Source organism: Phodopus roborovskii, unplaced genomic scaffold, assembly GCF_943737965.1.
Source record: "Phodopus roborovskii unplaced genomic scaffold, PHOROB, whole genome shotgun sequence".
In the NCBI taxonomy this organism is placed as follows: domain Eukaryota; kingdom Metazoa; phylum Chordata; class Mammalia; order Rodentia; family Cricetidae; genus Phodopus; species Phodopus roborovskii.
In genome coordinates, this window is record NW_026126469.1 from 3,392,749 (window position 1) to 3,464,415 (window position 71,667).

General features: G+C 51.0%; 1 protein-coding gene across 1 annotated transcript; it reads right to left on the bottom strand.

Moving 5' to 3' along the window:
• Positions 1-22,071: 22,071 nt before the first annotated feature.
• Positions 22,072-47,374, bottom strand: Rtn4r (reticulon 4 receptor). Its single transcript, XM_051191052.1, has 2 exons — positions 46,962-47,374; positions 22,072-23,749 (listed from the first exon to the last, which is right to left on the bottom strand). The coding sequence occupies exons 1-2, from the start codon at positions 46,981-46,983 to the stop codon at positions 22,350-22,352; spliced, it is 1,422 nt and encodes a 473-aa protein (XP_051047009.1). The 5' UTR covers positions 46,984-47,374; the 3' UTR covers positions 22,072-22,349.
• Positions 47,375-71,667: the final 24,293 nt, after the last annotated feature.

The window sequence follows — 71,667 nt, forward strand, 5'->3', positions numbered from 1 at the left end:
GTCTAACATGCTCACAAACCAGCATGCACAAAGCATACAACACATACGGCAACTTACAGAGAAAGCGACAGGAATGCTTGGACAACAAGATGGAGACTCCGTTTCACTTGTCATCAGACTTGTATACCTTGAAGAAACAGGAAGGTATTTGACTCATTGACACTGGGGGCACAGTGCTGTTGAGGGTGGCAATATGAAAGCCACAGTCTTATGGGAAGGGTAAGCCAAGAGCAAGCCTGAAGGAGGGCCTGCCCCTCCCGAAGTGAAGCAAATTCTGGATTATATCTTCACTTGTTCTGTGGGTTGACCACACAAGTTTGCTCACAGGCTCTAAGAGGAAGAGAGGGTAAACTGAGGCACATGGTGCCTAGGGCATACATGGACTATGAATTCGGCCTGAGAAGTGCCATCTGACCTTATCTCAGACTGTCTCCATGACACATCCCTGAGGCCCAGACTTTGGGTGGATGACCAACGGCCTTTTCTGGTTAGGACAGTACAGAAGTGGCCACAGCAGGACATTTGGACTCTGACACACAAGGCAGAGAAGAGCCTGGAGCCTTAGGTGGGCTGTGCCGCCCTCCCATGGAAACAGGTTGGTAGGAATTGGGCACAAGTTCCATCTTCTCAGAGCAGCTATATACCTGATGCATGTCCCCTCTCTGTTCCTCCCTGGCCAACTGTGCTAGGGCACCCACGTGCCACTCTTGGAAGTCTCATGACTGGTGAGGCCGTTGTTTGGATGGAGCCTTCCTTACCCACCTGACCTTTCTCTGCTAGAAGAACATTTTTCCTTCCCAGTGAGCCCCAGCAGTGTGAGGTGAATAAGAGACAAGGCAGGGTCAAGGGACTGGCAGCTTTTCCTTTCCCATGTGGACCTAGGTGACAAGAACTTGTCTCTTCATTCATAAGAGGAGTATAAAGAGGCAGGAACAAAGATGGAGACAAGCATAATAGGTCCTCCCACACAGAGTGACTGAAATTTCACATGCAGGGGCAGGGGCAGGGGCAGGGGCGGGGCAGGGGCGGGGCAGGGGCGGGGGTGGGGGCGGGGGCGGGGGCGGGGGCGGGGGCAGGGGCAGGGAGTGAGATGAGTAGTATATCCTTGGGGACCCTGCCAGAGCCATGCCACATTCCATACTTGGATTTCTTCTCAATAAAATCCCTCCAGCCACTCCCCTCCCATTCCCCCCTCTCCCTCACTCTCTCCCAATACCCCTCACTCCCCCTCCTCTTCCCCTCTCCCTCACTCCTCCCTCCTCCCTCCCTCAATTCCTTCTCCCCCTCCACTCCCCATCATCTTCATGGGGATCAAGCATCGAATACAAAGTATTGCAGTGGGCAACACTTCTCCAGGCTTTCTGGCCCTCACTGGATAGTCAGGCTGTTCCTCTGAGGCTGCACAGTTCATTCTCCAGAACCAAGCTGAAATTCTTGAAGTCTTGGTCACAGCCTATGTTTTTCCTTGTTAAATAGAGTATAGCCTCCAGCTGGGGCAGGAGATGTCACCTTTCCCAACCCCAGGCCTTTTTTTTTCTTTCTCAGACAGGGTTTCTCTGTGTAACAGCTGTGGCTGTCCTGGAACTCATTCTGTAGACCAGGCTTGCCTAGAACTCACAGAGATCCACCAGCCTCTCTGCCTCCTGAGTGCGGGGATTAAAGGTGTGTACCACCACTGCCTGGCTTTGCCTACTGTCTTAATTCTCAGAAAGTATGGGCCTTTCTGGCTATGCTTCCAGGGTGGACAGGCAGCTCCAAGCCCAGGTCCTGTCCCAGGGGCTCTTGACTCTCACTGTTGCTCATAAAACAAGGGTTACTTCCTTTGCTTGTGCCTAGGCTTGGGCTTTAATCTTCCTGAAAGCTGTTCGAGGCACAGATGTAGGTCAGCCTTGGCCCTGCACACTTGGGAATCAGTTATTATGATGCTCCCAATACAAGACAGTGCAAGAGCTTTAAGCAGTGTCTGTCCTCAGGGAAACCACCACCTAAGGTAGAACTACTGTGCACAACCATGTTTCACACACATGTGCATGCAACACACACATACCAAACATAAACGTGTTCACATGCATATACAGTGCATGGACAGTATCACCGAGGGTGGGAAGCATTAGTGGAAAGCCAGCTGAGGTTCAGGGCTCTCCAGAATCTGATGCGGGTGTCTGGATGTCATCTGGTGCCACTACCTGGGCTACAGGGGTCATGAAGGAGGCATACCAGTATATTGAAACCTTCTTGGAGTCCTGGCCTGGGCTACCCACTGCACCACTGCAGGGAACTGGCCAGAAGTTCATGTGTGTTATTGGGTAAGCATGCTCTATGATGCCCACAATCAGAGCCCCCAAAGTGTGTCTGAACACAGGGAAGATGTAAGGGCTCAGGCCTCAGACTTTAGGCCTGTCTAGGAGTTGGTCCTGCTTTGGGATTCTAAACCAGGCCCACATCCCAGCTGTGTCCCTAAGAGCTACCCTGATTGTCTGAGGATCCCAGGCTCCAGCTTCCTGGCTGGGCCCCTCACCTTCTGGAAATGTTCAGTTCCTTTACCAGGCCACCCAGCTGACCCACCTCCAAACTTCAACTACACACTCTATCTGCCCAGTCCCCACCTTGTCCCTGGCCCCAGCCTTATCCTTGGTCTTAGTCCCCTTGGGATTTGGAACCCCTGGTTCAGCCAGAGGCACATAACTGCTCGCCCCATACACTGTCCTGTCCTAACCCAGTCCTGTGCATCTCATCTCTTGGGTCATTCGTTTGCTGCTCACCTGCAGCCCAGCCTTCTGGATTGCTCTCTTCACATTCAGGCTTTAACCTATAGGCTTATAACCAGTCTGAAGGCTTTCTCTGATGAGGTGACTTTCATATTGGTACCTGCTGGCTGCTGCTACTTTTCTGTTTGTTGTCAATGCAGAGGAAGATTCTCCCATCTGCTGAGCCCATGTTGGGGAGATCCCTGGGGAAGTAGAGGCTGCATCTATCGTCTGGCTGGTAATCACTCTTCAGCCTACTGACGTGCTTGGCCTCATGTACCCAGAGAAGGGGTGCTATTGACCCTCAGTACTTCTGGGGCTGCAGTTATAGCAGCCCTGGTCCAATGTCACACCATAGCCCAGGCAGTCCCCTGAAGGCCCAAAAAGCCTGAAGCAGAAACCTGAGCCTTGACCCTATAGCTGGTCTGAGGCCATTCTCTCCCTGACCAACCCTATAGATGATGAAGGAATTGGGTAGCAGGGCCCAAAAGATGGGGGGTTGCCATTTCCCTCTCCAGCCCTGTACCTGGTTAGCATTTTGGAGGTGCCCAATGCCTCATCACCCCTTTCACTGCCCTTCAGTGTCGTCCTGGTCAGTTCTTGGAGCTGGTAATGAGGCTGCCTATTTTAAAATAGATTTTATTGTTATTCAGGTAGGAGGCCGGAGACAGATCAGAAGACAACTGCCCTTGAAAAAATCATTCATTACTCACAGTCCCCAAGAGGGGCACACATATCACAGGCATATGGACAGTGTTAAAGCCAGTCCAGAGGCAGAGAGGACAAGGGAAAATGTGGACAAGAGCCTTTATCGTGGTGTGTGTTGCAGCAGTGGGAGAGGCAGGGATAATTGCATCAGGCTTGTGACCCAGGGGCTCTTCCTAGTTGCTAGGTTGTGGGGAGGCAGGGGGCCATGAAGTGATCAGGCAGGGACTGGTAGCCTGGGATGTGAGAACAGAATGAGGAAAGAGGGCAGCATGTGGGTTCTGGGTCAGCTGATTTATACACGCAGGAAGTACTCCCAGGTGAGCCCCTTGCTATCAAGCCCAAGTGCTCGGCAAGCCCCCCCCCCCACCAATAGCAAAGCATCAGAAGTAGACAAAGGCCTGCTCTGTTGCTTGCTGCTTCTTAGAGAAGGGGATGAGATACCACATCCAGCAATCCTGAGTGTCCACAGGAAGGAGAGCCACACCCAGCTATCCTGACTGCCCACAGGAAGGGGGGCCACACCCAGAAATCCTGCCTTTCTGTGGCATAGGGCGCCACAGCCACCAATCCTCCAGGTGGCAGGGCAGCTCTGTGGACTGCCCTTGGAGGCCCATGACTAGTTGAAATCCCTGAGGTACTGAGAATTATCTGGGAGAGGGATGGCCAGATCCCCAACAGATTTCCTGTCCCTGCTCCAGACCTAGCCCCTCGGTGGGCGCTGTCTCCATGTGTCTTCTCCTCCTTTGCCATGCGTGTTTGGAGAGTATTAGGAACATAAGAAAAGACATAAAAAACCCCACCGTTCCACATACCTGCTAATGAGCGATGCCTGTTCCCCAAGTCCCTGGGTCCCTACCTGCTTATGATCCCTGACTGTTAGCAGCACCCAGGTCAGCAGTGTTAGGGGCATACCGTCCCAGGGGAGATGAAGCTCCCCTCCAGGAAGGGCTTCTTTGGTACCAGCCCTTTGTGACTCTTGCTTCCTAATGCATTGCTATGGCCTTTTGAGAACATTCAGTCCTTTCCACTGTGTTCCCAGGCCCAGCACAAGCCCAGCCCTTAGCGGCCCCCCAGTACTGTGAAGAAATGCCCATGTTGCCTGCCTGCCTCCCTGTGGACCTCACTTGGCACTCTGGCCTGGCCTTGGCCTCCAGAGAAGCCTTGTAGAGGGCATTTCACTGCTTTGACTGGTCCATGGAATCTGCCTTCCAGAGGATGACTGGAAACCTTTTATCACAACGGGACTGAAGCCAAGACCTGCTTTGGTCCTTTGGTTTTGTGTGTCCCATTTTATGCTCGTTTCCCTCTTTTTGTGTGTTTCCCCCTTTTAACTAAAATGATCCATTTATTGCACTACAGACTACAGGCTGTGTATTCAGGACACTCACTGGCAGGTGAGCCTGTATCGTGTGCAATAGCGTGAAACAAGGAAATCCATTTCTTTGTATTCTAGAATATTTAATGGCATATAGACTGTGATGAACTTTGGGGTTTATTCATTCTTTAGTTGTAGTAATATGGGCTCAACACGAAGCTCATTTTAAAGTGTGCTGTTTAGTGTCGTGTTTCTGCCTTATTGTGCAGCCATGGCTATCACCCATCTGCTGAACTTTTCATCTTCTCCAACTGAAACTTTGTGCCCTTTAAACATCTGTTTCAGCCCCTGGCAGCTGCCACTTTGCTTTCTGTCTTCACTGGATGTGACGGCTGTCAAGGGTGAGATCACACAGCCTTTGTCCTTTTGTGACTGGCCTGTTTCACCCTCTGCTGTCCACCTCTCTGCTGCATGTTTGGGATCTCTGTGTTCTACAGCTGTGGGAAGTAAAGTACATGTCCTGCTTTTAATTCTGAGAGCTCACTTCACAGTTTTCAAAAGCACACTTTAATCTCTGTTTCTCCTCTTACAAAACATTTGGTATGAAATCACACTGGTGGTCCCCAGTATTGTAGACCCTGTCAGGGTTTAGTCAGATCTGTGGCCCTGAATTCCTTCCACACTCCCATCACTCAGCAAGAAAGGCAATACTGGGGTGGGAAAGATGACTCAGCGGGTAAGAACACTAGTCAGCCTGGACACTAGTCAGCCTGCAGAGCATCCACACGGTAGCTCACAGTCACCTATAACTCCAGTTCTAGAGGATCTGCACAACACTCTCTTCTGATCTCCAAGGCACTGCACATACATGATGAACGGATATACAAACAGGTAAAACACCCATGCAAATAAATCTTTTAAAAGAAGGCTATGCTAAGCTATTAGTATGTTTGGGTTAGTTACATGTCCATGAGTTTCCCTGCCCTGAGAGCACCCATATTCTGTTGTAAGCTCCAGATTCGCACACAGAAGGACTTTTTCTTTTCTTTCCTTTCTTTCTTTTCTTTTCTTTTCTTTTCTTTTCTTTTCTTTTCTTTCTTTCTTTTTTTTTTTTTTTTTGTTGTTGTTGTTTTGTTTTGTTTTGTTTTTCAAGACAAGGTTTCCGTGTGTAACAGCTCTGGCTGTCCTGGAACTTGCTTTGTAGACTTAGCGCCAACTCCTTCAGGAAACCTTCCTGGCTTTGCCAAACCAGGCCCAGGTTTGGTGGTGACTTCTCTACATCATATCTGAGAGTGAGACAATGCACTTGCCTCTGGCCTCAGTCAGGTGCTTGGGGTAGGGTGCTGAATTCAGCTAGCAGGCCATGCTGCTGGGACCAGATTGGCTCCTTCACCTGCCAACCTCATGTGGATGTTACTGGCCTTGTGTGGCCCACAGGACCTTCAGCCGGCCCACAGGACAAGGCTTGAACTACCCCTCCTGCCTGCAATTGGGTGGGTGAGTGGGTGCTACCTCATCAGAGTCAATGCAACATTGATGTAAATTACCCAGTCTAATGGTTTATGAAGTCCTGAACTAAGTGTAGCATGCATGGAGCCATGTAAGGAGAAGGCAGGCTTATATGTGAGAACTCACCAAAACGCCCATTACAGAGATTTATGCCCATCCTTAAATATTGGAGATTAACTTTTTGAAAACATCTATAAAATAAGAGATTTATACCTAAAACAATACCATCCACAGTGACAGGAAGGGATTAGAGTCAATTTATTTATGTATTAGTCAAAAACTCAATTTCATATATTGTGTAAAAAAATTAAAATCTTTTCTGCATTTTATTAAAAATTATTCATTCTCCATATATGGTGATAAATAATTGATAGCATTACAAATACTTAATCTAGAAAATATTTATTAGGAACAGACAACTCATTTTTTAATATGTTTTGTTGAGGACAATATTGCACACTTTAAAAAATTAATGATTATTTTTTGTGCAAGAAAAAGAATAGGCACCCTAATCTTTTGTTTAGTCTCTTGTCCAGGCCCAGGCAATAAGCTGGGTAGAAGGACATGCCCACTGTTGGCCTCAGGTGAGCTGAAGGGCTCTGGGACTTGGCTCTCTGCCAGTCCCTTGGCTGCAGCCTGGGAGAGACCTTGGAGGGCACTAACATATTGTTTTCTTCAAACTCTCTGTGGCTTGCAATTTTAGAATAAGTGTTTCTGACTTTATCTTTGAGAAAACACCAAGCAATCTGATTTGTGAATGTGCTCAGAGAGCCAAGAAATCAACATTTGACAAGGTGGCCCTGTGAGGGGGTTCTCAGCCTCCTCCTTAAACTTGCCCAAACCCTGGGCTCACCCACGCCTCCCACCCCAGGCCTGGTATGAGGGACACTGTCTGTACCTCAGCCCTTCACACCTATGCCATGCTCTGGAGTGGGATTTTCCTGTTCTATGTGCTGTGTGCTTGCTGTGTGTATAGGTGACAGGGATGGCAGTTACTGGGACCCAATGGCAGTGCCTCATTGCCTCACACCAGCCCACCCAGGGGAGCACCTGGGATTGAAGAAATAACTGTCCTGTTTATTAAAATATAAATTTGTGCCTAACAGAAGTGTTGCTTCTATACATAGAAAAAAATGTTTAAAATAAAAGCCAAAACGGGTTTCAAAGGCACCATAACATTAATTATTCATCTATCATTAATGAAAACATGCCTTTGCAGGTGGCAGGCTCCCCCTTCTCCACATGGGGGCCTCAGAACTCCTAGGAAGGCTGGTCAGGGAAGGGTAAATAGGGAGCTTGGGTAAGGGGTTCTTTGTATGGCCCCAGGAAGTGGGACCTGGGCAGTGGGTAGGTGACTTTGAGTTCCAGTGTCCCTTGAGTGAGGTGGAAGCAGCCACATTCCTCTCCTTGTGGCTACTCAGTGAGTGTGGGTCTATGGTGAGTGAATCCCACAGGGGCTGTTTCAGAGCCTTGGGTCCAGTAAGGGTTAAGGCGACAGCCTGACCTGCAAGAGTAGCAGTGGACATTGGTCACCAGATAGGCCAGGGGAGGAAGGACGATGGAAGGATGGAGCAGGGAAAGGACAAAGGCTTTTGTTCTGACCAGACCTTCCAGTACGGGGAACAGTTGGGTGGTACGCCTCTGAGCTGGCTGTTTCCTCACATCCGTATGTCTGCCCCACAGTTCTTAGGGAAGACGGCTTGCTGCCCTACACCTAGCGTTTGCTTCTCAGCTTCAGTTTGATGAAGTTGTAGTCTACAGAAAGTGGCTGCTGCCCCCCTCCACCCTCTCACCCACCCCCGCAGAACCCTGCCCAAGGAAAGCTGTCTACCTGAGTATCCTCCTTGACCCCCAATTCTTCCTTGGGCTCAATTTTGTGTCCAGTAACATCTCTTGTGTTAGCTATGATGAGACACCTCCATATCAGCACTTTTAAGCAACAGGGAAAGTTCCCAGACTTAACTCAGGCTTGTCTGTTCTAAGTCACTGGATTCCTAGGAATTCTAGAATCTACTAGATTCTTAGTGGAAGTCCTCTAGGACTTGTATCAAGTTCATACACACATAGTGTGTCTCACTCCTACCCAACCCTAAGGCCCAAACTCCACACATAGGAGATGTTGGCCTTAGGGGCATGGGAGGAACAGCCTTAATGTGCTTGGAGAGCAGCAGCGGTGCTTCTATGATCCTCTGGGTCTCCTTCCCTCAGACCCTACAGCATCCCAGATGTACTGAGGTCTTTGGCACCTGGCCACAGACATCCCAACCTTGTTCTCAATCATCCTGTCTACCAGGCTGGGGCCAGGGTTGCAGCGCTCTTATCCATAAGATACTCCACCCCTGCTTCCCCTCCTGGAGAAGTTCTAGGTTGTGAGCAGGCTTGAGGTATTTGTTCTCCATTCATTCATTCATTCATTCATTCACTCATTCATTCACTCATCCATTCACTCATTCCTAAATCCATCCATTCACAAACAGTCCCCAATACCCCAGATACATGCTCTGGCAAGCAGGTCTCCTGGAGAGGAAAGATGTTGAGCCCATCCATCATCCTCAGCTTAGGGTCCTGGGGAGCCTCTCTGATCTGCACAGACAGCCAAGGGTGGGGGTGCAGGTGGTATCCAGGGCAACGGATCCCTTAGGAAGAAGCTGAGCTGTGCCCTCAGGCAGCAACAGCAATAAGGGCCCAAGTGAGAGCCTTTGAAGCCCTGTCTGCCTGTGGGGTGAGGGGCAGAGAAAGACCACTCTGGGGAGGGTTCTCCTGGGTTAACAAAGTGTCCATTATCATGAACTCCTGTGCTAGTGCCTGCCAGGATGTGGATAGAGCCTGAATTTCCACCAGCTCCTGTCAGGACCTGAGCTCATGGTCCTCTGCCAGGTGTCTCCTGGGAGTAAAAGGAGCCAGGAGGGGCCTGGCCATATGATGGCCAATGTGGCTCACTCAGAAGACATGTGGGGCTAGGCTCGACAAGACACCACTCTTTCATCTCTCCTTGTCTCTCCCTCCCACCTATCAGTAGGTCTGAGCTCACTGGGAGGATCCCTCAGTTTGGTATGTCTTGCTGAGGCTGGTGCATTCACCAGGCGAAGGAGTTGAGGTACTGGACAGCCTCGGGTGAGAGAGGCTGTATGGACCTGCCTTCCTGACTCCTGTGGGTAGTGCTTATATGTGGTCTGCTCTACTGCATGGGCATCTGTCTAACCCAGACTCACCCTTTACCACAGGCCATGGTCCTCTACTCACCTCCAGGACAGGAAATCAGAGGCCCAGCACCACCTCACAGCCCTCTTCAAGGCTAAAGTGACAGGAATGTAATCTCTGAACTCAACTTGGGTGTCTTCTTTCAGCAGGCAGTAAGACATTGAATGCTGGTCTTATGGCCAGGTGAGAGAGGTACACACATTGCTGCTATGTCTTCCACTGGTGCCGAGTCAGATGAAGACAGCTATGACTCTCTGGGTGGGGAAGGGGAAGATGCTGGACAGAGGGTGATGGCAGGACCAGAGACCAAGATGAAAACAAAGGTATTTGTGTGAGCTCGGAAAGTTAGACATGGAATGGCAGGCAATCGTGTACACACATGCATACACACACATACATGGGCATGTATGCACTAAAGCAGTGTACATATGTATGTGTGCGCGCATAAAAGCAGATATATTGTATATATATGTAAAGCCAGAGCACATACAAGCATTCCATAGTCACTACATACACACACACACACACACACACACACACACACACACTTAGAACATGCTATGGAGCCCACAGTAAGGACAGCAGAGATTTTAAGTGGTAGACCAGGCTATGGAATACTAACAAATTGTTTCCTGGTAGATGGCCTGACTCATCCGTCTTGTCTAGAGCCAAAAGGTGGCTGCTAGTTCCTGGTTCTGGGAAGGGATCTGTGAAGTCCATACCCACTGTGTAGCTGGCAGGAGCTGTGGAACACAGTGGGCTCTGCAGTGTGGGCCTCAAGGTGGAGCTTGGCAGAAAGTGTCTGCACATCCCACAGTGCTGAGACACAGGACCAGATCCTTGAGCTGCAAGTTGAAGGTAGGCTTAAGCACCCCAGGTCTGACTGAGGGATTGGGTGGGACCTGTCATGCCCTGGAGGAAAATGTGACCCTCTATTTCAAGACTGTTATCTCTCCAGTCTGTGATCTCTGCGGCTGTCCAGGCTGGAGCAGTTTAGGGCCTTCTAGCATGGTGTGGGAACTCCTGGGGTGTAGCCTTTAGCTGTACTGAAAAGGAAACTGCTCTGCTGTTAAAACAATTTATTTTACTCTTCAAGAAGCTACTACCTGTTTACAGTCAGCATGGGGGAGCAACCTCTTGGGTGATGGATGAAACCAGCCCTTGGTTGCCAGGGAGGAAGGGCTGTCTTGGGTCAATGTAGGGTGGGAGGAGCAGGCTACCGAGGCAGGGCCACAATCCTTCTAGCCATATTTGTGTTCCATCAGCCTCTGTCACTGGCATTCTGGGACAGAGCAGTAGTTTGCAATATGTGAGGCTGCAGCAGAGTGATTGGGGTGGCAGGATAAGGTTCACTAAGGAGAGGAGGAGGTTTGAGGAGGTCTTGTGGGGTTGGACTCAGGGAGCAGGTAAAAAGGACAGGGAGGAACTAGCTAAATGAAGACCCGGGGAGGTGCTGGGGATGCCAAGGGAGAGAGCCAGTGTTGGGACACTCTGACCCACTCCAGCTCCGCTCTTTCCTGAGAAGGCAGTACAAAGTTTCCCTCAATTGAATCATACATATTAAGCACTAAACACTTGTCCCATTCGAAAAATGGCACTGGGGCCTGCAAGATGGATCTGCTGCTAACAGTAATTACAAAGCCTGGTGACCTGGGTTTGATCTCCCAGAACCCACATGGTGGCCAAAGAGAACCAACTGTTCCCAGACCACTGTGGCACTTGAGGGACTTGTCAGAGAATCTCTGTGATCTCCCACCATTGAGAACCTTCCCAGCCACCACACTAAGAACAGCAGTTCTCAACCAGGAGCTGAATGATCAAAATGATTCACAGGGGTCCTCTAAGACCATCAGAGAACACAGATATTTACATTACAATTCATAATTGTATGTTATGAATTAGCAATGAAATAGCAATGAAAATAATTGTATGGTTGTGGTCACCACAACATGAGAAACTATGTTAAAGGGCTGCAGCATTAGGAAGGTTGAGAACCACTGACCTAGAAGTCCTGGCCAAGCCTTCATGATGACTTATAAAAAGTCCTGGGGACTGAGCCTGGATGTTGGAATGACAGAACTGGGGCCTTCAGCTACTCGTTGCCCCAAGACTCAACTTTCTAGTAAAAAGAATTCAGGTCCCTGCTTTGTTGAGAGAAGTAGAGACTGCCAGGCAGGGCTGCTGTGGCTCCCAGACCTGATGTTCTCCCCTGTGCATGCATGTCTTATCCCCAAGACGCCCACAGTGGTGAGAAAGAGGATGGCTGAACTTCTGTGAGTCCCTGGTGGCACAGCTGTCCCCTCTACAAGCCTCACATACCACAGCACTGGCTTAGCCCACTAGCAAAGTTGGCTGGACTTGTTAACAGGGGACCAGACTGTGGACCGTGGGAATAGCAGTTCCAGAATAGTTGTCCATAGCCAGTCCCTCCTGCCACACCACAAGGTGCTCATGACCAGGAAGGCTATTTCTGGTTGGTTTCTGCCTCAATCCCAGCAGGGTCTCAGCTCTGGGGCAAGAACCTTGTATCTAAACTTTCTCACCGTGACGTGGATACTTCTCCAGGCCAGGCCAGGCCAGCACAGCTTGAGAAAGGTACTGTCCAGTAGGCTGGAATTTGCCAATCTCAGCAGCAGCTTCTAATTCTAATGTAAGCAGTGACAATCATCATGCAGTAGAAATGATCTTTGAGGCTGGGGTGCAGGGATTCTGCTTCCATAGCCTTATGGTAACAGGGACCCCAGGGACCCCAGGGACCCCAGGGACAGGCTGGATGCTGCCAGAGAAGAAGAGCCAGCACCAGGATGAAAACGGAATCCATGTCCCTGCAGATGGGAGGCTGCGAAGTCTTATGGACTCAGAGACGAGGCCAGCAGTATCTGGAGAGGACATTAAATTCTGGAACTCTCATGTTGGAGGAGTGCCTTCTCAAGCAGCCAAGCACCCATAAAAGAAGCTGGGTTCTAAGGATTGGGACCCATCATAGGGATCTCAGCCAAAAGCTATGTCCTGGGTTGATGGAGTCCAGGTTGAGTTCAGGCTGCTTGGTAACAAAAGGAAGTCATATATGAAGGGGCCTAGGTAATAATAAGGCCTGGCCAGGGCCATATGCTGGGGGAACCCTGAAATATATCGAGTGTGTTGAAATTGGCTGGTTAAATAATTTAGGATTGTGTGTACTGCTCTCCCAGGAAACATGGGTTCAGTTTCCAGCATCCACATCACATGGCTTAGAACTACCTGTAATTTCTGGCATCCTTGGCCAACTATATTTATGTGTACACACACACACACACACACACACACACACAGACATACACACACACAGACACACACAGACACATATACATACACACATATGATACACACACACACACACGCACACAAATAAATAAATCTTTAAAACTGATGAAATCTTACCCCCAAAATATGGGAAACTTGGCACAGGAGGCTGGTGCTGGAATTGCCTAAGCATGGCATGTGCCTGGCCCTGGCCCTGGCCCTGATGGCTGTGACTAGAGCCCAATCTCGTAGCACAGTGGAGACAGGGTCTCAGGGACTAAGCAATATATGAGTGTCTCAACCCTGGGGTGTCTACCCTCTTTGGTTTCACTAAGATTGCCACTATCACCTCATGTTAAAAGGGTAAGAACCAAATCTCAAGGAGGGAACATGACCATCAAGAATGCTGGCAGAAGGTGGCCAGTCAGATGTACCTGTCTATCTGACTTCACCTCCTGCTCCAAGCACTGCTGAATTGTCTGAAACCTGTGTTCCAACAGTACCCAGCATAGGAGCTACCACAGCACTGGCTTAGCCCACTAGCAAAGTTGGCTGGACTTGTTAACAGGGGACAAGACTGTGGACCGTGGGAAGAGGCAGTTCCAGAATAGGAACCCCTGTAGAGTCTTGCAGCTTCCGAAGGTAGGATATCTGATCCTGCTACCCAGTCTGGTCCAGTCTGTGTTGACAACACACACTGATTTAGTCCCATGTTGATTAGCTGAGGCTGGGAACTGGAGGGCCTGGCCAAGCCTTGGCCTGAGCAAGTGAGGCTATATCCATCTGCCATCCCCATCTGCCCAGGAGCAATCCTTACTGTACCTACTGGAAGGCCCCCGGGGGTTGGGAGCTATTTCAGCTGCTCCAGCCTCTCTATAACTGCTAGGATTCAAAGAGTAGATTGTGCCAACGTCAACAGAATGAGAATGAGAACAAGACAGCCATGTGGCTCTCTGTCAGGGAGAATGCCCAATTAAGAGGGTAGCTGTGGGGGCAGGGCATGCTAGGCCTATGACACAGGGGGTTCTTGGGTCCAGGAAGGTTCCACACAGCTTGGGTTTCACAGCACTGCACAGTGATGACCGTGAGGGGTGACCCAGGAGGTCCACCTGCAGGCATGCTGGATGTAGAACTCACCGCATACACAGCATGCCACCCAGCAACATCCAAGCCACCAGAAGTATGCACTGGAAGCCAGGCCTTACCTGGGGTTCTGAGGAGAAGTACATGGGGGAGTGTAGGTGGAGACCCACAAGTACAGATTCTGAAGGCTCTTCTACAGTCCAGGTGATCCTAAATTCTAAGGCACAAGGTCACCACATAGAGATTTGAGGTTGGATACTGCATATAATGTGCTAGGTGAGGCCTGGGAGCTCCCAGTTACAGGTGCATTTCATTCTCTTTTCATGTTGATTGTACAGAGGAGGTACATGTATAGCCCGAGTGTGCAGGGGAGGGGCATGTATACATGAGTGTGCAGGGGAGGGGCATGTATAGCCTGAGTGTGAAGGATGATTTCTAGACAGATCTGTCCCAGATCTAACCTTCCCTTCTGCCAGTTCGTGTATCTAGAACTATCTAGAGATGTTTGGTAGTGGAGGTGGGTGCTGCTCAGACATTGCCTGACCCGACTCCACCTTTCCCTGACAGAGTTGGTCCCTAGCATCTGAAGATCTGGCATGGGTCCCAGGAAGCAGGCTGAGGGGTCTGAACAAACAGGCCAGACCATAGGACCCTGTATGCTTCCTCTTCCCTGTGCATTGACATCTGGCTTGGGCCCAGTGTCCTCACAGTGATAACACATAGCCAGTTGCTAGGGAGTGGGTTCCTGGAGGGCATGGCAAATTCTACAGGCGGCTTCTGAGGGCCCATGTAAAGGTCTAACCACTGGGTGCATGCCTGGGCCTGCCTAGATTGCAGCCAGCTGTACAAGGGCAGTGGTAGTAAGTGGAGACAGGGCCAACGTTAGGAGCACCTGTGGACAGCAGGGTCTAAGGGGCTGAGGCTTCTGCTGCTCCCACTCAGGGGTCGGGTCTGTGGTGGATACTAGCCTCCTGGGTACTGGAAAGCATCTCCTTGGGTTATTTGCCAGACATACGACAGAGCCAGATCTGGGGCTTCCTGCCTCAGTAGACAGGTGGTTACAGCCTCCATCCTGGGTTCCAGAAGGAATCACAAGTAAGACACTGCTGCTGACACTAAAACAGACAAGAGGAAAAGGAAGGAAGAGGATGGTTGAGATCTGAAGCCAGTGAATCCACAGTTCATGGGTTGTTGGGTCTACCAAGGATGTCCTCACAGTGGGTAGCCCCAAACAGAGGGGACCCCCCTCCAGGAGGTGTTACCTTCACAGGCTTCAGAAGGGCAGGTCCTCACTCTCATCTATGTCCCATTGCAGGGTCTGTCCAATGAGCTGGGCCTACTCTACTCCTAAATAACTAACATCCTTTCCCTACATGTCATCCTTGGGCCACCTTACTCTACAAGTAAGCTCATCCCCTTCTTGTCCCAGATTCCTTATCTGGGTCTAGAGCCTGGGAAGCTCTGAGGAGGTGAGGAACTAAGGGCTGATGACACTCTTTCCTTGGGATTGAAGACCAGCAACAATAGGAGTCCCTGTAGAGGGGACAGCCAGGCAATGGAGTATGGAAGACAAGATGGCATTGGCGAGGGCCCACGTGCCATAGAGGCTCAGGGGAGGTTGGGTGGAAATTTCCAGATGGTTCTAAGTATTCCCACCCTGGTGTCGTCTACCTAAAGCTATGGGACTGACAAGTGGGGCCTCACAAAGCTCTATGAACTCTCATGGTAAGTGGGGAGGTGCCAGGGACCAGGGTGAGGGGACCAGGGTTTCTGAGTGCTTCCTCCTTCACTCCTCTTCATACTGGCCAGCCCCAAATTGTCCCCTCCCCCAGTGTTGACACAGCCATCCTCATTAGTACTACTGCTTCCCATTGGCTTCGTAAGACAAATCCTGCATCTCTGAGATGTCCCTGCTTCATACATGGTGAGCCAGGGCCAGTGGGAGGCAGAGAAGGTGCTATAATGTCTGGCACAGCTTTTGGGTAGTCTGGCACAATTGCTAGGCAAGGAAACCTGGGACCCCAACCCTGAACCTTTGGGGCTGGCCTAGCACATGCCTTAGGGGCAGGTCTTGCTCCATTCTACCCTTACCAAGGGTCCACCAGGCTAACAGTGAATGGTATCTCTGAAAACAAGGTGCTCTGCCTAACCTACCTCTTGGAACCTCTCTAGTGCTGGCCTAGACAGAGACTATCTGTTCCCAGCACCTTGGCCTGTCAAGACTTGGCTTCAAGGTTCAGCTCTCACGAAGTGAGGCTGAGTGGACTAGGACAGCCCTCACTATACCAGCCCTGGGGTGGGGATGGGGGGGGTCTGTGTCAGCTAAGTGCAGCAATCCAGGGAGGGAGCTTTGCCAGTCTGCTTCCCCTCACAGTTGTTGTCTGTCCCTGTAACCTCTAAAGTCAGCTGTGTTTCTGTCCCTCTGCTGGCCTAGGAGGGCCTGTGCCTTTGGGCAGTCAAATGCCTTAGTGAAGGACCCCTTAAGTCCCTTGGTGGTGGTGGGGTGGGGGTGGAGGTGGTGACTCTAGGTGGCATTTGTACTGACTCTTCCATGCTGGCAGAGGTGACAGGCTGTGCCCTTGCTTAGTGGCAGGCACACTAGGTGTAACCTACTTCTACAGCATAAGTGCTGAATTCTAAGGTGTTTGCTCCCGAATTTAGCTTAGCCTGTACACAGTAAACCTACTGCAGTGGTGACAGCTACTGACCTGAGTGGGCTGGGGCTGGGTGCAGCTCTTCTCTCATCCAACCCCCAAGAGCAGCCACCCTGACTTACCTAGGCAGGTGGAGTGACACCATCATGTACCTCACTTGGGTCTCTCAACAAGCTAGACCCAGTGGTAGATCAAGAGGGACCTAAGGATCTAATGTCATGGCTTTCTGGGGGTGGCAGTATGGACTACAATGCAATTTCCTATGATGGAGTACCTACTGTGGTCAAGGACTCGTGGTCAATCTGTCCCTCTACAGATCTGGTGGGTTTCTTGTGTGGAACTGGGAAAGACAGGACCCTGGAAGGTATTGGCTGGGGGGTGAGATAGTACAAAGGCCCTGGTCACTCCAAGAGAGCAGTCTTGGGGGGAGAAACAGGGAAGGGCTAGTGAATGGGTAGGTGGCAGACGAATAGATGAACAAGCTACAAGCTTACACACACTAGTGAGAGAAAGCAGAGGGAGAGTGCAGCTATAACCAGATGACAGCAGGGAGATGGGAGAGAATGGGACAGGAGCTGGGAAGGGCTGTCCAGAGAGCCTCAAGATGAAGCAACCCAGGGAGGACACCTAAGCATAGTCCCCGAGCCCCTGCTGCCTAAGCCTCTGACACCCTCTGCCTAGCAGCACTCTGACTGCTACCCAGAAACCCACTGCTCAGCCACAGGCACAAGTCTGACCCTCTTACCCCCCCACCCCCACCCCCATCATTCTTTTTTCAAAAATAACTGCAAGGTAACTGTATCAGACAGTGGCTGGGCCTTGCCCCGAACCTGGGTCGAAGATCACTAGCTCAGTTCAGTGTTCCCCGACCTCACAGGGTGGCCGGGCTGGCAGCTGAGTGTACAGTTTGCCCTGAGAGATCCTCATCCTTCTCTAATTGTCCATGTTTATTTCTCTCCTTTGTCAGCAGTGCTGGGAAGCCTTGGCTGCATCGTTAATGCAAGTCTAATGCTCTGGTATGAGGAGGGGGCTGCCTGGCTGCTGCTACTCCTCCAGCCCTGAAATGGATGTTCTTTTATTGCCCATAAATCTCTACACAGTTCTCTGTGAAGACAAATCAGAGGCCTCCTGGTCCCTCATGTTTGTTGGGCCAGTCGGTGGTGGGTTTAATTGGGTCTCACCACTCATGGGGCAGCTCTGGAGAGTTGAGGGGCAGAGCATGCCACACTGTGTCTGCAAGGGAGCAGCCCTCTGCCCTCCTGCTTTGTCTAGGGGAATTGAGGCTGGTCCACATGAGAGAATAATATGCCATTCCTCCTTCACACATGCTGGACCCTGCAATGTGGCCTGCTCTTGCCCATGTAGCCCTGCAGCAGCACAGGTCCATGCTTGCCTGGGCAACCTCAAGCAGTGCCTGTCAGCCCTCAGGAAGCCTTCATTTCTGTGCCTTCTATTGGAACATAGTCGGCACCTAACAGATGCATGAAGCAGCTAGATGACTTGATGAAGGGGGCCCCGCCTCTCCCTGCCTGTGCAGAAGCACCAGGGGTATCCCTCCAGGCCCAGCCACAGTACTGGCCAAGAGAACAGGCTCCAAATGGAATCTGGGTGTCTGCTGATACTGTACAGCCTGCAAGTCCTCATATGTTATATGCTATTTGAGCCAGGGAGATAGGTGTGCGTGTGCATGCATGTGTGAGTGTGTGTGTGTGTGTGTGTGCGCGCGCGCACGCGTGTGCACGTGCATATGTGCGTGTAAAGTGGACTGCCCTGCTGGTGTGCCCACAGAAACAGAGATGAGCTTTGTGTTGATAGCTAGCTGGGCCCAGTCCAGCTCTCTTTTACCATTGGCTACATGACCTTGGGTCCCTGTGTCCCACCCAAACCTAGAGTGTAGGGGCCAAGAAGACAGGCTAAGGGTTGGCCTTGGAGGGTGAGTGGCTGTGCAGAAAGGACTTAGACTCCATGGAGATGCTCATTTTAAGGTTAAATCCACAGTGGCTTGAGATGACTTTGGGACCATATGACTAAATAAGTAATTGTAGTGGTCAGTCACATAGTCACCATGGCCTAGAGTGTTGTCTTCCCTCCCAAATGACATCCCAGGGTGCCTGACACAAGAAGAGAGGTTGGTACCTAGAATTCTGTAACATTTCTGTGTTCCAGTGTCCTGGGGCAAGCCTAAGTTCATAGCCAGTTTATAAACAAGTGTGACCTTGGGTTCATCCCTGTTCAGACATGTCTCTTAACTCCTCTGGTCGTCACACGAGGGACATCAGTGGTGTGCTGAGGAGGCAGAGACCTGGGGCATGGCCTGTGACTAGGGCACACATGCCCCCACTGTGAGGAGGGGCTCCCCACCTTGCTGCAGCTCTCCTCTGTGCTCAGCTGATCTGACAAATTCTTACTTCTCTGCAAATATGTTTCTGGCATGTTCTCAGTCTCACTGGGCACTAACTGGACATCGACTGCTGCATATTCTGCTGCTTCTGTTATTGCAGAGATAATTTAGGGATTAAAAAGTAATTCTCCCAATTACTGTGCCAAGTCCCACCATCGAGATAAACGGGGCAGATGTTCCTCCGAGTCCAGCTGTGCAGCCCTGAAGCACTTCTGGAACACCTCGGTCTCCTGAGGACCTGCAAGCATACCTTACCACCCTACCACCCTCCAAGGGTCCTGAGTGACCTTAGGAGACCCAAACTCTGAGGCCAGTGCCTCAAAGGAGGCTTGCCCCAGACCCATTTCTCAGGATAGCTATGGCCACCATGAGCCATGCTCCCGACGTAGATTTCCAGAAATTATGCTCTGTGGTATGGCTTTGGCAGGGCTTGGGACACTGAGCTAGGCCTGTGAACAGGGAAGAGTTCTGTCACAGGGAGTCCTGTGGTTGGCCTGGAAACTTTGGAAGGGGGCCAAGTGTGTCCATGGTAAAGCAGAGGGCATCCAAGAGGGGGCTGACACTCTGCACAGTGCTTTTGTATAGCTTTAATTAGCTTCCTGCACAAACCTCAGGGACCCAGAGACCCAGGCTGGATACTAGCCAGTGGCCCAATTGATACCCAGAACCTTACCTAAGGGAGCCAGCTAAGCCAAGACTGGGTGGGTAGGGGTAAAGAGGGGTTGAGGGGGCAGAGTGGAGTCCTGGGGCTTTGGCTCAACCCCCACCCCTTCTAGGTCTCTCCTCATCACCGGCCGGTGATCTCATCCATTCCTGGGCTGTAAATATCACCCAAATGCTCACGACTCCCAAATGTGTCCTCCAGCCGGGCCCCTCTCCTGAGCTCAGCCTGCACAGCCCACGCGACACCCCCGCCCAGATGTCTCCTGGGCTTCAACAAACCGTTCCTCCTGGAACCCCCTCCTCGGGGACAGGCCCCCCCTTGCTGGCTGCTTAGGGCAGACTCCTGGCAGCCCTGCCCACTGCCTCCAACCATCCTGTGAAGTCCAACTTGAAACACATCCCCTATCTTCTGGATCACCCACCCCTCAGGTCTGGCCCCTTCCTGTGCATAAGGCCCACAGTGTACACCACTGCCACAAGAGCTGTCTCAGAAAATATAGACCCTGCCCACTCCCCCTTGAGACAGTTAAAAAGGATGCATGTTCTCTCTCTCTCTCTCTCTCTCTCTCTCTCTCTCTCACACACACACACACACACGCACACCTCCGACCATTGCCTGCATCCCCTGTCCCCTGCCTCACCCTTAACCTCCATATCACCTTCATTGGCAGCCTGGTTAGACAGCTGTCTCCACTCCATAACATTGTCCCAGATTTCTTCTTCTGGGAAGGGGAGTGTACAGAGCCTCAAGGGACAGCAGGGTCTGTAGAGGCAGACCCCAAGTGATGCATCTCAGGCTGTTACTCTGGTTACAATACAGCATGTGGCCCTGCAGCCTTCTTTGCCATCACTGGGGTTTGGCTTCCAATCCCCACCTGTAGACCAGTTGTTGGTAACAGAAACAGAAAGTGGCCTGAGGTCAGATATTGCCTGTCAGTGTGGAGTAAGCACAGCATAGGTAGGGACCTCCCTGTTCCTAAAGGCATATGAACTGAGATGGGCCCCCCTGCCCTTTAAGCCACTCAAAGTGCCAATATCTGCTATAGATGGCCAGCTCAGGCCCCTAAGGTTCTTTGGTCCTGGCTCACATTTCAGAAAAGAGCCTTACCTTTGAGCTCTGCCCCTCCCCTGGACTCAGCAGGCTCAGATGTTTTTCTCAAATGGGCAGGAGCTCCTTGGGGGGGGGGGCAGAGTCAGTGAAGACCCCTGTCCACCAGGTGCAGGCCAGCAGCCTCCCAGGGTCCTGGGCAGTGCAGATGGCAACTGCCCTCTTCACAGGCTGTGGGCAGAGCCACCTCTGCTAGGGTTGTGAGGGCAAACTAGGTGTTGGAGGATGTCTCCTGCAGGAGAGAGGCTGGCAGACCCTAGGCAAGCAGTGACCTCACCCGTGAAACCTGCTCTAATTGCAGTATCCCTTGCCTTGGGACCGGCAGTGATGGCCAGGCCTGGACTTCAGGCCAGAGTCCACTATGCAGAAGGACAAACTGCAGGTAAAAATGTGGGCGACCATGTGGGCATGTATAGTAGCTCCAGTAGGCCCAGGCTCTGGGGGTTCCTGGAAAAGGCTCCCTGCTGAGGAAGGGCAAAGCCAGATGGGGCCTTTCACTCCACCTTTGCCCCCAGTCCCTACTCAGATGATGGCTGTTGAGCATATCCCCAACCCCAGCCTCCTTCCTGAGTTTCTGGATCCCTGGCCGCCCCCATGGCCATCTGGCTCCCCAGTTCCCTCCCCCAGTGCCTGCATTTTTCTCCTCCCTTTCTCCCAGCTCTTGCTCTGTTGGGGAGGCAGACCCTCTTCCTGTTCCCCTCACCACTACTTCTATCCAGGGTTTCTGGCTGAGTGGCTTTCCCTTTTGTCTCTGAGGCCTTTCCAGCCCGGGCCTCAGGGAATCACACATGACTCTTCTTGTCTGTGCTGATTTTAAGCACATGCATACACACGTGTGTCTGTGTGGCTCTGCTCTGCCATGTGTCTGTTATATGCGCACGTGTGTTCGTGGGCACATTGCTCCTCAAGGGCTGTGGGGTGGTGTGAGGCCCTAAGGCATGAGGGCTGTGAGCTGGGGCAGTGATAGGAAGGTGTACACAGCCCTTGCACGACTTGAGCTCTCCTTTGGAACCACCTCATTCCAGGCCATTCTCCAGCAATGGGAGCATGGTCTTTACATCTCACTCTCAGCCTCCTCCTGAGCTGGACTATCCCAGAGTAAAAGTCCCCAAAAGATAGCTCATAACCACACAGGGCTGGGCAGTAGTCAGCTGGCTTTCAGAGCTCAAGGATGCCAGCCATGGGACAAACTCACTGGTGCAGCTGGAGGATGGCAAGAACGTCATTTCACCCCTGCATGTGAGCCCCCCACCCCCACTTCAGCCCAAACTGCCCCACCAGTGAGGGTGGGCAGTTCTATCTCCTCTCAGGCCTTCTGTGCCAGTGTCTGAAGGAGGTGCTATGCTGGGACCCACCCTCATTTCTCACCACCCACAGCACCGCAGCCCAACAGGGCACAGTTTAAGAAAAAAGCTCTTTATTCCACGTCATCCGATATTTTACACAAGTAAAATAAAATTCATATCTCTATATACCGCGATCCGGGTGGGAGGCGGCGTTCTGGAACAAACGCCACCCCCGGAACCCTGTAAACATGATGGGGTGGGGATGGGGGTGGGCTGGTGGGGAGGCATCTGTCAGGAAGGGCCTGGCCTGCCCCACGGAACCTGTCCCTGGCTCTGGCTGGCAGCATGGAGGGAGACCCCATATGTACACACACCTGGTGGCTGGTGGCTGGTTAGCAAGGCCCGAGCACTGTCCAGAATATCAGTGCAAGGCCCACAGGAGCAAGGCTGCAGGCCAGAGCAGGCAGGGCGCCTGAGCCCTCTGCTTCCCCAGCTCCACTGCTCCCACTTCCTGCCTGGCCCAGACGGCAGTGGCTGCGGGTGCGGTTCTTCCGGGAACAACCTGGCCTCCTGCGGGGACCGGTGGTAGGCAGTCCTGGTGGCTCGGATCCCCCTGGCCGCACAGCAGTCAGTGGGGGCTCTTCGGAGCTGGGCAAAGTCCCAAAGGGAGAGTCATTGATGTGCCGTGGGCCTGAGCCATTGCCTGGTGGAGTGTCACCAGGAGGCACCCGTCCCTTGAGGGCATTCCCAGCAGAAGCTGGCCGCCGGGGTTCCAACACAGAGGCTTTGTCTGCAGCATCCGGCTGGCAGCACTTGGGGAGGCCCAGCAGCTCCTCATCAGTGAGCTGAGTGGTCTGGATGGGGCGGAAGGGCCCCGAAGCCACAACACAGCCCTCTAGGTCACTGGCAGCCAGGCGCTTAAGATCATGGCTGGCTAGGTGTGGGGGCAGGCTGCAGGGCACCTCTGATGAGGAACCTCGGAACTTCTGCAGCCAGGCCCAGAGTGAACGTGCCCGACAGTCACACACCCAGGGGTTGTCATTGAGTCGCAGGTATTGCAGAGACCTCAGGGGCACTAGGACCTCTGCGGGTAGCATGGAGAGGTTGTTGGCAAACAGGTAGAGAGTCATGAGGCGGCCAAGGTCCTGGAAGGCATGTGGATGCACACGGGCCACATGGTTCTGGTGTAAAAGGAGGCGGTCAAGACTGTGCAGGCCGCGGAAAGCATGCTCAGGCACGCTGGGGATGCGGTTGCCATGCAGAAAGAGGTGTGTGAGGTTGCCCAGGTCACGGAAGGCATTGTCAGGCAGTGCCTGCAGATTGTTGTCTTGTAGGTAGAGGTACTGCAGAGCTGCCAGTCCACGGAACAGGCCAGGACCCAGCTCCTGCAGGCCGCATCGGTCTAGGTGCAGTGTGTGTAGGTGGCCTAGGCCGTGGAAGGTGGTAGGGTCCACGGCACGGAGCTGTGCATTGTCACTGAGGTCTAGTTGCTCCAGGAGGGTCAGGCCAGTGAAGGCAGTGGCATCAATCCGGGCCAGTGCGTTTGAGTGCAGCCACAGGATAGTGAGATTTCGGCATGAGTGGAAGCTGGCAGCTGGCACGTGAGAGATGCGATTGCCATGCAGGAAGATTCGCTGGCTGGAGGCTGGGATGCCAGTGGGCACAGCCTGCAGGCCCTGCTGGGGGCAGCTTGTTGTCACCTTGGGCTCATTGTAGCACACACAAGCACCAGGACATGGTGCTGCTACCCTCCAGGCCTGTAGCCATAACACCCATGCCAGCAGCCGGCTTCCTGTAGGCAGAGGAAAAGGTGATTAGATAGGGGCCCTATGAGGTGAGAATTGATGTTGGAACCAGTTCTCCTTGGGTTGGTCTCAGGGAACTGGGCAGGGTCCAAAGGCTGCCAACCCTGGGAATGGGGCTATAGGACCTCTACCTTCCACAACATAGAGACAATACTGGGCTGTAAACTGTCCTTGGAGGTTCAAATCCCAAACTGGTGATCATGCCTGTATCTCCCAACCCTCATGTCATCCTACCTCAGACATCTGCTGACATGACTGTTGCACTGTTGCTCACCTCCATAGGGTTAGCCCAGATCTAGAAGGCCTTCTGAGGTAGCTGCATACACCATCTCAGGACTCTAGGGCATACAGACCCAAATCAGCCCCAGCAGGCTACAGGGTAAGATGGGAGAAGGTGAGTCTGAAAACACCTTAGGAGCAGCTGACTCATCATCCCTAGGCCTCGGCTGCAGAGGAGGGGCTGAGGCTCTTAATCTACACCTTGCCCAGGCTCCTCTAGCTCTTGATAACCTCGGGCAGCTGGAATTATGGGGAACGCCCTCATGCCAAAATGAGAGCTATGCTTGAGCCTCTGGAGGGCTCTGTCTGTCTGTAGGGGTCTCTTGAGACCTGGGATAGGTCTCCTCACTAGCACCTCTACTATCTGAGGAAGAGGAGCCTGGGTGTGGGGAAGGTAGGAGGGAGGGCCTCTCCCAGGCCCTTGGGGCAGGCTGCTCCCTCCTCCACACAGCCTCCCTTTTAAGCACTTCCTGACTTGGCTCTGAACACCTTCTGCAGCCTCCTCCCCCGGCCTCATTCTCTACTCCATCCCTTCCCAGCCTTCCTGCCCATCCCTGTTGCCATCCTACTTCCCTCAGCGGCCCCAAGGCATCAGGACCCATTCTAAGTCCCTGGACCAGATATACCTGGGTGTGGCCAAAGACCTATATTTGGCAGTAGACATTAGGGCTGGGGTGCCACATTCCTAGGAAAAAGCTCCTTAGCCTGTCACTAGAGCCCCATCCCTTTTGAATGCTGAAGGCTCTTTCAGGAGTGAGTCTATTAAAATGTGAATCCCCTTGGGAGGGTTATGGCTTATCAGCTAACACCATCATTGACAGCTAACACCTTTGTTGACAGCTAACACCTTTCTTGGCAGCTAGCTAAGAGCAGGATTCTGCAGACAGGAGGCCAAGGCTGGCTAACTGCTTGGAGTTGGGAAGAGACTAGAAGCCAGCCTTCCCTACCCAGCATTAGCCTCTGGGATTTCTACTTCACACTGAGCCCCTTACCACAAAGGGTCCTCTTCTGCAGGGTGCAATCTGCTGCTCTAAATCCTGGCCCCACAGGGCAGGCAAGTATGACAGCCCAGCAAGCTTTCAGGCTCTGGGAGCCCTCTTCCCAGACTCAGTGATGTTATTCAATGAGCTTGGGTTTGCTGGGTCATTTGTTGGCAGGTATGGTGGCAAGCCAGGCCCAGAAGCCCCCAATCCATGAATGTCTGCCCCCACCATGCCTCAGGCTGGTAATGTGTGGGCTGCATTTGGGCCTGAGGCTCTGCCTAGGTAGCCTCTCAAATTCTCTTGTTACACACCCACCCTGGAAGAGTGGGGGTGTGGCCATGTCAGCACCCCTTGATGCCTTAACTGCTGTCACAAAAGGACACCATGCCATATGCATAGCATTTCCTGGTCCTGACCTCAGGACCCAAGGCTGGGTAAGTGGGCAGGGCCAGGCTGGAGATTTTTACTGCCATGGATGACTGGGAGAGGCATACTATCAGCCCAGCCATGTCACATACTGCCTATCACCTACAATGACACACATGGCCTGTCACCCATGCTGCCTCACATACACTGGAGGCACCACCAATTTCTGTGCCATCCATCACACCACTGGCATACTGTAGCTCCCAATCCTGAGGTTGCCCATTGATAGCTCAGCTGGGGTCAATGAGGGTCCAGGGCTGTGCCATGATAGGGAGGTAGGCAATTGGAGGAGCAGCTATGTGGTGCTCAGCCTTGTCAGGCAGATGGTAAATGACACAGCTGAGTTCCTGTTGGAAATCAACTTCTGAGAGGCGGCCCTTCTCACCCACCCTGTGAGCATAGGGGCTGGGATAGGCTCTTCTGTTGTAGCCACAGTAATTGGCTCCAGACTGGCCCCCCTTGGGGCTTGCCCGCTGGTCTCCATGGCAACCCCTGCGCTGAGCAAGCATGAGGGGGCATCTTTTTATGAGATAATCAAACCCAACTTTGCAACATAGCTTGTGTTCACAGCAGGAGTTTGAGGAAACACTGGACTCCTGGCCAGGCCGTGAAGGTGATCCCTAACTGCACCCTAGGGCTCCCATATTCAGTCTCTGTCTGCCACCTTGCATGGGCTGTTTCTGCTCACCCTTGTGGATCTGCAGTGCTTTGAGCTACAAAGCCTTGAACCTCACTGAAAAACCTGCTCAGATTCTCATTTGAGATGGCCTTCCTTTTGGGGAGGCCCTCTTGCCCCCCCCCCCATAGCCTACACCCTGCCACTCTCAACCAGTCTCTTTCATGTTCCCATCCTCAGAAGGTACCCGGCACGCACACGTGGCAGAGAGGTCCTGGAGGGAGGGCTCATCCCTCTCACATGGGATCCATGCAGAGACCCCTCAGGACCCTGCAGCCACTTGAGCTAGCCTTAAAAGCTATGCACAAAGTGCTATTTCTCCAGCTATACCCAAGTCAATTATCATCAGATGTGTGTGTGGTTCTCCTCAAGGCTTTTCTGTGGGGACTAACTAGCTACTGGAACTGGGTCATGGCCAGTGGCTTTTGGCTTAGCTCAGGTCATCTAGGGAGCCACAAGGGATGATAGTGGGAAAGGGCTGGCTTCCTAGTGCCCAGGCAGGGCAATAACTAGACACAGACCCCGGGGGCCTCCTCCACTGGGGTTAGCCAGATCAGGCAGGGTACAGCCACTGGGCTACACTGGGCCCTTGGCATCTGTACTAACAGATGTGATTCAAGAGCCCAGAGTCACATTCATTGAGGAAGGAGTAGGGGGAAGGAGAAAGAGGGAGATGGGAGAGAAGGAAGAAGAGGAAAGAGGAGAGGGGAGGAAGTAGGAGGCAGAAAGAGGGCAGAGGCAGAGGGAAAGAAGCCAGAGAACCAGAGGATGAGAAGAGGGAGAAAGAGAAAGGGAGGGGCCAGGTGGGGTGGAGGCTTCTGGGGCCTTGCCCAAAAGCCACTTGAGCCAGCAGGCAGGCACTGCTGAGGTCAGCAGCCCAGTGAGCTGCTGAGCTGAGACTGTCTTCTTTAGCATCTTCCCAGCCTACTGCATCCTTGCATTTTCTGCACCGACACCCTGGCCTAGCCTGACATCCTGTGGAGATGTCCTCTTGTCCTCACAGACTCAGGGCAGTGACTTTAGTCCTACCAGCTGGGTGCCCTTGGGTCCTGATGTCTCTCTCAAAGGCTACCTCCCACAGATTTTGGAGGGAGCCTACCCACTGGTACAAAAGCCTCAAGTCAGTGCTACAGAGAATCTCATTCTGTCTTTATCACCAGCATCTACTTACAGTCGAAGGGACTGAGACAGTCAGTGGCAAAGTCCCGCTCCTACACTGAGACAGTTTAAAAGGAAGGGAGGTAAGGGCAGCTGCATGTGTTACCTGGAGGGCTGTCAAGGAGAGTCTAGCCAGCTCATGAAGGACAACTGTTACGTGGCCAGGGCAGCCAGTGGGTGCTGGACTTCTGGCCTGCTGGACAGGCTCTGGGGCACAGGGATCTCCTATGCTATCTATGGCTGGGAAGATAGCTTCACGGTTATACTGAGCTGAGGTCAGAGGCTGTAAAAGTGGTTGGATTGCTGAAGCAGTCCAGAAAAGACCAGAGTTACAAGGCAGAACAGCTCAGCATACATGACCAGAAATAGTTCTGGAAGAGGGTGGAGGGACCAATGTCATCCCCCACACTGCAGAGACTCAAGACACCCTTCCCTGGGCCCAATACCCACCCCTGCCAGCATATCGCTACTGAGCCACACCCCATCTGTACCCTCATCTTTACTCATTTCTCACACACACATTCCCCACCTTCCTCCTATCCCACAGACAAGCGCAGTATCAGCTTGCATTCACACTGTGCTTACTGGGTCCTCCCCAGAGCATAGTTGATGGGGACAGGAAGATGGCAGCAACTTTCACAGAGGCCAGCTCACCCTGTATCTTCTGTGGGTGTGGCCACTAGCATCTGCTGCCCTGTCCTGGTCCCTTTGGCCTTGTTCTTTATCGATCTTGACTATAGAGTGAAACAGGCAGGTCAGGTCGATAGTGTGTAAGGTCACTTACCACGTTGGCAGATACAAGACCCAAGCTGATATGCCTCAAGCCTGGCCATAATCAGTGGGGAAACTGAGGCTGGAGTGTGTCCTGGCTGCTTGATGTCATATTGTAACTGGAGCAGAGCTGATGAAAACAGCTTTTGACTGTGCCGGTCATCCTGGTGTCCTCGGAGAAATCCACCTGCCTCTGCCCCCCCATACCCTCCCCACCATGCTGCAGTTAAAGACATGTACCACCATGCCCAGCTTTTTTATTTTTATTCTTGAGACACAGGGACATGAAGTTACCCAAGCTGTCCTTTAACTTGTGATACTCTTACCTCAGCTTCCCTAGTAGCTGGGATTACAGGTGTGTGTGACCAGTCTCCTAGGAATTCATTTTTGGTTCCAGAGCCTCACCAGGTCCAGCAATATATTCTACTCTGACACCTCCTGAACCCTGCCCTGGGAACTTTGCTCTGTGGGCCTATGGGACCAAGAACCTAGAGTTTCTGCCTGGCTGAAGCCCATCCAACCTGGAGACTCAGTGTCTCCTCCCTGACAAGAGACTAGTTGCCCACATCAGGTGGCCAGCATATACCTGCTCCCTAATTACCTGCCTCCCACCCCCAGCCTTTGTGGTCCTGCTGCTAATTCAATCCATCTTCCATTTCAGGCTTCAGTCTCTAGGGACACTAATGAGGAGCCAACCAAAGACTGGCATATCCTTACCATACACATCCTATGAAGGGGACCTCCTTAGGCCATAACCTAAACCCCAGGATGGCCACACAAATGCCCCACCCCTCCTGCCCATCCTGATGCTGCTCTGGATGGATGCTCAGCTTGGCAGGTTTATAGTTACACCTTCTGTGCCTTGTATCTATTTCAGGACAAGCATCCCAAACTGAGCCTTGGCTCTCCCACTCTATCCCTGAATCTTGTGCTGACCTGTGAGGTCCTAAGTGTCAGCACATGGGGTGAACACGAGACCTGGGGTGCATGTGGTAGTTATATATACTTGGCCTCAACTGGAAGATAAAAACATATGCTCAGGACAAGCAGTAGGGGAGGGGAGGGCAGACACAAAAATGTGTTGTTAGTACATGCAGTATGCAAAACAGGATGAATGTATTATGGAAGCCAGCATCCCTTGTTCACAGAGGGAAAAATGGGTTGGTACGAGGGGCCTGTGCAGACCTCGGATCCTAGAGGAGGGTCTGCTACCCTGCCGTAGGAGGAAGTAGGTGACACCTCCCCATATGTTCTTGCATTTGTAAAACATGATTAATCAAGCAGGGAGGTGGTCTCCACACAGAATGGACTTATTTTACTATAAAAAAGCAGGTGCAGATCTTGAGGCCATCATCAGCTTACACCATCTGGGACCCACCTATTGTGCCTCCAGGAGGGAAGCAGGCAGAAAGAACCCCCTGGAGAAGGCCAGTTAATGAAACCTCAGCACACCCTCTCCCAGCCTCCAGAGACCTCTGTCACAGAGCCAGTAGCAGAGGCTGGACAGGCAAGGACAGCCAGTGGGAACAAGGAATTCAAGAGGGAGCAAACAACCCTTTTCAGCTATTTGTTCCCTTTGGAATCACCCTCCAAGGCCAGACTGAGCATTGAGTCCATGGAGTTAGAAGAAAGGCTGAAGGGCCCTGGACAACCTGGCCCAAGAGCAGCTGTTACATTAGCAATAAGTGGTTTTTGGCATGCAGCCACATAGATGTGTTCACCCACAATCCATGGCTGCTTTTGGTCCAGTGATGCTGGCATAATGGCATGGTGTGACCCACAATTCTGGGCCCTCTTACAGGAAGTTTGTTGGCCTGCATTGTGACTGAACTCCTACTGTGGGCAGTGTTGTTATTTTCACATTTATGAGGGCGGAGCCAAGGCCACTCAACCTCTTGACTATAGAAAAGGAACCCAAGGGTCAGAAAAGACCATTCATTGATCCTTCCAAGCACACATGGCTGGGTGGGCTGAGCTCAGTGGTTTCTCACCTGGTGCAGGGTTAACACAGAGGAACACAGGGCAAGATCAGCATTTGGGGCTTGGAGGCAGAGTGTGAAAGGGAAGTAGTAAGTACTAGTACTTTGTTCAGGTCATGGAAAACCAAGTGTATTGTAAGGACACTGTCAGCACACAGACATTATGCATGCATAATGGGATACAACTTGGAAATGAAACAGGAAAGCTCAGACAGTGGGAGCTCAAGGGCAATCTGGGCTACAAAGCAAGATACTGTCTCAAAAGTCCCCAAACAAAGCACAGGCCTTTAATCCCAGTACTAGGGAAGCAGAGTAAGGCGGATCTCTGTGAGTTCGAGACCAGCCTGGTCTACAAAGATACACCAAGAAATCCTGTCTAAACAAACAAACAAAAATACATCCCCAAATCCCCAAATCCCCAAACAAGCTGGCTGTAGTAGGGAACACCTTTCAAATGGGAAGCAGAGTCAGGAAGATCAGAAGTTCAAGGCCAGCTTCAATTACATAGTGAGTCCAAGGCCATCCTGTCTTAAAACAAACAGGGGCTGGAGAGGTGGCTCAGCAGTTAGGAGCACTTGCTGCCCTTATAGAGGAACCACTTTGGTTGCCAGCACTTATGTAGCAGCTCACAACCATATTTCTAAGTCTAGTTCCCAGGGATTTCATGCCTAGAGCATGCATAAGACATGTGTATGGTCCACATACACTCAGATAGGCAAAACACTCATACACTTAAAATTTCAAAACCTTTTAAAAAAGAACAAGGCAAAAGACCAAAACTGTTCATAAGAAAAAGATGAACAGCTGTCCTCAGGTATCAGGAGGATACCTGATTTGTGAAGGATGGATAGTGGCGATAATGGGGGGACAAATCTAGGGCAGGTGGGTTTGAGGTTGGTGTTATCTTATTTTAGGTGGGATCTGCTGGTGTGTTGGTCCTGCTATGCCAATATATCCACCACCAGGATTTTAGAGGGCTCTGATGACCCCCTTGCTGCTACCTACCCAGAAGCCCTGACCAGGTCCAACTGAGCTTCTCTGACCCATTAACATCCGTCCTTGGATGGATCAGGATCTGGGAGCATGAGCTTCCATGACATAAGCAACCAGTCTGGCCTTGACTAATGGACATTCACAGCTAAAAACAAAGGCTCTATTACAGGTGAGAATACTTAACCCAGGAAAGGTGAAGGCAGTACTTTTTGGTAAACAGGAAGGTCTGGACCACTTCTGATGACTTCAGAAGCATCTACTTATGCAGACCCATGGCCAAGATCACAGACTGAAAGTGGGCTAAAGGTATCTTCTGTTCTCATCATCACTGTCACCACCAACTACTGTCATCACTATGATCGTCATCATCGTCATTGGTATTGCCATTAACATCACTATCACTACTGTGGCAGGATCATCGCTGTCATTACCACAACATCATTATCATCATGGTGTTAGCTTTCTGTCACTGTCACAAAATCTGAATCAACTTTTTAGGGAGATAAGGTTTACTTTGGTTCACAGTTTTAGAGGTTGGGGCCCATGGCAAGGCAGAACAAGGCAGAAGTACACAGCACAGTTGCTCATTTTATGGCATCCAGTTAACAAAAAAAGAAAGACCTATAAGGGGATGAGATCTTATGTGCCTTCAAGTGCACACACTCAATAACTTAACTCTTTCCCCTAGGGCTAACTTTCCAAAGATTTTGCCACTTCCCACCATGAACTGAGGCTAGGTGTTCCATACAAGAACCTTTGCCTCCTAGACATTCAGGATCTAGACTATAGAATTTACCACCATCAGCACCACTACCATAATCACCATCACCACCACCATCAGCACCACTACCATCATCACCACCATCAGCACTACTGCCATCATCACCATCAGCAGCACCATCAGCAGCACCACAGCCATCAGCAGCAGTAGCACCACCACCATCATCACCATCAGCATCACCACTATCAGCACCATCATCAGCACCAACCATCATCACCACCATCAGCACATCATCACCATCAGCACCACTACCATCAGTCAGCTTCACACAAAGGCAGGAATCACAGGCCAGTGGATGGTGGTCTTGTCCTAGCATCAGAGGTTTAAAGTCATCCAGGAGTGTCTTTGATGAGCAGCTGTTTCCTAGGGAGGCACTGGCACTGCCACCATAACTCCAACCTCACTAGAGGCTTAGTAGGAAGGCAGGACAGAAGAATGAAGGGAAGAAGGGAGTATTTCTGCATACCTCTCTCCTGGGGGTTTCATGACCTCCCTATGGTACAACCCCTACATGGGCTCATATATTTGAATGCTTGGTTGAGTGGCACTATTTGAAAGGATTAGAATGATTAGTAGGTGTGGCCTTGTTGGAGGAAGTGTGTCCCTGGGGGATGGGCTTTGAGGTTTCAAAAGTCCAACCCAGGTCCAGTGTCTTTCTCTCTCTCTCTCTTTCTACTTGGGATGTAGCTCTCAGACATTTCTCCAGAACCATGCCTGCCTGCTGCTATATTCCCTGCCATGATGATAATGGATTAAGCCTCTGAAGCTATAAGCAAGCCCCTAATTAAATGCTTTCTTTTATACAAGTTGCCTTGGTCATGGTGTGTCTTCACAGCAACAGAACAGTGACCAAGACACCCCATTGCACAGTGAGTAGGTGATCATTACTTCTACTCCATACAGAAAGGCTCTGAAGCATGCTAAAACCCAATAGGTTATCAACGGTGTCAGGGGACAAGATACATAATGGGCCCCAGGATCTCCACAACCTTACCCAAGATTCCAGGGTTCACAGGGCAGAAATGGATAGCTACTCTGGCCTCCTTAATCCCCTGCGGCATGTCACTCTTGGCCCAAGCCTTGTTCCTTGGGCTGGCTAAAGGTTCAAGCTCAGATATAGGCTCCACCCACTTTTAGAGTAGCTGAAGAGACCAGGCCCCCTGCGTCTGTCACCACACCATCATTAGAGGATCATGCTGGACCAGCACCATCTCTTCAGGACTCAGTGCCACCTCTAGCCTGGAATCCCCACTGAGGTGTCCCTAGCCAGGTCTTGGCTGGCACTAGTGTCTTTCCTCCCCAGAAGTTAGCCTAGAGCCTTATGTCTGGTGTAGCCAGCCTGAATGTCTGACCTGGGTCACCGTGATTCAGCTGAGGCACAGTTCAACACAGGTGTTGTCTTGGAGCCACAGAATCACTCTGGCTTGGTCTGACTGTTGTCCCTGCTCTGTGTAGAGAATCCTGTGTCTGTACTAATGGATAGCCCGGCAGCTAGGCTGTGCTTAACACACAGCTGGAGCTGTGCCCTGCCTTCCTACAGTCATCTTAGTAGGCTTGTGTCCTTCACAGCATGCCACACCTTCCAAGAGACCTGAACTCAGGCAGCATCAACTGCTGCTACATCGTCACCAGGGACCGTTATTCTTCCTGCTCTGCCCAACCATTGTCACATAGACACTTGGCGAGCTATATGCAGACACATGTTCATTCCCTCCAGGATGACAGTAACCGAGTAGGGAGCAGAGAAAAAACCAGAGAAAGGGTCTCTACTCTTGACACACTAGGATGGCTCCTGCTTGGTGGTTCGGAATCTGCCAGTTGACATATACCATCTCAGCAGCCCCCAGTAACTGCTTACCCTGGAAAGGTGACCAGAAGCTGTCACATGTGTGAAGCCACCAGAGTAGACAGCAGAGGAAGTGATTCAAGAAGCAGCAGATGGAGGGTCACAGATAGCCAGGCATTAGAGGAAATTCTAATCGGGGGACACAGGGATAGAAGTAGATTTCAAACAAGAGCAGGGTGCTATGACCAAAGAGTCACCAGAGAACAAGGAAGAGTGTCTAGAAATTAAAAATAGAATTGCTAAAATTAAAAGAATCAATAGAAGGGTTGGAAAACAAGGTCAAGGAAATCCTCCAGAAAGAAAAACAAAAAGTCAATGGGCAAATATAGGCTGAATGTGTTTTAGGGCAATTCTATGAAGAGAAAACAGAAAATGGAGGATTAAAAAATTACCCAAGAAAACTCCCTAGAGCTGAATACCATGGCCTTCACTGGATACTCACACCAAACTTCAGGCTCCTGGGGACCAAGGGAAGCTTGAGTCCAGGAGGAAAAGCCGGCTGTAAGCAATGTGAGGAAGCACACAAGAGCTCCCCGAGCACCATGGTGCCAGGTAACTGACACGCTACAAGATGCAGAAGAAACACTTTAAAATATGCAGTTCTGGCCAGAGCCAGTCCAGCTTGAACACGCGACAAACATTGGAGAGCTCAGGTGGCCCATATGACACCTTTCTTACAGTCAGCCAAAACAAAAACATATACTCACAGAAGCTAATGTGCATCCCATGAAAGAAGAAAGCCATGGGGTGGCAGGACAAGGGCCTAGGATGGGACCCCAGGGGAATTGAAAGACCCTTAACCCTGACCTGATGAAGAGCTTGCTCTCCTGAGAGATGGGGCAACAGGAGAAACAAATAACAAAGTCAACTGCAACCTGGGGAACAAAGGAGGCCATGAGAAAGAAAGTGTATCTTCCTGAGTGGAGTCAAACGTGGGTCAGACAGTAGAGCTGGCAGGCATAGCGTGCTGACATCCAGAGAAGGGGCATGCTGTTCACTGGTGTAGGCCCTGCTCAGCCAAGGGTAGCCAAAAATGTACCTACATCCTTTATTATGGGGGCTTCTGCAATTAAGACACTTGAAAGGACACTCACAGGTCCAGCTCTGCAGCCACTCTGCCTCAGCCAACCCAGATGTTCCTCTGCATCCCCATGCTATGGTTCTATCACACCTGACCAACCCCACTCAACAGTGCTACCTCCCTGTTTAGGTTTCAGTCTCCATCTCCGGCTGTCGTGGGGAGTGGAGAAGTTGAGAGTCAACAAGGGCCATCTTGTACTGGAAACAGGGCTGCAGCCGCTAGGCCTCAGGCCGAGCCTCAGATTCTCTGTTTTACAGATCTTAAACCTGCAACAAAGCCCACAGCACATAGACAGGGGTAATGTGAATAAGTAATTGCTCTTTTATTAATGAGTGATAAATTATTCCTATATGATTGTGTGTGATAACGCTTGCTTATTTGAAATCAGTTTGGAATGGAAATTGTTGGCGGTTTCTCACCTGCGCAAATGGAAGCCAGGCACTCTTGTCTCCTACAGAAAAGGAGGTCACTGTATTTTGGTTACAGCCTGATGCTGCTTCATTTAGGATGCTGTGGCAGACATCAGGGGGAAGGGCAGAGGACACCAAGGATTTCTAACCTCACTTCTGGACAGCATATCTGTCCAGGTTGCAACACAGATCAGCTCAGACTCTTGGGGTGGCTTTCCCGAGGCTCCTATCTGCAGCTCTAAAAAGTGCAAAACTCTGTTGGTGAAGTGCTTGCTGGGCAAAGGTGAGGACTCAAGTTAGGACCCCCAGCACCCACAGAATAGCCAGCTGCGGCAGTGTGAACCTGTAAATCCCGTACAGGGAATATGGGGACTGGAGGGTCCCTGGAGCACACTGGCCAGCCCATCTAGACAAATTAGCAGGTTCTAGGTTTATTGAGAGACCCTGTCTAAAACGTAAGGTGAAAAGAACCCCCCCCATTAGTCTTGGACCAGACTCCTTTAGGGCTGAGGAAGGACCTGGCTGGGAGAGTACCCTCCTCAACAGGCCATAGGTCCTACTGGGTACCACTCTAGTGACCATAGCATAGCCAGCAGTGTCAGCGGCCATTCCTACATCTGGCTACATCCATCTCTCCCATGCAATCCTTGAGGAACTGGGAGCCCTGGCTGTCACCTCACGCAGGTCACACCCAGTGTCCAGGATCTAACTCAGGCCTCTCATGGCTCTCACTATCAAGCCTCAAAAACCACTTACCTTTCTCCTGGTCACAGTCCACAAAACATGGCTCCATTCTATTCCTTCTCCAAAGCCCAATGCAAGAGGATTCAAGAGTCTCGGCCTCTAGTGCTCCTATTCCGACACATGGAGGCCCCATAACTAGGTGCTACTTCAGCATCTCTTCTTGGGAATGCATATTTACAACCTAGCATCCACAAGCGAACCACACCCTCCCTCCACTCAGGCCCCACCCACTCCTCAGCTACTTGGGGTGGCTGCAACAAGCACCGGTGATCATGACTTGGCCAGTAGGTATCAGGGGGCTAGTCCCAAGTCTGCCTGCACTCATCTCTCCCATGTGACCCTTGAGGATTTGAAGGCAACAGTGAGATTGGGTCACCCTTAAATCCAGCTATATGGGCCAGTTTGGTCATCACTGATGCCTCACAGGCCAAGGCTTTCTTATCTGTGAAGCAGGAGAGCTGGCCCCAGGGCGGCACACCTATAGACACACCCCAGAGTCCATGCCTTCCACTCAATGCCCAAGTTCTCACTTGGTCCCACAGGATGGTACAGAGGCTGGATAGAGACCTACCCTGTTTCTGTCACTGTGCTCTGGGCACCATGGAGGAAGAACCATGGCTTGTGACAACCATACAGTAGGATGCTCACTGTAGGCAAGTGGCAGACTTTGTGTAGCTGTAGAGATGGCACTCTATGAGGATGGCCAGGGCTAGAGGGGTACTTGTCCTCTCCTGACTGAGGGAGGCCTCACTTCTGTCTGGACAAATATTTGTACTGTTCATACCCATCACCACTTCTATTTTTTTGAGACATTGTCTTATACTGTAGGACAGGTTAGTCTAGAATTTACTGTGTAACCCACGCTGGCCTCAAACTCGTGATTTCCTGCCTCAGCCTTCCAAGTAGTGGAATTACAGCATGAGTTACTATACTCAGCTTTCCCCTAAAGCATATGATGGAGTCCTATCCCCAATGTGATTTTATTTATTTATTTATTTACTTACTCACTTATTTATATTTTGAGAGCACCAGAGGCCTAGGATCTCTGATGCTCTTGCATTGGGCTTTGGGGAAGGAACAGAATGGAGCCATATTTTGTGGAATCATTTTGACTATGACCAGGAAAAAGGCAAGTGGTTTTTGAGACTTGATAGTGAGAGCCATGAGAGGCCTGAGCTGGACACTGGGCACTAGGTGTGACCTGTGTGAAGTGACAGCCTAGGGGCTCTTTATTTTATTTTCCTTTTTGAAATGTTTGTTTATGGGTTTTTTGCCTACATGTATGGCTGTATACGATGTGGCTGTAGTGCCCCTAGAGGCCCTCATCAGATCCTCTGGGACCAGAGTTGCAGATGGTTGTAGGATGCCATGCCTGTGGGGATCCAAAAGCAGGTCTTCTGGAAGGGCAGCCCAAGCCCTTAACTGCTGAACATCTCTCCAGCCCCAGCCTGGAACTCTCGATCTTTTTGCCTTGATCAAAATGCCTGTGCTTTAGTTGTGTAATCAGTATATCCTACCCCTGATAAGATGGTATTTGAAGGGGTTAGTAGAGGTGGCTAGGGTTGTCACCTCAGGAAAAAGGTCTGAAGGGTGAGGCTTTGAGATGGATTAGTGGCCTAGAAGAGATCCCAGAGAGGCCATTTCCAAAGCAAGAAAACCATCCACCATCCAGGAACAAGTAGCTCACTAGAACATGGCTGTGCTGACACTCTGATCTTGGAGTCCTAGCCTCTAGAACCGAGAGAAAATTAATTTTTGCCATTTGTGATGCCCAGTTCATGGTATTTTGCTCAAAACTTTGGAGTATCTTTTCAGGTTTTCAGCCATGAGTATGATCTGTTAACATTCAAAATGTTTCTGGCGCATTCTGTTTGGTCTCATGTTGGTGCCAGAGCAGGCAGAAAGAAAAATAAACCCACAGCCTTGTATCCTGAGGTTCCTGTACAGCACAGTCAATCCTGTAGGACAGCCCTGTGACTGTCAGGGCTTGGGAGCCCCGAGTCCACTTGTGTGTGTGTGGGGGGGGGTGCACGCACAGGGCTCAAGAAACCTACCTGGTTCATGCAGCACAAAGGCACTGTGGCTGCATAAGAGATTGCCCAGCCCACCAACTCAGAAAGTCCTGAGGCATGTGGCTTCTCCCTGAGGAACCGTCCTCACCCTGCGGAGGAGAAAGTCCAGTCCTGTCCTCTCCTACCTCCTAACAGGCCTTTTCAAGCAACTCCCCTTGGGCAAGTCTACCTTGTTCCCAGGTCCATAGCCTCAAGGAGGCTCTTCTCTACTGAGCTCTACCCACCACTTTAAGGAGGCTGAAACCTTCCCAGTCCTTTATCAATCCTGGCCTGGTTCCCACCTTCAGACCTACAGGGGCTCCACCACAGATGTCCCCAGGCAAGGCAAGGACAATGAACACCCACAACCTGGCCAGAAAAGAGGCCCTAGGCCCAACTACCTGCCACCTCAGAACCACATGTAGCAAACCCTGCCCTCCCAAGGGCTGTTGTCACAGCTGATAAAGATGGTCCTATGACCTGAGGGTCCAGGGATCCCTGGGAATTCATCTTCTGAGGCTTTGGGTCTTGGTATCTGTCTTGGGTGGGGAATGCCTTAGCCAGAGGGGGACTAGGATGATGGTGGAGATGCTGGGATCACCAGGAAATCTTGTGTATATGTCACTGTCCCTGGAATTGCTGGGTGTGACTGAGGCCCTGTGGGACAGGTGGGAATTGAGTAGGCTTCAGTGTCCGGGAGGGCTCTGATGCCCCACCACCACCCACCCAACTCGAGCCACCTCATAACTGAGTTGTGGCTCTGGCAGCAGGTGAAGAATAGAGTGATCAGGGCCACCATCTGTCTCGGCTCTGATGGGTTCTCTCTACTGACATCCAAGAGGTATGTAGATAGAATATCTTTATGGGAAGAGTTTTTCTTTTGCCAGTTTTCGAGCAGGAAGCCAGACACTTGTCACACCTGTCCTCATGTCAGCTTCTGCCTGACATAAATCGGGGCCGAGACAAGGAGAAGAAAGATACCCTGGACACGGCTCAATGTGCAGAGACCACGTGTCAGGCCGCAGAACACACTGCCACGAGGGTGTACTGCCGGGGCTGGGTGCAGTGGGTTCCTCCTCTGCCTCCTCCCTTGCTCTGCCCAAAGGCCAGCCTGCACTGGCACCCCAGCCTCCCATGGAGCAGGAAGACATCTGCTCTGACACAGCCAGCTCCCTCCCCAGCAGAAGTTCCAGTTCAACTGGGAAGGGAGGACTCCACACAGAGACCAGACCTCAGGGTCCCCATCCTGTCTGTTGGCACCCACACTACATCTTTCTCATGAGATTTGAGAACATCTCCTTGGAACCTGGGATGACTTGGGGAGAAAAGACATCACAAAGATCTCAAGGCCTCCACTGCCCAGCACAGGGCTGGCCTGTACCTGGTAACACCAGGTACTTGATGAGAGAAAGGAGGGAGAGGTCAATGCCTGCTCCCCTCCCCTGCCCAGGCCTTCCTGCAATGGGAGCCTACCCAGAGCCCACCCTCCTTACCATGTGGGCAGCCCAAGGTCATCAGCTTTACCAAGGGCAGGGCTAGAGCTCTCCCAAAGGGCTAGGTACACCCAGGACCACAGTCCTCATGGCTATGCAGGTAGCCAAGGGACAGTCTCAGTGGGGAACACCAACAATGTTGCTACTTCCTCAGACAGTGGTGAAATTTTGTGTTTACAGCCATGCCACCATCATGGGGGGCAGGGACGGAGGAGGTACCAACCCAACTCTTTACTGTCTGAGGATGGGTGTGCTGAACATGGCAGGTGAAGAGTGAGAGACTCTCAGGGAACATGACAGAGCTCCATGAAAGGAAGCTGCTGGTCAGGGCAGTGTGGAGTCAGAAGCAGCCATGAGCACTGTAAGTGGCACTCTGGGTGACCTTGGGCTGGCCTGCAGGCCTTTCTGAACTGCCATTCTGGAGGCTGGCCAGGCTCAGGACAGAAGCTAACCTATCTTTCTTTGGAATTCTGTTTCCAGCCACAGTTTTAGGGTCCACTGCCTGGACTTCTTCCAAGGACCAAGTAGGAACACAAGCAGCCCCTCTCACATCCTGCCAGCTGAGTGGGGGTATAAAAGTCTCCAAACAAAGGAGGTGCTACTCCTTAGCCAAGCACCTGTGGCCAGGCTTCTGCCCAGGGCTGAACTGTGCCTCACATTCCTCAAAGGTACAAAGACACCCCACCCCCAGACGAAATGAAAAGCCTAGCTTCTCTGCATTCCCCAGCTGCTAGGCATGCCTGGGGTGAATATACCCCACACTCACCCCACCATGCTCTGTCATCCCAGTGACCATGAGTGAGCTAGAGCATTGTTCCCCTCAAGACAATTGGTGAGGACTCTCTTGGTAAACAGGCTGGGACAGGGGTGGGGGGCTCTTCCTGTATCCTCAGTGCTATGCACAGGCTTGTGATCAGAAACCCACAGGGCCTACTCACCTACTCCCACTTTCTGTCTGGGGGTGGGGCAAGGGTAGGTGAGACTGATCAAGAGTCAGATGAAGTACAGGATGGGGACTCTGCCTCCCACTAAGAGGCCCAAAGCCATCACCCACCTCAGTTTCCATGGCCAGGTCCCATGGTCTGTGCTGGAGGCACGGAGTGTTGCAGCTGCCGGGAGGAGTCCCATCATCCAGACGACCAGTACCTGGCCAGCATGGCCAGACCAAGCTCCCTGTGGCCAGCTGGCTTTCACCAGCATGTCCACATTCACACTATCTGCATGCCAACAGGGGAGCTCAGGAGCCAGCATCCGCTTTTGGGTTCTGGAACCCTCACCTGTAGCCATCTTGGCCAACTAGGCTGCCCAACTGCCAGTCTTAAGGGCCACCAGCTTGGGTATTTTCCAATAGGGGCAAGCGGGTGGCAGGAAAGAATGTTCCTCTTTGCTGATACCAGCAGGTTCCTGGACCTCCTTCTGCAGCTATTTGCTGGTGTGGCTGGCCACCACCACTCATGCTCCCTAAACCCTAATGTCACGGTGGGGATGCCTGAAGGATATGGAGATGGGAGCAGGCACCTGGACCCTAGGTGACAAGAGGGTCCTCCATCAAGAGTGGAAGAGATGGTTTGCACACAAGCTCGTCTAGCCCACCCTGAGAGCAAATGAGCAAGGTTAGAGGCAGCCAGGGAAGGCTAGGTGGCTCAGAGGCTACCATGGCAAGCAGAGAGCCCAGGGTGGCATGGAGGGCATTTGCGCCAATAGGTAGCACTAAGATGAGCTTGCAGTGAAGGCTAGAAGGGAAATAGACAAGAGGTCAGACTGGACACTGGACTTGACTTTGGGGATGAGAAGGAGGAGACACAGACTCTGGGCTTGGATGTTGGGTGCAGAGGATATGACACCATCTGGCTGAATCTGGAGAACCTGGGATGCTCAGGGGAACACAGCTAGGGAACTGTGGTATCAGCTGGGAGGCAGCTGGGTACCAGCAAAGATGAGTGGCCTCACTGGTATGAGCAAGTGCCCAGGTGGCTGTCCACCCCTGAATCATCTAGGAGATGTTCAAGCTACTGACCCTAAGGGGCAGGCTAGCTGGCTAAGATGGGTGCAGGCTAAATTGTTTTAGGCACTAAAGACCTCTAATCAGCTACACTAGCCTGGCACTTGGCAAGGAGGCAGCTATTGCGCATAAACTACTGCCAGGGCAGGTTGAGCTGGACTGGACACAGGGTGGGGGTGGGACACATTAGAACAGGGGCTGCGGATTCCCAGGGGCTGTTACCTTTTTTCTGCTTATGTTTCACTCTTTCTCCTGTAACTACTAGTGTTCATGGCCTCCTCCTGGCAAGTGATGCCACCCCCATCTCCCCCAGAGAACAGTACCCCTAATATTGAGAAGGACTGTATTTTCCTGGTCCTTGGGATAGTAAGCTGAAAGTACCACCTCTGGTAAACAGCCACAGATTACAGATGACATCTCAGTGACCAGCAAAGAGTGGTGAGGCCCAAGGTCACACAGCAAGCAGCATTTCCTGGGCTGATCATATGGCTGCCTGGACTCTGGGGAGGGGGAGCTCCTGGCTGGTTCCCAAACTGGCCCCATCTGGGCCCTGGCAGGAGGGTGAATAAAGCCAGCATCTTAATAAGGTCACAATAGCTGGGACAAATCGAGGACACAATGTAGGGGATTGCAGGCAGGTCAGGGACAATCTGAGAGGGCTCCCAGGAGGCAGTGAGCACCCTAGATCCTCACTGTGGTCTGAGACCCTGGGACAGTAACATGTCAGCCCCACCCCTACCTCAGTGGGCCCCTCACCCAGCTTCAGCCTTTGCCTGACATTTCCCGTGACATTTGCTGCAGAGAAATGGAGTCATAAATGCAAAGGTTAAATTTGCACATTGCCTTACAATGCCAGCAGAAACCTGTCCCTCCATTCAGCAGGTGCCCTATGGGTGTAGCTTGGTGTAGGACAGCCTACCCATCCTCCTGACCAATCCACTCCTTCAAGGAACCCCATCAGTATTTCCCAAAATGGCTTTTTGTGTACCCCAGGCCATGGAGTTTGCTGCATAGTTTGACTGTTGGAGATGCTGGCCCCATCTGAAATCAAGGCCCTGAGATGCCCTGTGGGAAAAGCTGCTGCATGAGTATCTTAAGGCAGTCTACCAAAGATCCAACCATAAAACCTTTGTCTGAAATCCAACAAAGTCCACGGAGCCCAATTCCCAGGAGAGCCAAAGAGCACTCTTGGACAAGCAGTTCCTAGTGAGGCTCCTGACACCTCTACATCCCACCTCTGCCAACCTCCATGTGCCAGCATGCTAAAAGGAGCTTACTGCCTGCCTGGCCCACCTGGGTCAACATAGGGAGGCCGGCTTCTGCCTGCTCAGCACCTCCCCAAAGACATGTGTGAGGGTATGCCAACATCCCCCCACTTACTGACTCCACTTTCTGGGTCTGGCTGCCTTGGGGGTACATGGGACCCTTCAACCCTTCCACATCAGACAAGGTACTAGGAGCTATGTAAACAGGGATGGAGACAGGTGGCCCCAAAGGGCTAGCTGATGAGATGACCACCCTTACAGTTAGAATCCTGGTCTACTTCTCATGTCATCCACCTGACATGTAAAAAGACTCAGGTGGTTGTGAGGTGGGGCAGGGCAGAATTAGGCCCTGGCTGGAGGTTAGCACAAGTGTTTAGGAAGGGGCACACATCCTGGCCCTGATGAGGACTTGTCAAGATGTATATGGAGAGCTGTATGGCTGAAGGCAATGCAAAAGGCCAAGGCAGGTTTGAATGAATACATTCAGGTGCATTCTAAGGAAGGGATTCCACACTCACTGTTAAATATGATTCACAAGAATAGTTCCCAATGTGCAAAGTGTTTAAAAATACAGTGACAAAAGAAGAAACTGCAGTACCAAACACTGGGTGTGATGCGACTAGCCAAGCCCATGCACTCTGGGGACAGGCAGGGGGACATGTCTCCCTACCCACTGCTAGGCTGTGTGGTCACCTGTCCTTTAACACATTTAACCCTGGAATCAATAAAGTAAGGATTCACCACCCCTGATTGTCTGATCATAGTAGGATCTGCAGGCAACAAATGATTGGGCAAGAGATAGAGGGTGAGAGCAAATGCGGCATCTGGGACTTGGCCACACGGATGGCACAGGTGACCTTGGCTTCATGTAGCCAGGCCACAGGATAAGCATACTAAAGGGTGCAAAGGGTTCCGGGCTCTAAAGAGACGGGCAGAACAGCCATACTGGCTCTTATGGATCTAAGGGTACAGGCCCTGGCTGGCTGCTGAGAATCAGGCAGCCCCCCTGCCTAGGGTTGAAAGTTGGGGCTCATAGAATGGGCATAGAACAGCATGAACTTCACTGATTAGGCAGGCCAGGAGCCTTGGTAACTCTATTCCAGGTCAGGTCCTTCTCAAATACTTCTCCCATTGAACGCGCGTGCGCGCGCACGCGAGCGCGCGCGCACGCGCGCGCGCACACACACACCCACACCCACACACACACACTTACTTCTTCCTTCTCCTGACCCCTTTCATGGATGCACAGACTGAGGCTCCTGGGAGACTTTCTAGACAATAGCCCCCAGAAGGGCTCCCTCTGTCTCCTTTCCCAGCTGAACCCATCCTCTCCCAAGGAGGGCATAGTACCCAGAGACTGGCAAGCAAAGGGTGTTAGGAGCCAGGCCTGGATGGCAGAAGGGAGATATGATCCCAGACAACTTACCACTTGTAATAAACAGCAGCAAATCTGGATTTCTTCACAGCCAATGAGCCAGCCTTAGCTTTCCAAGATAGCAGAGTAAGACCACCTTCCAGGGAGAGCCCTGGGCCAGCCTTGGGGTTCTCCTCCTCTTGCTGCCCTCATGTTACAGCACATGTCTCTTCCTTTGTAACCAAAGGTCAGTTCTGCCAGGGCCCAATCAATTCAGGGCAGAGCCACAGGCTTATTACCATCATGGTCCCTGCTCATAACCTCCCTCAACAGTTCTTCTAGCAGGAAGGAGGGGCTTAAATTGTCAGGAGTCCCAGGAAAACCCTGTAGACTAGGAGTTGAAAAAGTATATTTGGGGACTTTTCAAGCAGAAATGCTGGGGGCCAAAACTCCTAGGAAAGCGAGGTTGGTGACTGAGACCAGCATTTCCAATACTTGGGAAGCTGAGGTGACCCCAAGTGGTTACACCTGCCTTGAAACAAAACAACAACAAAAACTCTTTGGTGCAGGGAATGGTGGCACATCCCCCAGGACTTGGGGGATCTCTGAGATTAAGGCCATTCTGTTCTACATAAAGAGTTCAGATCAGCCAGGGCCACAGTGAGACCCCATCTCAATCTAAAACAGGCCTCATGCCCAGGACTAACTGACTAACACAAAATGAAACTTTTTGGAGCTCTTTTGATATTTTTGTCTTACAGATCTCTTTCTTTTGTCCGTTTTGGTTTTCATTTTTGTTTTTTGTTGGTTTTCTTGGGTTTTGTTTAATTTTGCTTGAAAAAGAGAGAACATGAAGTTGGGTTGGTAGGGAGGTGGGGAGGGGGATGGGAGGATTGGGGAAGGGAAAAGAAAATAATAAAAATATATGGTATGAAAAAATCAAAACAAACAAAGCCACCTCCATGGGAAATGTGGGCAGGCCCTCCCCACTGGGCATCAGCTTGGAAATGCCCCCAACAACCTCAGGTTACCAGTGGCTAAGACAGGGAGAAAGCTCTTTAAGAAGACACATTGGCAGGCCTGGTGATCTCCCATTTGCCAGGAGGGATCTGGAGCGGATCACACCAGGCTGAGGTCCTACCGTGGAAACACACCTCCCTCCCCTGGGCTGGAGTAGAACAAGAGAAATGGGAAGACAGGGATGGGCTAAAGGAAGGGAGGGTCTAGCTGTTACCCACACACCTAAGCTAGGTGAGCACTACAGAGCAGTGTGCCAGAAGGTCACCAGGATGGAACAAGTTATGTGCTAAAGGCAGGGCCTCCGGAGACCATCATGGTCAGATGCCCCAGTTGGCGGAGCTGTAGGCAGCCAAGTGTGCTCAGGCTCACACCCCTCTATTGTGGTGTTGACCTCAGCTGGGAAATGGATCTTCCCTGACCAGGTAGATTCCAGTCCACCACAGGCCACCACTGCCCCCACCCTGGCTGGAAGATTCTGAATCTCACAGCTTGGACTAGGGACACTGAATAAAACCCCTAAACATAGACCCCTTTTGGTCCAGATTTGGGCAGGGTATAGCCACAGCCCTCCTAGATACACAGGGACACCCACACCCAGAGTCAAACTAAAATATGCAGATGTGCTTACAGGCACACATGGTCATGCACACATCACACATGTGCAAATACATACCATGCTATGCACACATACTTGCACACACAGATCCAAGCATTGGGAAGGAGACTCCAGGACTATCCCCTCTGTCTGTGGGTCCAGATGCCCAGAGCCTCCCTACTCAAAACCAGAGCATATCTACGTATGAGTGGGTCCTGTTAAGGGGCCCCAGCATGTGCTAAGCATGAAGATCATAGCAGGCAGACTGCATAAATACATGTGTGGTCATAGGCATGTTGGTAAGAGTAAGAACCCTTAGAATCCATGTGTGTACCCATAGTGTTTACCCATGTGTACCCTAGAGCAGATTTGATATGGGTGTGCATTGGAGGTGTGCAAGACTATATGTAGCCCACATAGACACGTGCAAAGAAACGTGTGTGCAGCCTGCGGCACCATGAACATCAGCAGGGTAGATAGAGTGGGCACCTGGGGAAGGCAATGTCTTCACTCCACTCCAGATTCTCAGGTAAGGTATGCCCAACCTACACGAAGCCGTCTTTCCTTGCCTCTACTGAGGGGACTTGGCAACCTGATGGGAGGAGGGATCCCACAGGGCTGCCAGGGAGGGGGTGCTCCGAGCACCAACGCCCCTCAATGGAGCCTCTCACTCAGGAGCCCTCCCGATCTCAGAGGAGGCATTGCTTGTGTGTGTGTGTGTGTGTGTGTGTGTGTGTGTGTGTGTGTGTGTGTGTGTGTGTATGTGTGTGGTGTCCTCCTTGCTACCTGCCCCAGTGACAGCGCTGGGATTGCCCTGTCCCCCACGCCCTCAGCTGCTGCCAACACCCCTATTCAGCCCTATTCCATTTGACCCCAAAGAAACAGCTTCTGAACAGTCAGTCTGCCAGGCAGGCGAGATACCCCATCTCGGTCCGGTGCCCACGTTTCTGCAAACCCCGCTTATTAACCCATTCGCAGCCTGTGCGCTCGCAAGTGGGACCCCGCCCTTCCAGCCCGCAGCCTCCACCCTGCCCTGGTCCAACATCTGGAACCTCCAACCCCCCATCCCTGGCCCCGCGATCGCCGTCAACTTTCCCGCAAAGCCGCAACTTTTGCGGCTGCCACGGGCTCCGCCCTCTCGGGGCCCAGTAGCTAGCGGCCAGCGCGCGGCGTGGCACTGCGGTGGCCCTCGGGAGCGCCCAGGGACCGGTCCCCGGCTTCGGCAGCACGGGCCGTGCCCTCGCCCTCGCCGCCCCGCTGCAGCCCGGCTCTGGAGCCGCGCGGATACTCACCTCCAGAGGACGTCCTCTTCATCTTCGGGGTCGAGCGGGTACGTCGGGCACTGGAAGCGGCTTCGGGGCGGGCGCCCGTCTGCGCGCGGCCGGGTCCGCATCCAGGCGCCGCCGCTCCGGCCAGGTCCCGGCCCGGCCGCGGGACGAGGCTCGGGCGCTCCGCTCTACCGGCCCGGGCTGGGCTCGCGGGCTGCTGAAGTGCAGGGCAAGGGCGGCGGCGTGGACTGGCGGGGCGCTCGCAGCGCGGGCCGGGAGAGGATGAATGTTTTATGGGATCATGTGGTTTGACGCGCGGAATCCGCCCGGTCTCCCCGCCGGCCCGGACGGGGCGGGGCCGGGGCGGGGCCTGGCGCCGGGCGGGGCGCTCACCTGGGCGCGCGACGCGGGCGCGAACTGGGTACCGAGAGCTGGACCAGCCGGCGGGTGGTGGGAAGAGAGGTGGGGAGCCTGGCGCGCTGTCCAGGTGGCAGGAGGCGCTCAGCCACCCGGTGCACCGGCCACGCGCGGCCCCAGACAAAGGCGGTGCATTCCTGAAGAGGCGGCGGCCCCTGCAGGCGACCGCAGGCACAGCGTCCCGGAACGGGCCGTGGGCGCGGGCTCGAGGGCGTGGTGGTCCAGCTTGGCAGAGTCCCGAAGGGAATCCTAGGCATCAGAGGGGCGCAGCAGGCCTTTGAGTGGCCCGCCTTCTGCTTGCCCCTTAAATCTCTTTGCTTGAGGGAGGTCTGTCCTCAGCGACTCGGTAAGCAAACTGAGAGGCAAGGCTTAACAGTGCAGTAGTGCTCGCCTTCCCAGCTTTGTGGCCCTCTCTAAGCCGTATCCCAGGGAAGGCCCTTGGGCCTTGTCTTTCCCTTTCTCTGCATAGGCTCCTGTCTCTTTCCTTTTTGCGATGAAAATTACAGAGTTCGAAGACTCCTCTGGACCCACTGTCCACCAACCCAGACCAATATAAGACCAATAATCCTAATGGCACCCCGTCTCCACAACACACACACACACATGCACGCACGCACGTGCACACATGCATGCACACACACGCACGCACGCACGTCCTATCTCCCTCTGTTGCTTGTGTGCTCTACTTGGAGTTCTTAAGTGCATTTTGGGGAGCTTCAGCTGGCTGCTAGGCACTTGTCTGTGGGGTGGAGACCAGTAAAGTGGCTGCAGTGGACTGGTCTTCTGGCTAGATGTGGAGGCTACACTGCTCAGTCCTGCCCTGGCTGCTGCTCTGTGTCCCCAACCACACCTTTGCCTGCTTGTCCCAGTTGCCCTTGTGACAGTCTTGGATTTTCAGGTCACTGAAAAGTGGGTTCAATTTCCAACCACCTGGGAGATGAGGTGGAGCCAGAATGGGCATTCACAGCCACTTTTTCATTGAATACTGGGCCCAGTTGGGGAAGCCGGGCCACCTACTGTCCTATTGATGAGGTCTACAGGATTGATTTCTCCGAAGCTCCAGCAGGGGTGCTGAGTGGAAGATGTGAATTCTCCTGGCCTTGTGCACATGTGGCCCTGGGAATCAGAAGAGGGTGTGGAATCTGCAGATGGCTCTCCCCAAAGTCTTGACTGTATCATTCCCTACCTGGGCTGGGCTTGCAGGACCAGGCTGAAGGTCTGTCTGAATTGCCTCACCCCCATCCCCAGGGGTAGCTCGCCCAGGCACTGCCTCCTGCAGTGAGACCTGACCCTTCAGTGCCCCATACTATCACACCTTTACCCCCTGGCCCCAGACTCAGCTCCGTGGCCTGTATGTGGCATGAAAGTGCCCTGTCTAGCTGTGTGACCCCATCCTGCTCTTTGCAGGTAGAGAAAGCAGATGTTAATTCTTCGGGGTGTGGTCAGATTACTGTCCCTTCTTTGTCTGCCTCTCCTGTTCTCTGTAGGAATCTAGCAGGGATTACAGGGATAAAACAAACCTCCAGGTCCAGTCAGAGTCCAGCATGGGGCAGTCAGGGCTGACAGGAATGTGGTACAGCCTTGGAAGGTGGTCACTGTTGTGAAGGCTTGAGGAGCGTATGGGCACAGGCCCTATTAGGGCAGCCTTCTAGGACACCCATATAGCCTCAGGCTATTGGTGTTCTCTAGGAAGGGAGGAAGAAATAAGGGCGCTTGGTTCTTGCTATACATGCTCTGGGACAGTGCAAGGAGGAACCAGGAAAGAATTGGGAAGGTCAAGGCTACACCTGCTGCCTAAGCATGCCAAGGCCACCAACCTGAGTGGGTGGCTGGGGATGATATCTCAGTGCCAGGGAGCTAGGGGCCATCTGCTCTCACCACAGAAGGTGGCTTTATGCCCAAGGCCCGAGAGGACTCTGTGCCAGGCCTGCTAAATGCATGGTGCTATGGTCTTGTGATGGCAACAACACTACCTATTTTTCCAGAGAGGAAACAGGGCTGGAGAGTTTAGGTAGATGAACACTGTGACAGCCCCTCTTGGGTCTCCATACCTTTGCTCCCTCAGAGGCTTCTTGCCACAACCCACCTTCTGCCGTCATCACCTCTGAACCTCTGAGGAACCCCACCCTCAGTCCCTCTGTCCAACTTTGGTGCATATCAAGCCATAATTAATCAGCTTCCTCATCTCTTATTCATCAAAGGCACACACAGCAGCAACCGGGGCTGGTGCAGGGAAGGGACCTGGCATGTCCCAGAATCCCACTGGGCCTGCCCATCTCCCAGCACTTCTGAACTCGGCTCTGAGCCATGGGCCTCCTACAGGGTACTGTCCCGGATTCTACTGTGCTGAGTGCACCTCCTGAAACATCGCGTGTGCACCCCGTCTCTAAGAGATTGCTGGAGATGCTGGGTAGGGTGTGTGCAATACAGTGTTAGTTCTCAGTGGTGTCACTTCAGCCCATCTTTAGGATGGGAGCCTAAGCAGAGGGAGAGGGGGAGCCTTAGGCCAGGCAAGATAGCAGTGCTGATCCTTGGGCCCAGAGATGGGGCCTATCCTTTCCTCCAGCTCCCAGAGGGATTAGTGAGACCACAGAACTTCTAGGCCTTAGGTGTGCATGGGATACTGTGACAATTGCTGTTGGTTAGATTCTTAGGCTTGTCTCCTAGGATGCCACTGGAGGGTTTCAGCTGGATGCTATGTCCCAGAGGGCCCAAAGTCTGGTATAGGGATAGGGCTCAGGGAAGCACAGTCCCAGGGCTATCCCAAATCATCACTGTGGCTCCTGACCTCTCCTCAGCCCCTGTGGGGATTGTGGATTCTTTTCTAGAACCACTCATCTAGCAGTGATGGCTACACTGGGAGCAGCTTTCAAGCCAGAAGCCCAGAGGGCAGTCAAAATTGGGTTGGGGGCACTGTCTGAGCAGACTCACAAGCTCTGGAAGGCACAGCTCCCTCATCCAGAATAACCATAGCTTGCCATGGAAGGCACCTCAGAGCCCTTCCTATGTCCACTGTGAAGGAGCTCTGCTGGGTCAACTCCACTCCTACCCATGCTTAGAACAGCTTTCTGCAGAATTCCCAAGGCCCATAACACATGCTTGGGCCACTGCCACCTGGAAAGCATGCAAACTTACTTTGTTTTCCACATAGGGACTCCAATAGCCTCAGAGTGCCCAGCTGAGGGCACACATGCACTAGCTTGACTCAGCCTAGTGGCCCCATCAAAAGGGCACTAAAGAGCACCATCATCGTCTTTTCCTCATTGCCTTCAGCATTTAGTCATACTTTGGGAGCTAGATTTTGACTCCTCTCATCACTTCAAGGTACAAATGAGGACCTGAACCCAAGGCAGAAGTGTCTTGCACTGGATTGCTCAGATAAGATAGAACAAATATGTGATATATGTGATCAGTTGGAAGCTCAAAGGATGAACAGAGATCGCCTGTCCCCTTTCCAGCTGCACCCCATATTCTGTTCCACTGTCCACAAGCAGTTCTGCATACTGAGACCCATGAGACAGTCCTGCTGCCAAGACTGTCCTAGGTCAAGTCTCCCCTCTGACTCCTGCTCTGGGTCACAGACCTGGCTTTCAAATGAGACAGAAGTTCTAAAAGCTGGTCTGGAGACTGACCTGGGTTTGGAACACACTGAGTATAGAGAATACATTTTTTTCACATTCCCAGTGAGTGAGGTGAGGGGCTCCTATGGCTCCTATGTGAAGATGGTCTGAAAGGCGGAGGCAGCAGATGGGCATCTGAGTCTGGGGTGTTTTTAGCCGGGATTCTCTTGACAGTCCAAGATGACCAAGCTTTGCTGTCAGTCTTGTACGATGTCTCCCAGCTTGTGGTGGACATCCAGAATCTGCCCATCCCACCCACTCTCTGCTCCTGGCTCTACTTCCTGCCTTTCAGCCTTGGCCCTTCCCACTCATGTGCTGGCTTACCCTGACAAGTCTCCCACTGTGAGTCTGTGTGGCTGAAACTGGGTCAGGAAAGGACTAAGCACAGAGCCTTGAGCTGTTAGTGTCCTGGACCCCAGGATCCCTGCCTCCACTGTCAGGTAGCTGAGTATTAGGTTTCCAGAAGGCTTTGCTTCCTAGGTCATGCTCCATTGGAATGCCCACAGGCTATCTGCTCAGACTGAAAAGCTCATCAGGAGGCCTGGAGCCATCTTTCCTGGACCTGGATCCTTTCTGTGACACCCTTGTATAGGGCTGTCTACTGCTCTAGTAACTGGGCAAATATATCAAATATATTTGATAGTGAAACTACAAGATCCAATGGGAAACTTCATAGCTTTTGTTCCAAGTGGCTACTCTAATGGTACAAAAGTTCATTGAGTTCTAGAGTCTTTGGGTTTGATATGGTCTATGATTTGTGTGTTTGTTTGTTTGGAACAGGATCTCTCTACATACCCCTGGCTGTCCTGGAACTCACTCTGTAGATCAGGCTATCCTCTAACTCACAGAGATCCACCTGCCTCTGCCTCCCGAGTGCTGGAATTAAAGGTGGTAACACTATGCCCGGCTGCAGCTTTTTATAATGTAGTTTTATTTGTTTGTTCTAAGAAAGAGCTAGAGAGAGTGATTAAAAGCACTGACTGCTCTCCCAGAGGACCTAGGTTCAATTTCCAGAACCCACATGGCAGTTCACAACCATCTGTAACTCCAGTCTCAAGGGATCTGACACCTTCTTCTGGCTGAAGTCACCAAGCATGTATGTGGTGCACAGAGAAGAAGGAGCCGGAGAGGAAAAGGGGCAGAAGAGGAGTGACTAGCTGTTTTGAATCTTTGAACCCATTATATTCTAAACCCACAATAATTAACACATTCCATGGGCATCAGATGATGGGAAAGAAAATCCTGAAAAAGGCTCAACTACAAGCATGAAAAGGAGATAGATAAAACCCAGGAAGAAAGGTGAATTATTCAAAGACTAACTCTAAATACATAATCATACAGGGTTTTAGGACAACTCAGTTAACAAACCAATTGGAAAATTTGAGTCCCTGCCTTGGTCCTTCACGTTAAAATAAGCACCCAAAGAGCCAACAGTTTAAGAAGTAAAAACAATAAACTACTTAAAAAAAAAAAAAAGACACAAAGCCTGGCATAATGGTGTAGAGGCTAATCCAGGTATCCAGGTCAATATCTATGAGTTTGAGGTCAGCCTGGTCTACATAGTGAATTCCAGGACAGTTGGGGCTACATAGTAAGACCCTGTTTCAAACAAACAAACAAAAATCCGAAAATAAATAATTATAATCTCAAATCACTCTGAAGACTTATAAAAACCTAGAAGATGTAAAGTGTGAGATTGGTATATTCAACCTCTTAAAAATAAAAAAGTCACTGCATGGGAGAAACAAAATCAACAAATAAACGATAAAATGTGAAAGTATCAGCAACTCATTTCACAATTTCACTGTTCTGGTTTATACAAGAAAAATGGGTAGAGACATAAAAGAAACCCATCAATATGCATCAAACCTCACCCAAGCTAAGCAAGAAGCAAGCATGCTCATGGTACAATAGGATGCAGCTCACACCTCTCTAGGTTCCAACTCTTCCCCTAGCACACAGGGAGGCAAGGGCAGAGGCTCATCCTGCTGGGGTGTGCCTGGGTTTCACTGTCTAGTGGTTGGTTGGCTAGGGACACTGGGAGGCTTGCTGGAGAGATGCAGGAGGGGATGTCTGTAAAAGGAGTAGCACCTGAGTGCTGATCTAACTGGCAGGATGGGGAGATTTCCGATTGTGAGCTGGAGCTATGAGGTGACTGGAGCAGGGTCCATTCACAACAAGAGTACGAGGATACTTGGCCCTAGTTGCTGCCACCAGTGCAGTTGCAGGGGGGACCTCTTGGCTGTCCCATCTGCACAGAGGTCCATGCTAAGCGCTCACAGCTGCCTGCTCAGCCTCTTTGTCTTCATTAGCACCCAGTTAGCAATGGCCTATGTTAATTAATTAGCTCTTGCCCTGCTGCTCAGGAGCAGTGCCAGATTCAACTGGGGCCTCACCTAGTCCCAGCTCTGACCACAAGCACCTCTATCCATCCTGATGGGCTCTAGCCAGCTCCTCATCATGTCCCACGGGTGTCATCTGGGACCAGGAAATCCAAAATCTTACAAAGACATGGCCTGGGTAGTGTCTCTGACTTTCCAGCCTCAGTTTCTCTGAAAGTGAAGTGAGGTATATTATTTTTTTTTGCAGGCTGTGACAAAGATACTTAACATAGCACATGTCTCTCCCCACCCCACACCAGTGTGTGTGTGTGTGTGTGTGTGTGTGTGTGTGTGTGTGTGTATTGAGACAAGATCTCACTTGGTAGCTGAGGCTCATTTTGAACTTCCAGCAGCCCCTTGTCTCAGTCTCCCAAGTGCTGATATTATAGCATGTGCCATCATGTCTCTGGCACTTCATCTGAGGCCTGGCAGGTGGACCATGTAGGGCTTCTACAAATGGTCTTTTGCTTTTGTTGTTTTGGAGATGCTGGACTTTGAACTCAGATCTTCTTGGGTGATAAGCAAATGCTCTACCACGGAGCTAAAACCCAGCCCTAGCGGAAGTTAAAAGGAGGGAAGACTCATTTTGGCTGTTTTGGCTCAGAGTTTCAGAAGGTTCATCCTGCATGGCAGGAGAGAATGGTGAAGCCAAACAGGTCACTGTGTGAAGGACAGGAGATAGAGAAAGGAGATGTGGGAAGCTGGCAAGGTACGATACAGCCCCCAAGGCCATGCTCCTAGTGCCCACTTCCTCCAGCTGTGCCCCACCCATACCTTCCCTACCCCCATTAATGGTGTATTGTGGGTCCATCCCAAGGCAAGTCTAGCTCGTGAACATCACAACATGACATCATCTATGAAGTTCACACAAAAATAGCAAAGCAAAACAACAAAAAACCAAACAAAACTTCATGTTTTAACTTACTTTACAGTTTTTGTTAGGTCACATTCATAGATACCCTAGGGTTTGTGTTGCCCCATCAGCCACAGGTTAGAACACCTGCGTAAGGCTAGAGTCCTTGTGATTCGATTCCCCCTGGAGACACCCTAGCAGACACACACAAGTGACTAGGACATCTTTCACTGATCCCTTAGATGGTTTTCAATCCAAAGTGACAAGGATGATCACCATAGAGAGAGACCTATTTCCTGTGAGGGAGAATCTTGAAAATAGGACCAGAGGAGGGATTCAAGAGAGGGGCCCCAGAGAAGATGGGATTCTTGGTACTGGTCCAAATAAGTTCATACTAGGCCTCCTCATAGCTTAATCCATATGTCTGTCTTGCTGAGTTCCATGTCAGATGGCTGTCACACTGCTGTAGGTTCCTGTGCCCCAACCCCATGGCTGACATTAAACACAGACAGACTTTACTATGTAATGACAAGGTACCTAGTGAGCCTGAATGATAGGTAGCTGCTGGCATGAGCCCCAGAGTCTGAGCGAGAAGAAGCCATTCTTCCAGACCCATCAATCAGTCCCTGGCCCTTCTGGGTCTTGATTTCTGGGTAAAGATTACCTTTTCAGCTGAGGTTGATTTGGAAGCAGGAAGATGGTTGTGTGCTTAGGAAGTGAGAGTTGGGCATGAGAACTATGGTTTTCACTTGCAGAAGCCACACCATCCTTGAGGGAACAGGCCCTGTCCCCCCAACCCCATCCCATCTGGCTGTAGGGAAAAAAGACACCATGGTGGGTCCCTCAGGAGTGTCTGCCCCATGATCACAAGTAAAAACAAACAAAACACTCAGGGTGCTAGGGGTGGCCATGTCATAGCAGCAATCCAGACTCATGTCACAGATGAAGAAACACACTCAGAATGCTGTCTTCACTAACTCTGTAGAAAGGGAGGGGGGCATCCTGATTTGAAGTGGGTTTCTTTAGCACCTTAGCAGGCCTGACCCCCCAGAGATGTCTGTGGAAAGCCTGGGGGTGTTTCTGTGGGAGGCCCAGCTAGTCAAATATGTCTCTGTCCCCATTCTTGGGGAGTTTGGGACCAACAGTCAGATTGTGGAATAGAAAAAAAGAGAGATTAGGTCAGAACTAAGAGAATGTGGAGAAGGAATGGTTTTGTTGCTAGGATTCCCAGTGTTGGCTCATCAGTGATGGCAGGAGTGCAGTATTAACAGCAGGAGACTGGCTATGTGGCATATGGGAGCTTTCTGTGCTGTCTTTGCTGCAAATCTAGAACTATTCTCAAAGAAAAGCTTATTTTAAAATGATGACTTTGTTAGCAATGCCAAGCAAAGCTTACCAGTCTCTGCCTGGGGGAGTTTTTGCCCTCAGCTCAGGAAGTCTGTGACCATTGCCCCTCAAGTCCTCTACCCCTCCTGTGGGAGCCACCAACTCAGCCTGAAGTACTCTGAGGTACTCTCCTTAATGGTGAGAGACCTGTGGGTTTAATCCATGTGTGACCTGCTGGATTCCATGTTAGGTGGCTTTCACATGGCTGTCCATCTTTGAGTGTCTGGAACCTGACTGAGGTCAGTCTCATGCATGACAGTGGCCTCTCCTGAGCTCTTGGGAGGTCAAGGACGTGAGAGTGGGCTACATCAACCCTGGTCTTGTGGGTGTGACTCTGGTGTAGACTCTGAGCCTCATTGGTTTCATTCCATTTCTTCAGCACAAAGCAGAGCTCTTTGAAAGATATCTGAAGGCCAGAAAGTCTAGGTTAAAACCCCTCTCCTGTCTGGTCTTGTTACTCTTGGTGGGGGCACCCTGGATAGGCTAGCCACCCTTCTGACTCCCTCATAAGTGTGGGTAGCCATGTGGGCAAGGGAGCTTATCCAGTTATGCTGACAACTCAAGGAGAGGCCACATAGGGTCCCATCTATGGGCAAGTTCCCTCACCACCCCCTCTTAACATCTGGGAAGTTTTTGTGGGCATGCAGAATGGGAGTACGGGCATGCTTCTCTGCTCTGAACTGCTGCGTATTGACCTATTAGGACTTGGGGTAAGTCCCCACCTCTGGGCCTCCAGACATGGCCATGTAGGCCTGCTATAGGCTCATACAGCAAGACATAACTGGGCATATAGTTTGGGGCTCTAAGGATGCTGCAGAGGCTGGGGAGTGGTTGGTCAATACACTGTCCCTCTTACCAGGGGAGCCTGACCTAGTCCAGAGACCACACATCCATTCAGCTCTCCTAAAGTTTGTAGCTCCTTGTGGATTTTTGACAGCCCTGCCTTGCAATGACAGACCCTTCCACTAGAAAGGGACAATAGTCCACATCCCCAGCACCCTTCCAGAATGAGAATCCTCTGCTAGGGGATTTACTGTAAATACAAACCTGACAACCAGGCCTATGCAGCTACTACTGAGTCCACCATCCATGTCTGCTCCTGGAACCCGGGCCTGGCTCATCACCTGTGCAGGGGCTGGGTCATCATCTGTGCAGGGCTGCCCTGGATCTGGCTGCCCAGGTGGAACAGGTGTCTAGCATAGATAAGGGCTGGCTGGACACAGAGCTCCGATGCTGTAGGGCCAATCTGGCCTGTACTTTGTGCTGCCCCTCTGCTCTAGGCTTTCTTCCCTCCAAGTGAACTTACAGGAAGTCTGTGGCCATCACAGTGGGATGGCAGGCCTGCCTTGGGACTGGGGAACGTGTTGGGGACCATCACCATCCTCATAACATCCAGCCTCTGAGATAGAAAATTACTGCCTCTTAAGAAATAAGCAGAATGTTCAGCAGAGCATTCCTAGATACAGACTTGTGGTTTTACAACCAGTTAAAGAATAGCTCAGGACATTTCTCCTGCTGCAGTTTTACAGGCAGTTAAAGAATAGCTAACCAGCTCAGGGCATTTCTCCCACTGCGGTTTTACAGCCAGTTAAAGTTTAGTTCAGGGCATTCCTTCTACTGACCTTTTTACCCTGCCCACTTGCAAGCCCTGCTCATATCCTGCCCATGGTCCTATATAAGCCTCCCCCTGAGAAAATAAAATTTGTCAGCTTGATCAGAATACTGTCTTGTTGTCCATTCCTTGTGTCCCTTGTCCCCGCCTTTCCCCTAGGTGTCCCCGGTTCCTCGTTGACTGCCCCACAGATCAGTGCAGGAACTTCTGGCTTGGAGCAAGAGTGAAGATGTCCCTAAAGAAACATACTGTTCCTGGGTACAGCACAGGGCTCAGCTCCCCAGACAGCCAAGGACATTGGCTGGAGGACAGAGAATCACTTCCATTACCCTAGAGGGGAAACTGAGGCTGGGTTGTTCCAGACCTGCCCTGAGGGCCACTGGAAGAAGGCGACGACAAATCCCTCTTCTTACCTTAGAGATTCTGCTGTAGATTTTTTTTTTCTAGTTGCAAGATTTGAGATGATTAAAGTGTGGGTTGTGGGGAGATAAAAACTACTAGTGTCTGCAGGATAAAGAGGAAGAGGAGGAAGCCTAAAAGACCCTGCTAGGCACTTGATGGGTAACTCAGACTGTCACTATGCAGTACATATGGAGAGGGATAGCAACCAGCTCTGTTGCCAGGTTGGGTGTCCGTAGGCAGTGTAGTTCTCCCCAGACCCCCACATATCAGCTCTCTGGTTGTGGTGTCTGGAAGAAGGATGTCAGGAGCGCACAGTCCCAGTGTGTAGGGACGGCACTTTGGACCCAGGGAAGGAAGAATATCTCCACTAGGCTGGCTGCCCATCAGCCACTTGCTGGTGTCCTATGTGTCAAGTACTTTGATAGGCTGCAGGGTAACTAAAGAGCCAGCCTCCCTCAAAAGCTAGATGTTTCTATTTCCCTCATTATATTCATTTTGGATGTCTCTGTAAAAGTACATCTGTTCCTAAGGTATGGCTCAGAGTCAGCCACCCATGCCATAGTGAGAATACACTTGCTTTGGCAGGGATGGCATTCAACTGGACAAAGAGAGGAGGCACTTTCTGCTGGGACTCAGGCCATCATCCCAGATACTCACTCCGAAGCCCACCAGAAAAAGTGGGAATCCTTGAAGTACCAGGCTTGTGAATGGCCCATCTCCATGGCAACACATGGGCACAAAGGGCTGGGCCAGTTAGCAGGCACCAGCTGCATAAGGCTGGGAAGAGGAAGGAAATCTTGTCTATAGGAAGGGAATGTGGGAAAACAGGGCTGTACTCTGGCCCTGTTCTGGAGATTGTAGCTCTACTCTATAGCCCAGGGCTCTAAGTCAGTCCCCATGAGGCACAGCACTGTCCCACGGACATCGGCGAAGGGCAGGGCTGGTACTCAGTACTCAGAGAGCTACCTCAAGTGAAGGAGCCTTTACCATCCACCACACCAGTGTCTATGCACATATACCAGGACAGGGTTTGTGATGGTGCCTATTTGACCATTGATGAGGAGGAGAACCCCCACAACATGCTGGTGTAGAAGTGAAACCTAGTAAAGACCTCAGTTTGGTTGCCAGCACACACTGGGCAGATCATAGGCATCTAACACCCTCATCTTGTCTCTGCTAGCACCCATGCACGTGTGATATGCACACATATACTCAGGTATACACACACTGCCACACACATACACACACTCACACACATATACTCAGGTACAGACACACACTGTTACACACACATACACACACACTCAGGTACACACACACACAAACATATACAAGCACACTCAGGCTTACTCAGGTGCACACACACACACACACACACACACACACACATTTAAAAAAGAGGATTCTAAGGAAAAATCTCAAACAAAAGACCAATATTGGGGAGAGGGTTGGATGAGAGGGGTACATATAATAAAGAGCAAACAAACATGTGCATGAATGAAATTCTCAAATATTAATAAAATCATTTTTAAAGAGAGACTAGAAACAGCCAGACACAGACAGGAAGAGCGACCTGTGTCAGCATCCTCACCTCCCTGTGCCACCTAGCTATGCACGTAGAGGACCTTGCGCATGAGAGCGATGTTCCTCCTGTGGCAGGTGAGACTGCAGCCCACCTTTGACCTCACCGTCCCCCCATGCTCCGCCTTCGGGGCTCATACCCTATTCTTCACAATATGACCTACATCTCACCTGTGTCTGATCCCCAGATACAGGAGGCGATGAAACTGCCACCCTGAAGTAGAAATTTCATATCAGGGCTCTCGTTTGTTTGTTAGATTATTTGAGACAGGGTTTCTCTGTGTAACAATCAGTCTCTGGCTGTCCTGGAACTCACTCTGTAGACCAGGCTGGCCTTGAACTGACAGAGATCTGCCTGCCTCTGCCTCCTGAGTGCTGGGATTAAAAGTGTGAACCACCACCACTGGCCTGCATTTCAGTTTGTTAAAGGGCCTAATACAGATTAAATGGAGAGAGGGAGGGACGGAGAGAGAAAGAAAGAGAGAGGTGGAACCCTTTATCCACCCCCTCATTCCTATTCCTTTTCCTCAAGCATGCATGAAGTAGAATGGTACTTTATGTGATGGGAGACACCAACTGCACAGGTGATTCTAAGCCAGCACTCTACTGAGCCACCTTCTGGGTATTCTCTGCCACTGGCTGAGGCAGGAGGAAGGGTGTTGGAGGCCACCCACTTTCAAGGTCTTCTGACTTACGAAAAATCCAGTCATGGGGCTGAGGGAGCTGATGAAAGATGTCATCTCTGCCACCTCAGGCCAGCGTTCTGGAGCTTTGGAAGTCCCCAAACCTTTTAGAGAGCCTGGAGCCTGGAGCCCAAGAGCCCAGCTATCTGGGTGTGCTCACTAGCCTGCAGCATGCATTGTCCATCCTGCCTGGCTTCACTGGTGTGCAGGCTTCCGTCTTCCATCTCTAGGGCTATTAGCTTTAGTCTTTAACATGCTAAATTTTGGGATCTGAGGAAGGGCTCAGGGGACCAGAGAGGGCTGAGAGGAGGGGGCTGGGAGAGGCTGGCAGAAGTCAGAGCACAACAGGTAAGAGCCAAATACCCAAAGGAATCCAGAATCCCCCCTGTTGGTCCCTATTCAGGAATGGCCATAGTCTCTCCATCCCAGGAGAACCTTCCCCATGGTGTCAGCATCACACACATTTTGAACAGGCTCTGGCCACTGCCCACAGCTTTGGGATGCAAGCTCCAGTACCTTGAGCATGTGCTTACTGTTGCTCATAGTCGAAGGCCCTTCTCTCACCACACTCAAGGCTCCCTCTTGAGGGGATGCCATTTTCCTTTTGTGTACTTCAATTCATTCCCAAAATGAGAAAGCCAGTTGGGAGAAGCAGTTCAGCCAGCCTTCAGGTTACCACTGTGGAAGCCCAAACCATGCTTGTCCACAGAAATGATCAGGAACAGATTGTCCCCCTGTGCAGCCTCAGACCCAGGTGTTATGTCTACAGGAGCCTATGGGCTCTCCATGAGCTGCAGTGGAGCCCAGTGGGGCCCAGAGCTCTGAGCTTCCTTCCCACCTTCCTACAGTCTCCTTTCTTCAAGCTACTCTCATTGGCTGTAGATGGTGGCTCTATGCATAGCCCAGAGAGGAAGTGGACAGAGATGCCCTGAGAGTGCCTTATACTCAAAAGAGGGTGCAGCAGAGGCCAGGAAGCCCAGCCCATGCAGGAGTGTAGGGCACCACAACCCCCCCCACACACACACACAAGGAGGAGCAGGTTCAGGACCAGCTTCTTCAAGTCACCAGAAACTCAGCTAAGGCCATAGGCCCCTGGCATGCCTCCCATTGCTGACAGGTCCACTCAGGCCCCCCCAGCCTACCCAGTGCACCATGCTCTGCAAGAGCTCTAGACAACCTGTGCAGGCTCTTAAATGTTGAGAGGACGGGCCCCGAGGGCTCCAGACACTGGGGACAAGTGTGTGAAAATGGTGAAGTGGTGGCAGGTGGCAAGGCTAATGCCTCCTGAGCTTTTGGGAGTGGCCACTGGAGTAGCTGTCTGTCCCCAGGGGGCAGTGCATCTGTAGTGGTCTTCCTAGTGTCTGGACAAAGTTCACAGTAAGGCAATTAAGGCTTGATGGCCTCCAGGGAGCACATAGAAGTGTCCTTCTACCAGCTGTCTACCTAGGTCAGCTTTGATGGCAGGTACAGAGCTGTCCAGCCCTGCTCAGCTAGGTCCCTAGTTCCAACCCAGCCAGCCTTTCCTCCACTGGCCCAGAGTGAGGTAAGCTGCAGGGAACCAATTATTCCCAAGACAAAGTCACTGCAGACAATTGGAAAGACAGCTTTTGACTATAGAGCCAAGCTCTGGGGTACATCTGCTACACTGGAACCAGGAGACTTGGTGGCCCACAGAACTGTGGCCTAATTAGGGACCCCTTGTGCTGCTGTTTGGAGTGGTGAGTGGTGACTTTTTCCTAGCAATGGAGTGGGGAAAGCCAGCACTTCAGAAGACAGATCTGGGCTCCTCATCTCCTTGGATGCCTTCTTGCTTAGAAAACCACAATGTATTTTACCAAGAATTCACTGCAAGTGCCCAGAGCAGCCCTTTTCAGCAGTGGTATCCACACCTCCCCCTGCTAGGATCAGGCAGTGGCTACGCAGGAAAAGAAAAGGTGTTCCTCCAGCCTTGGGGCTGGAGAGATGGCTTAGCAGTCAAGAGCACTGACTACTCTTCCCCAGGACCTGGGTTTTATTCCCGCACCCACGTGGTGGCTCACAGGATCAGATGCCCCTTCTGACTTCTGCAAGCACTAGACACACCTGTCACACAGACATACATGCAGGAAAAAAACACTCATATACATAAAATAAATTCATTTTCCTCCGAGACAGGGTTTCTCTGTGTAACAGCCCTGGCTATCCTGGAACCTCACTTTGTAGACCAGGCTGGTTTTGAACTTACAGAGATCCTCCTGCCTCTGCCTCCCAAGTTCTGGGATTAAAGGCATGTGCCATTACTACCCAGCTAATAAATGTATCTTTTGAAAACGTGTTTCTTGCCAGGCGGTGATGGCACACGCCTTTAATCCCCAGCACTTGGGAGGCAGAGGTAGGAGGATCTTTGTGAGTTCAAAGCCAGCCTGGTCTACAGAGCGAGTACCAGGACAGCTAAGGCTGTTACACGGAGAAACCCTCTCTGGGAAAAAACAAACAAACAAAAAATGTGTTTCTTGTTAAAACAGGTGGGTCTCTCCAGCCCTACATAGTGCCCCAGAATTGCCACCTACATAGTCACCTACATAGTGCCCCAGAATTGCTACAACACAGTCTACCCCCTAGATTTGAGAAAGACAGAAAGGAGTAAAATTGGCCACAAGACTCATGGCCACAAAGCAGGCAGGCACTGGGTTATGATGTCTGCCAGGCCAGCAGACAGGTACAGCTTGGGGATAAGATATGCAGGAACCTCTGACTTTGAGCTTTGGACTTTGAGGCAAGCAAGACTTCCCTGTGCACTTTCCCTGGGGTGGGGCATCTAGAGGAGGTAAAGTCCTGGCAGGTAGGGGTAGACCCAGCTGGGATCCCCTCCAGGTGACTGCATTCCCCCAATGAGAATTCCCAGACAGTGGGCCTGTGGGTGGGGCAGGCTAGAGAGGTAGAACCTATCAGGTGGGGTCATGAGTATACTTGAGGTGGAGCAAAATCATTCTGGGAAGTTCTTTCAGTGCCCTATCTGGATGGGGTTGGGGTGGGCTGTGATATATTGTGTGTCTCTATGCAACAGAACTGAGTGAGGTAAAGGGGACTTGTGGGAAGAGTGGCAGTAGGATGGGTTTTCCAAGCACCTCATTTAGGGTTCAGCTCTGCTTTTCAGGTTCCTTGGCCATGCTGCCCAGTTAGTCAGCCACATCCTCTGGGCAAGCCCCATCTGTCTTTTACCCCAGCTGTGCATCAACCACCCTTGGCTCCAGGATCATTGTACCTACTCAGACAGACCATTGAGCCATAGCATTCCTGGCCTGGTCTGTACTAATAGACCAAGCTACCTGGTCCAGACACCACTGCAGGCTGGGGAGCCAGGTGGAGTAGGGAGCAGGACAGCTCCTCAGTGCAGTTGCTGCTCTAGGAGTGTTGTGGTTAGTTTTTGTCACTTGACAAAAGCTAGAGTCAATTGAGAAGAAGGAGCCTCGGTTGAGAAAATGCCCTCACTAGACTAGTCTGTTGACAAACATATAGGGTATTCTGTTTTGCTCTCTCTCTTACTCCTTCCTTCTTCCTTCCTTCCTTCCTTCCTTCTTTCTTTCATTTTTTTTTTCTTTTAATGATTGATCTGGGACAGCACATCCCATTGTGGGCAATGTTCATGGTCCTGGAGTGTGTAAGAAACCAGGCTGAGCAAGCCATGGGGAGCAAGCTAGAAGCAGCATTCCTCCATCAGCTCTTGTGTTCAGGTTCCTGCCCCAGCCCCTTCCATAGTTCACTATGAGGTAGAAGTGTAAACAAAATAAGCCCTTTCCTACCTAAATTGCTTGTGGTCATGGTGATCCAACACAGTGATAGAGATCTTAACAAGAAAAGAGGTTTGGGCACAGGACACTGTTATGAGCTGTTTTCCTACTGGTCTGGTCCCAGAGCTGCACCAGCCCCAAATAACACTCAGAGACACTGTATTTGATATAATGCTGTTGGCCAGTTACTCGTTTCTTATCAGCTAGCTCTGTCTTAAATATTAACCCATTTCTATTAATCTAAGTACTTCCTCGTGGTCTTATCTTACTGGAGAGAGGGGCTGGCATTCTACTCTCTCTGTCCTCCATCTTGGATCTTCTCCCTACTCCTTCCTCTCTCCTCCTTTCTCCTAGTCCCGCCTGTCTTGCTTTCCTATTGGCCAACAGTGCTTTATTCATTAACCAATATGAGAAACATATTTACAGAATGACATCTCCCATCAGGACACTTAGGGACTTCAGGCAGGAGGTGGCTGCGAAAGGTAGAAATTTTCAGAGCCAGGGTGAGTTATGGCCAGTGATGAGGATTGGGTATGCCAGCTCTAGCCAGGATGTATGAGTCTGGATGAAGGCAGGACTGAGGAGTGGCCAGTTTGGAGCAAAGACTAGTTATACATGTGGTCACCAGAGAATGACAATGAGTGACAAATTCTGAGACCTCATCCTGGAGGCTAACGGGAAGGAACTAGAACCCCATCTCTGGATAATGGCTAGATACTAACTACAGCTCAGGTCACTGTCCTCATGATTCTGGGCCCAAGGTAACATGAGGGTGCACTTCTATATGGACCCCAGAGGGAAGGTAGCCTGTAGTGTGGCCATAGACTTTCACAAGGCCACCACTCCTACTGGCTTACTTGGCATCAGGTCTCATTCTGCATGCCTTGGGGGACAGAAGTTTTTGGAAGGTTAGGGCTCTGGGGCTCCTGTGCTGGGGCTCTGGAGTGGTTAGGGGGTTCAGAGGGCATTGAGAAGGTGCAGAGGTGTAGGACATGAGGCTTGATACTCTTCTGCAGAGCTGGCCTGGAGTCTGAGGCATCCTAGACATGGGACAAAGCTGCTCAGTGTGTAGGAGCCGATGGCTCCATGACCTTCTGCTGCCCTCTGCTGGCCGCCTCTGTAACTTCAGGCCTGGCCATCTGTGGGATTGGAAGCACAGTATGTTGCTAGCCCAGGCAAGGGTCTAACAGGGTTGACAGTATGATGGTATCTGAAGAAGTCAAGATCCTTGCTGATCCCTGTGCTTATTAGCCTTGCCAGGCCAGCAGGCTCAGTGGGCAGCTCAGTGGTGGTTAATGGCCGCACAGGAGAGAAACCAGGGGCTCAGCTGCCATCCAAGGTATCAGACCATGGAAAAGAAATTTATTCCACTTCCCAGTAGCGACAAGGAGGCAGATAGTATCCTGCATGGTGAGTTTACAAGACAGGAAATCCCAGAGTCCTTATTCTGGTTCCCTGTTGTAGCACTTCAGAATCTCCTTCCCCTCAACTGTAGCCTGAACAGGGACCACCAGGCCGGAGGGAGGTCCTTTCACAGCATGTTTGCTCAGTGTGCCACAGAACTGGTCACAACAGTGAATTCCTACCATCTTCTCACTCAGTACACTTCCAGTTGAGCAGCCATGGTTGTAGCCTCCTGGGCCCCTGGACACATGTGACACTCCTGGAGCTGGAGGTAACAGGAACCCAAGGGGCCAGACCCAGAGCAGGGGTAGGATGTGAGAGGTAGGGGCTGAGGGGAGAGGGACTTAGGAGAGTGGAGGCCCAGAATAGGAGAGAGGGTTCGGGGAGGCGGGGTAAAGGACTGACACAGTTGGCACAGAACTTGCAGACCTGCTTGCACTCTGGCCTCCCCTCACCAAAGGCTGAGTTGTTCTGTATGGGCAGGAGAGCACTGTGGGCCAACAGACCCCTTTGCCTCCCTCTTTCCTTCCTTCTCTGTCTGTCTACCCCCCCCACCCATGCCCTCCCAGGACATCCATCCAGACATGTGTCAGGGCACCTCCCAATTGTTGTTGTGCCACCCACCCCCACTGGCAGTTAGTGAGCATAGCTGGTAAAGTCTCCTAATTTGCCCAAAGGTCTCTCAGCAAATGGAGAGTCGTGTCTCTGGTATGGCCTGTCCAGCATCTGCCATTTGGAGCTGTCCCAGGTTTATTCTGGGATGTTCAGGACCCTGTGGCAATATGGTTGGACACTGGGCTGGAACACCCAGGACAAATAAGAATTCCCAGGAAGGAAGGAGGATGTGCAGGTGACAACCAAGTAAGGCCTGGTGCACTTAGTGACATTGGGGTAATGTAGAAGGGGCCCTCCAATGTGTGCATATGTCTCTTTCTTCTAAAGAGCTTGGCACACCTGTCCTCCCTTGTGTGCTCACAGACCTGCACACGTGTGCTCAGGGAAAGAGACTGGATAGAAATATGCACAACATCTTCTCTGGCCTCTTGATGGTGTTGGGGTTTCAGAGCAGCTGTCTATGCCATCCTCCTCCTCCTCTTTCTCAGTGTCTGCCGAAGCCTACTGTTCAGCCAAAAAGGAGACAACAATGTATGGAGTAGACAGGGAATGGGCTGGAGATGTGCTGCACCGGGGCTGGGGGGCTGGAGCAAGGCTTCATTTACTTATCTTTTAAGGCTTTATTTGTAATCAACACATGACCATTATGTGTATTTGGATATTTAGATATACTGTATAATGATCAAACAAGGGTAATTAGCATACCCATCACCTCAAACAGTTACCATGTCTTTGCAGCATAAACATCCAGACTCAGCCACATAGTGAGACATTCACTTTGTCTGCACCTGTGGCACAGACCGTGCCCATTGGGGGTGGAGGTTACTTGGGGGAATTAAGTCTGAGGAAGGGACTCTGGGAGCTCTCTTGCTTGCAGCACAGGGACAGGAGAACATCCGGAGGCATCCTTGGGACCAGGAACCTGCTGGTGTTCATCTGTCTATGTTGTAAGTTATTTCTCCCTGAATAAACATCTATTCGGTCTATCTGTTTCTCCTGATCCTTATTAAACCACAATGCAGCCAGGCATTGGTGGCCTTTAATCCCAGCACTTGGGAGGCAGAGGCAGGCAGATCTATGAGTTTGAGGCCAGCCTGATCTACAGAACTAGTTCCAGGACAGGCTCCAAAGCAATACAGAGAAACCCTTTCTCGAAAAAAACAGAAAAAAAAATAATAATTCCAGACTCCTGTCTTGCAGCTCTTTGGAAAGCCATGCTGTTGTAAAACAGCTTCTAATCTGGCTGTCACTACCCACAGCCATGATTCTACTCTAGGGACTGCTTCTTGGCCTCCCCATGTGGGTGAGAACAGCGATAGTCTTTCCATGTCTGGCTTATCCTCACTTAATAGAATATTCTCCAGGGTCACCCAAGTTGTTGTAAATGACAGGATTTAATTTTTAATGTCCAAATAGTATTACAAACCACATGCATCTTATCCATTCATCTGGAATAAGCAGTTTGACTCTACACTTTGGCTGCAGTCAACAAGAATGTACTGGTGTTGTTTCTTTCAGATACAGACCCAATGGATGAATAGACTTTAAATTTCTATAGATCAACAAAAGCCACAGAACTGCAGGCCTCACACTGATATAGAGATAGAGATAGAGATAGGGAGAGAGAGAGAGAGGGAGAGAGAGAGCAAAGTCACAGTAGCTAACACAACATGGTTCTGGCCTCAAAGTAAGCAGATAGGCCAGGAGCAGAATTGAGAGCCCAGAAATAGGTCCATATATCTGCAGCCAAATGTCTCAATGTGAAAACAGACTTGGAGTCCAGGGTGCACTCTACTGTGTGTTTGTATATGACATACCTACACAGGTACCCATGGTCATGGGTGAGCTGCCTGGCTGGCTTCCTCAGTGCTTTACAACAGATTGCATCCTGTTATACCCTCCAACACTGCCAGCATCTCTAAATCCACTAATGCTTCCAAATTCTCATGGGCTTCCCTGGAGTGGGCACCTCATACACAGCAATCCAGGACCCCTGGGAAAGACTGTGGTGTGAGAGACTTCCTAGGGAGACATGGCACTCCCACACTTACTCACCCCAGGGCAGGGACCACTAACAGATTGAAACAGTAGTGCCACTGAAGTCCATCTTGGTGAACCAATGAGTTTTGGGGGCTACTCCTGGAATTGTGCCTGAGGGACTACTTAAAGAAACAGGAGGCCTCAAAAGCAGCTCCATCACTGTAAAATCCCCCAAGCATGGTGATGACTCTCCAAAGCTCCAACCCTGGAGCTTTGCACACCTTGCAGGCAGCTCCACGAGGCCTGAGAATCTCCTCTCCGTAGCTGGTCAGAGTCCCCTCTTCCAGCAGTTGTTCACTCCTATAAAGCGACTCCAGACTCCAGAATCTTCCCGAGTTTCTGACTTCCCAGAAATGTGACTTTTTTTTCTAGCTGGAGTCTCATGAACTTCTCTCATGAAGTGTTTCAATTCTGTCTTGTCACTGTTCTATTGCTGTGAAGAGATACTATGACCAAAACATTCCTTATAAAGGAAAACTTTTAATGGGGGGCTTGCTTACAGTTTCAGGGGTTCAGTCCATTATCATTATGGCAAGGAGCATGGTGGCAGGCAGACTGGCATGATGCCAGAGCAGTAGCTGAGAGCTACACCCTGATCCACAGGTAGAAAGAGAGGGAGAGACAGGCAGATAGACACTGGGCTTTTGAAACCTCACTCTTAGCAACACGCCCCCTGTGATAGGCCTAACCGTGCTACTCATGGGAGAAACAAGAAAGACTTTGGGACCTTTTACTAGAAAAGCAGTTGAATGTAGTAAGTGGGACTTAATGGGCCATTATAGAAGGATTTTGGAAGACAGTATTGTTGAGAGCAATATGGATTATGGAAGTCCAACCACTGAGGTTCCAGAGGGGAAACAGTATTAGCTATTGGCCTAGGGACCATTCTTGTGATAGTTTGGCAAAGAATGTGGCTGCTTCTGCCCTTGTCCTAAGAATCTGCCAGAGGCTAAAGTGAGAGTGTTGGACTGGTATCATTAGCAGAGATTTTGAGACAGCCAGTACTGACTGTGTCACGTGCTCAGTGATGATCACTCACTCAGTTCTACAATGAAAATGAGCAAGCAGGGCAAAGAGAAATACAGAATGTACCGTTTAGGGAGAAAAGAGCACCAGGATATGTAATGCTATGCTCAAGGAGAAGTTTAAAGAAAAGCTCTATATGAAATAAAGAGAGTAATGCCTGGGGGCAAGGCCCCACCCAGACACTGGCACCTTATGGAGAGAAGGGCCTAAGGAATGCTCTGTCCCTGAAGAGCATCAACAAAGGAAAGCTGATGCAGATGTAATCTGCAGGGGCCAGGCTCCATCAAAGTAGACAGCATCATCTGCATGGTTCTGGATGCAGGCATACGGGGGTTTGTAGATTCTTCCTCCCATTAAGGAGAGCCACTGAGTTCAAGAATCCCTGCATGGAGCCCAGTGAGGCCACTGTGTGAAGCTGTGAAGGTGAAGCCTGGATTGCGTTGGAGACTCTAAGATATTAAAGATGCCAGAGCCAGGACACCTGCCAAGGAGAGCTGCTGACCGAGTGGAACCAGCCCAAGAGAGAGAAGTGCGTTGCAGTCAACAAAACTGGAAAGATTTGGAGATCTGAGGAGCCATCTAAGCCCTCAGACATCAGTTATAGAAGATTTAGAGTTTGCCTAGCTGGGTTTCAGCCTTGCTTTGGTCCAGTGTTTCCTCACTGTGCCCCCTTTCCTCCCTTTTGGAATAGTGAAGTATCATCTGTGATTTGTCTTTTGATTTTGCTTTTATAGGGGATAGAGTTAAGAGATCACATGACTCTCAGAAAAGACTTTGGACTTTTACACAGTGTTGAGACTGAAAGACTCTGGGGACTTCTGAAGTTGGAATGTAGTGGTTTGGATGAGAATGGTCCCCTTGGTTCATACATTTGAATGTTTGGTTCCCAGTTGGTAAACTATTGAGGATTAGGAGGTGTGTCTTGCTGGAGGAAGCATGACAGTGGGGGTGGGCTTTGAGGGTCCAAGCACTCCAGGTCTCTCTGTCTCCACCTCCTCTTTTGGATAAGACTATACTCTTAGCTACTCCTGCAGCGCCTTCCTGCTGCCCTGCTCCCTGCCGTGGCAGGGACTTACCCTCTGCAGCTGTAACAAAGAATGTTTCCTTTTATACGTTGCCCTGGTCATGGTCTCTTTGAAGTAAGTAAGACATAGTGTGGGAGCCAAAGCTACATTTTAAGTTTGAATTAATTACTATGCTTAAGAGATCCATGAAACAAAAGTGTCTCTTGGCCAAGAACAAATAGTTCCTGAAATGCTGGAGGGCTACTATTTGTTTTTGTTTTGCCTGTCCTGGAACTGGATCTGTGTAGACCAGGCTGGCCCAAAATTCAGAGACCCTCCTGCCTCTGCCTCCCTAGTGCTGGGAGTAAAGGCATGTGACACCATTAAGGCTATTGTTTATGGGAGATAACAAGCCACATGCTTTCACTCCCTTAAACAAGTTTGCTTGACCCAACTACAACAGATGTGCTTGCTCACATGTGTCTGGGAGGTTCACAGGTAGAAAATGTGTCAGGATGTGTGCTTGCCTCTGACTGGACCTGATGGGAAATACTTTAAGCCCTTACAAACTGTGACTCAGGTCCATTTCCTGGGAACCCAGGTATGGATCTGGCCAGCTCATCTACCTAGCTGGTATTTAATTAAATCTTGCTTCAATTTTGGCTTTAAACTGTGGTAGTGGTCTTTATTCTCAACTGGTGGAACTAATAGTAGGAGCTGGAGAAAAGACTGAATGTTTAAGAAATCTGAGTTAAGTTCCCAGAACCTACATCAGATTGTTCAAGATTACCTGTGAATCCAACTCCAGGGAATCTGCTACCCTCTTCTTGCCTGTGGGCACCTGTATACACAGCATGCTGACATACATGAACATAGATATAGTTGGAAGTTTTTCTCTGTGTTGCCTGATCCCACTGGACCGGTTTCTCTCCTGCCCACTGGGTCCCTGCAGCCACTTACGAAATAATCACTCATAGGCTAATATTAAATATAGTTGTTTAGCCAGTGGCTCAGGCTTACTACTTATTATTGTCTCTTACTCCTCATTATTACTCAGGCTTATTAGTTATTATTATTATTAATAGAAATTAACCCATTTCTATTAACCTGTGTATTACTGGCAATGCTCAGCATGTTACTTCTTTGGTGGCTACAAAGTGTCTCCCTGCCTCTACCTTCCTTCTCTCTGCATCTTTGTTTGGATTTCCTGCCTTGCTACTATAATTTTCCTGGCCATTGTCTGAAACAGCTTTATTCATCAACCAATAAAAGCAACACATATTCACAGCATACAGAAGGACCTCTCACATCATCTCCCCTTTCTGTCGAATTAAAAAGGAAGGTTTTAAACTTTAGCATAATAAAATTACATATAATGAAACAGTTATCCAGCAAGAATTATAGCTGTAATATTTATTTGGCAAAATTAAAGACAATACTCTATCAACTATCCTATCTTTGTGAGGCTAAAGTTTTATATCTAATTTATCTTTTATCATAACTAAGGAAAACTGTAACAATCTGTTTCCAATTCCATCAAAGACCCCTGAGTAAACAGGAAGTGCATTGCAAGCAGCTTCCAAAATTCTAGAAATGACAGCGATCTGGCTGCGTGGACAGTCACCTGCAATGTTGGGCATCCATCTTCAGCCTACAGGCCTAGAGTGTCTGGCAGACTCCTCAGCGAAGCAGGAAGTTTTGAAGCTCTGTTCCTCAGTTGCTTTCTTCTATGTCCTGCAGACTGTCACTTTCCTCTGTGAAGCAGGAACCCTGAAGGACCATCTCATCTTATCTTGGCAAGTTTAACAGTCACTGTCCTGTGGGTCCTGTATGTCTAGATCATACAGCACACTGTCAAGCAGTCTGGGCAAAAGCAGTTTATTGCCCAAATAGCCAGCCCTGCCACACTGAAGGCAATTCCATAACGAGTTTCTTC

Excerpts from the sequence above, each read along its gene's own strand:
- Rtn4r (XM_051191052.1), bottom strand. The coding sequence starts at position 46,983 with ATGAAGAGGACGTCCTCTGGAG. Across the intron at positions 23,750-46,961 it reads GAAGAGGACGTCCTCTGGAG|GAAGCCGGCTGCTGGCATGG; the intron begins GTGAGTATCCGC and ends CTCTGCCTACAG.